Source organism: Semicossyphus pulcher, unplaced genomic scaffold, assembly GCF_022749685.1.
Source record: "Semicossyphus pulcher isolate SPU_LCO1_2020_fin unplaced genomic scaffold, fSemPul1.0.p SCAF_18, whole genome shotgun sequence".
Lineage (NCBI taxonomy): Eukaryota > Metazoa > Chordata > Actinopteri > Labriformes > Labridae > Semicossyphus > Semicossyphus pulcher.
The window spans coordinates 8,311,610-8,368,272 of record NW_027211691.1 but is presented as its reverse complement, the minus strand read 5'-3'; the positions used below and the strand labels follow the sequence as shown (position 1 = coordinate 8,368,272).

The 56,663-nt window shown below is 38.5% G+C and overlaps 2 protein-coding genes across 3 annotated transcripts; both read right to left on the bottom strand.

Annotated features, from left to right (window-relative positions):
* Positions 1–14,331: 14,331 nt before the first annotated feature.
* On the bottom strand, positions 14,332–42,062 carry cnn3a (calponin 3, acidic a). Its single transcript, XM_069667300.1, has 7 exons — positions 41,871–42,062; positions 24,919–25,040; positions 22,090–22,156; positions 21,715–21,852; positions 21,482–21,598; positions 21,025–21,171; positions 14,332–15,424 (listed from the first exon to the last, which is right to left on the bottom strand). The coding sequence occupies exons 1-7, from the start codon at positions 41,925–41,927 to the stop codon at positions 15,083–15,085; spliced, it is 990 nt and encodes a 329-aa protein (XP_069523401.1). The 5' UTR covers positions 41,928–42,062; the 3' UTR covers positions 14,332–15,082.
* A 778-nt stretch (positions 42,063–42,840) lies between these two features.
* alg14 (ALG14 UDP-N-acetylglucosaminyltransferase subunit) lies at positions 42,841–54,081 on the bottom strand. 2 transcript variants are annotated; one of them, XM_069667615.1, is made up of 4 exons: positions 53,933–54,081; positions 50,883–51,034; positions 49,039–49,161; positions 42,841–44,179 (listed from the first exon to the last, which is right to left on the bottom strand). In XM_069667615.1, the coding sequence occupies exons 1-4, from the start codon at positions 54,075–54,077 to the stop codon at positions 43,949–43,951; spliced, it is 651 nt and encodes a 216-aa protein (XP_069523716.1). In that variant the 5' UTR covers positions 54,078–54,081; the 3' UTR covers positions 42,841–43,948. The 2 variants fall into 2 exon arrangements, with proteins under 2 accessions (XP_069523716.1, XP_069523717.1); XM_069667616.1 differs by having other exon boundaries at positions 53,966–54,081.
* Positions 54,082–56,663: the final 2,582 nt, after the last annotated feature.

The window sequence follows — 56,663 nt, the reverse complement described above, 5'->3', positions numbered from 1 at the left end:
CGCAGCTTAAAATAGATGCGCTTGTCAAAACTGTAAATAGGTCCGGGTCCGGAGACGACAGCAGTTGGGTCTGGATTTGGACCGCGGTCCGCCGTATGGGGACCGCTGGCCTAGCTTCATAGCCTTGGCTGGCTGATTAATGCGGCCCGCCCATAGTCCTCAGCCATAGGCTTTAGCTCGGTCGCGCTCCGCCTCTTTGCCCGTCTCTGGATTAGCTGGCTCTGGAATTTCCAATATGGCCACCCCCAGCAGCGGCGCAATTTGGGCTTCAAAAGGCTTCTTCAGAAACCAATGGGTGAAGTCACTGAGACTACGTCCATTATTTATACAGTCTATGATTTTGACCGACAACCGTGCGCGGCTCCTATTCTATTTTCGGCGCGTGTCACGCCAGCATTGTGAAGACTCATCTGTTTTCATGCATTTCAAATGAAAATGAACACGTCCCGCAGCCGTCACACACACACACACACACGCCACGCTTCCAGTGTTCCCCACAAAAGGGCACATTGACCTGATGCGGTCAGCCACATACTAGGTTTTGACCTAGTCTTGTTTTTACTTTATTTGGCTCCAAAAGTACCGTCACTCACTCACTCACTTACTCACTCACTCACTCACTCAGTTACTCAGTCAGTCAGTCAGTCACATACAGACCCAGATTAGTCAAGATGATTTATGATGAGTCAGTATAAAAAGTATAATGTCAGAATTTAAAGTTTTAGTTTTCTATATGTCTGTTTGTTATCCTCGGGTATTTGTTTGTTGCAGGTTCTAAATGCCTCTTCCCTCACAATAAAAAAGCATTCCAAAGTGTTCTTACTTGTGTACTTATTGTATAATTATAAATACTCACACCTGCTTGGGGTTTAGGTCAAGGGTGAGCTGATATCCCTTATTATCTTGAAAGGATAGAGAAATAATTTGCCAGACTGAATTTAAAATATTTGTGCCCCTGTACAATTTGAGGTCACATCAATGCACAAATCAAAAAAGTCTGGAAATAAATGCAGACACACTGTGATGGTCGGCTGAGTACTGTGATGGTTGGCTGATCATGAAAGCAGATACAGACAGTGGGAGCACCTGGAAGATCCATTGGGTGCGTCATATTTGCTTTAACTTCTCTTTGAATGTGTTATCTTTATTGAACATTCATACTAGGAACATTGTAAATTGCTGTGAAACTACTTCTGCTTGGCCCCAATGTGAACTTACCCCAGCTCACCAAACGGATATGACTAATAAAATTGTTGGTGTGTGGAAACAGTAATGTAAAAGGGGAATCACTGGAAATGATGCAGAATATAGAAAAATAAAATACACGCCAAAAATGCTCTGCTGATGATTTGTCATATATTCTCTTGTTAGCTAGATCATACTCAAGTCTTTTATATATTTTTCTAAAGTTTTATGAATTTTTGTGTTTTTCTTTTTCTGAGAATAAATCAAGATCAGATAGACCTATAACACCCAAACAAACACATATATAGAAGCTGTACAAATAAACTTGATTTCTCCTTTAACTGCAACAACCTCTTAGTGTTTTTCCTGAATTCTTATTTCAGCACTGTAAAATATCTGTAAAAGTAATTTACCTACATAGTGGATCTTCAGATGGGAAACGTATCATGAAAGTGAGATTGGCATTTGGAAAATCTGTTTCAGAGGACTTGTGGTTCTTTTACATGCCCAGACAACATACAGTGACTGTAAGCTCTTCAACTTCCTGTGCTGCTTTAATCACATGGAACTGCATTTCCACTGAATTCCTAATAATCAACAAGGATGATGATATAATGTAATGTAATAATGCTAAAGAGGACACATTTGTAGCCTTGTCTATATTCGCGTGTGGTTTCAAATAATCCCTTATGGGGTCTGCAGTAAGATGTTAAGTTGTCCTGTGTTTCTAAAATAGCTTCCAGGATTTTAAGTTATATTTTATATATATAACTGTTGTAATTGTTATTGATATTTTTCTTTTTGGTTCATCAGATTATGAGATTTTAACCACAAGTTGAACAATAATACCTCTGGTTCACATAATTCTGCCCCAAATTGAGCTGGTTCTCTACGCTGTAAACCTTGTTAAATATTTGAAATAGGTTGCAGCAGCATTTCAGCAGAATACTGAGCTACACAGCACCCCGCCCTGAGAGAGCTTTACATAGCATTTCCTGTGATCTGGCATAGTTGTCATACAGTAGAAGAGTCTGTTGTTCCAAATGTTTGAATATTCAGTGAGACATGAGACAGGAGTTTAGAGTCCAGAACGTATCTCGATTGTTCAGGGGTCATTTTGATAGTTTTGTCACAATTTGGAGAAGGCAGATGTAAAACTGGTCAAGATATTTTTTAAATGCTTATACTTTGGCGTCATTCCTTAGTCAAAGTCAAGTCCTTCACTTAAAATACCTCTGAAACAGGGTAAATGGGGTCTGGTCTCAATGTCATGCTTCCTGTATCCTGTATCTCAGTTCTTCTTTATTTTTTTACTGATTCTTGCCCTTGCTTTATGGTGATTTTGTCTAAGAAAAGGTAGGTTGCTTGTTTTTGGCCTAGCTCTTCCCAGCCCAACACTGCCCTTACAGAAAATAGAAAAGTACTAGACAGTATAGGATACCAAGTCAGGGCCTTTTGTGCTGCTGTAAGTGAGCAGCTTCATTATGGTCCATCTATAAACATTGATTTGATGTGCATATACAGTGATATATAGTGTATTTTATATTATGTCATATATTATTTATATTAAATAGCAGACAGTATCCTCACAGCTTGAAGCAACAGAGTATTATGGGAGTGTTATGGTGTGTATGTCCAGCAGTAAAGGCCTGTTCAATGTGTCATAGCATTGTGAATTGCTGGACTTTGCTCTGTGCTGAGTCAACAGCATGAGTTAAACAGTTTGAGCCTCTGATCCAAGCTTTGACTGTGCTGGTGAGTGTGGGAAGGCTCCTCCTTCCTCCATCACTATGCTGCCACCTCCTTTCATGGTCATGCAAAAAGACAGAGAATGATGTCAATGAAGGGAGAGACTTTCATGGGGGAGGGCGCCTCCTTTCTGAGTTACATAGCACATGTGGTTCTCATGCTGCATTTATATCCTTGAGGAGAATCCAATTCACTTCAGCTTTCAAAGAATAAGAACATAAAAACTTAACTGTAATGTGGGCAATACCATCACATATATATTCTGCTTCCTAAATTATAGGATATGAATATATAAAAAAACATAAAGAAGAAGCTGTTCAAGAAGGCTTAATCATGGCTGTGCCGCAAGCACAGAATGGATTATAATTTAAATCTCAAAACTGGACTTAACACGGAAACTGGCCCGCTGCAGGGTATCCTGTTTTTTCAAAAAGGGGTTGGGGTGACATTCATCACTTAATTGTGATGAATGTGATGTTCGTGATAGGGGGGGGCTGGGCTTAAATGCTTTTTGTGTGTAATAATTGTGAAACTGATTGTTAGCGCTAAAAAGATGGTGGAAAAAGGGGAAGGGGAATCAAGTGTTTTATTTACTGAACCATGTACAAATTGAGCAACTTGGAAGTTGTTAATTTGATAAATATTAAGTGCCAAGTTTGCAAAACAGAGGTAATGTCTAACTTCTGGGACCTGAGGAGGCAATGATTTTCACCACTCGTTTTTGCAATCGAAGAATCGGTTACAGTATAGTTTGGTGAGTACTGGCCCAGGCAATGTTGCAGTAACTAATGAAAGGATAAATTATAGAATAATATAGGTTAAGGGAGACTTTTATGTTTAAGAGATAACAAATTCTTCCAATTATTCCAATATTTTTTGCAATTTTGGATGTAATGAGTGAAATATGGGATTTCGAAGGTTTTCATCAATGAGGACACCAAGAAAACGAGTTGATTTGACGTTTACTATTGGGACATTATCAATCAACACATTTATGTTCTCAGGATACTTTTTGAAATTGTGACCAAACAAAATGAAATTTGTTTTCTTAATGTTTAATGACAATTTGTTGGTTTTCAACAATTGATTGACAGTATGCAAAATTAGGGATGTGGATAACAGCTTTATCACAAACATTATCCACAAAAACCGTGTGTTAAATGTCCATAACATTAAGGCTAGGGGAATTTGCCGTGGTTACATGGTAACATGTAACCAGTACAAACGGAGAATTTCACGGGACAAATACAAATTTATCTATAACTTCAACATCTAGTCATGTGGCTTCCGCTGCCTCTGGCATCAGTCTGTGTCTCTCGTGCTTTTACATGTTTGCTTGTAATTAAAAATAATACAACTGAAACATAAACATGTCTGCAGGAATTCAGACCATGCAACAATGGGATGTGCAAAAAATCCCTCACCTAAACATGGATTATGCTAAAATGGCAAAGAACTTTGTGCATTACTACTCATGTGAACAAATAAACTTAACATGGAATTTACAAAGATATGGAGCCGACCCATAACAATTACAGAGCAATCATGCCTTACATTCTGAGCCACAAACTTAGCTTTAAGCTATCCAAAAATGTAAAAGCAGAAGAATAAAAAGTCTGTTCATGGCTGTTGCTGTCCTACTCCTCAGCTGCCAGAGTGCACGTGTAGAGCCAGCAGGGCCGATGCGCTGACTCTTGATGCTGATTGGTCAGGTGTTTCAAGTTCATCAGATGGTAGTTTTTACAATTGTATTTTCGCACAAAGTACAGATGAAAAGAGAAACAAAAAATATATTTAAAAAATCTTTTGAATAGCTGTCACACCAGTGAGGCTTGTGTTGACTCAGTAATAAGAAAGTATTTCCACTGTTTAAACATGCAATGCCACAGGAGAACTTTGAAACATTTAGTCAGGTCTTCTCAGCCTCTGCGTCACATCTGCTGTATCACCAAATGTGCATCCTGTACCTCGTCTTGGGCCTTATATCCTCTCTAGTCCCCTCACCCAAAGGGAAACTCTGAGCAGCCTCAATCTGTGGTACAAACTGCCTCTCTCTGTCTCTGCCTCATGCCCTGCTCACTTGTCTCAAATCAACACCTAAAAGTAAACTGGCCTGTGTCAGCCAATTGTTTGCTGTGGGTGGTGTGGTCTAGTTAATCACAGCTATTTCTTATCACCTTTATCATTGGTCCAAACAATGGATACAATATAAAACAACAAATAAAAGATTCAAAAATAACAAAATAGAAGTGTTTAAGTGCAAAATATCAAGCTAGTTAGATCACAATCACAACACAATTTAAATACATCTAAACAGTAATACAGACGCAAACTAAATAACATGTTAAAACATGTATAGGTGGGATCAAGTGAATAAAAACTAAAATGATGCCACACTTTTAAAAACAATTTACAGTGTGTAGTCATAAGACAATAATACTAATAATTCTTCTAGTCATGTGCAGGACCAGCCATGACATACCAAAGTTGACCCAAAAGGAAAGTGTCTCAAAGTGGCTCTAAGTATGAGGTGCATGCCAGCAGATTTTATCAAAATTATTTGTTTGCAATCATACTCAGGACATTGAGGTAGAGTGCACAGACTGTGCAGTCCCAGAATGAGAGCAGGAATTTCAAAGGTAACATTCAGCATTTAAAAAACATATATCGTATTGATATGAAATGCATTCATATTTTATATCTTTTTTGTGTTTAATTTTTTATTAGATAGGAGGTCCAGGACAGCACAATCCATCACAAAGAAATGTATCTACATTCACAGTAGATCGAGGTGGAGTTGAAGGCTACACTGGAAGCCCAACTGGGTTAAGAGATTGAGCTGGAGTTAACAGTTGGTGCAAGTTGGAGAGCATTGCAGTAAGGTAGATTTTAGAAGATGAGGCAGTAAATAGTTATATTAATAGTTATTATAAGACCATTATGCGATTGACTCTTGGCTGCTCCTATTCATGAGTAAAGTGTTGGGTCACTTTCACCGTAGGTTGTAGGCAGCTTGAGTGGCCATGGCCAAAACTCAGTTAAAGTTAATCAAACAGAAAGATAAGCGTATGACTTATGAACTGTCATACTGGACTGAACTATTTAATTGAATGCATTGTTACCTGACATGCTGTCCAAGGTGGCACACAAATGTACTATCTTGTCAATTTAGCCACATCTGTGTTCTCTATCTCCTTCTGCAGGCACTTCACAAAGCCAACAGGAAGTGGAATCTGTGCATCAGATCACCATGCAAAAACGGCTAAATAGTAGAATTGTTTTCTGTGTTCAATGAAAGTCTGCACTACATGACTGATGATACAAATTGATTTACTGAATTTTGTTTCTAAAATAACAGGACAAACTACCAAAAAGTACAGTAAAATAATTCCAAAACCAGAGAACCCTGTCAACACAACTTTTCTGCTTGCTCTGTGGCTCTCAGGCTATTTTATTTTTGCCATTCCTGTGCCCATTAGGACAAGACCAGACACCCTGAATGACTAATGCCCAATAGCATCTATCTTGCAAGTGATGAGGTGCTTTGAACGGCTGGTCAACGATCAATCAGAATAGTAATCAGTTTGGTTTTCTATTGTGTGAATTCACAACATATGTTTTCTTATGACATCACCTAGAGCAGGTCCAGAACATAATCTTTATAATACAAATTACAGAGATCTAACAGTTCCTGCAGTCCCAAACAATCAACAGAAGATGCCATATTACATATTGCTGTGTCTGCCACTAGGTGTCATAGTATGCCTAAGAATAGTTGTGTAAAACATACTCTAGAAGCAGAGACAGGAAGTGAGTTGTTGGAAAAGTGAGTCGGAGAAGTATGCCACACGTGTTATACGGTTAATAAAGCCAGTCAGGAGGAATTATTGCCTAGTTCATTACATTTGCTTTGTTACCACAACGACACACATATCCTCCACATTGCCCTATCTCACCAAGCCATAAAAAGAAGGTATGTCAAATGTATTTTCATTGAGTAGGATGCATTCCCCCAATAAAAGTATATGCTATATCTGCAGGACAGGAGGAGATTACATAGTCAACAGAGAACATGAGGAGACAGAAATGCTACAGTCAAAATAGCACCATAGGGACAGGTCTCTCACTGTCCTGTATGAAATGGTACACAACTCTGACCTTGCTCAGTGACTCAACTAAAACTAAAGAGTAAACTGTTTTGTTTTTAAGTATTTGTATATGCTCTGCATATACAGTATATCCTTCTTTTACAATGAGACATGAAAAACATTTATATTTCAAATGACATTATTTTTATTCATGGCAGGTCTATAGTCTTTCCAGTAAACAGTGTGTGTATGTGTACATTTAAGGCTGAAGGAAGTTTTGCTGAGGTTTTTTTTTTTTATTCCTCTGGTAACATCTAACATTAAAGGTTTGCTAGAAAAAGCAAAAGATCATACCGCATCCCTTTCACAGGATGGACCTTTAATAACCTCTAGAATGGTTTGCAAATAAACTTCTTACAAGACTCCTCTCACAAACTAGGATTGACTTCAGCATTGAATGTGATACACTAACACTGTCCAGCCCAGGACTTTTCCTTCACAACTCCCGAGATATAGATTGTCTGACTAGATTAAAAAAAAAAGTAACAGCAAGATGCAAAAGCACCTAATAATCGGGATCACCACTTTAAGACACCAACAAAGAACTGAGAACTCTCCTTATCTCTCTATCTGTTACACACACAATATGAAAAATTCTGTTTCTCTCTGTAGTGAATGATCTCATCAATCTCCAAACTTTAAGCATTCATCAATCAATTTTGATGACAAACAAGGATTATTAACTGTTCAGGTCAGCAGAGCTGTGCTATTGTGATCTGTTGGGCCAATAAAAAATCTTCTGTGGTTGCCATGGTTACCATGCCTTTTCTCACTGAATTGAGTTTTGCATTGTCACCCGAGGTTCTGCAGTCCTGCACAAAGCAGTGATTATTCCTGAGCAGCGGACAGTTTGGGGGTGGTGGGTTGGGTGGTGGTGGAATGAATGCCATTACATTCTGATGAGTCCTGTTGGCTGCTCACTCTTCAAATTTATGAAATCACTTTACGCCTGCTGAAACTGCACAGAAACAGAGCTTGTTTTATTGCCTCATCACAAGAAGATGAGACTAAATTTAAACAAATAGATGCGGTTGACACATAGAACCAAACATCACAATAGCTTTTTTTAATTCATGACCCTTCATGATACCATTATTTCATTTCAAACAAACTAATGTACGTAAAGATAAGTAACTACACCAAGATACATGAATGAATATGTTTGAAGTCTGAGGACAGAAAGTTTTTTAGCCTCTACTATATTAGTCTTCACCATGAGATGGCAACACATAGCTTGCATTACTAATTAAAGCAGTAGAGTTTGGAAATGTGCATTTGCCAAACAGTCAGGGTTAAATGACATATGGTATCTAGTTGCATTAAGGGACGTTTAGTGGCAATCATTTGACCCTCTTGACCCAAATAGGGATCAAATAAAATACAAATAAATTGACCTGCACTACATTTAAAGCTGTCCCTCTTGTTTCGACCAAAAAAATAGTAGAAGATATTACCTGCTAATGTAAGGGGAAAGTTGTGGGAGCAGATGAACTATACTGATTCAAAGTTAACTTAAAAAAAACCCTGTAGAGCAGCTTAAATCTCATCCAAAGGGATTGCCTGATTGTTTCAAAAGTTGAGTGATCAAAAGTGGCAAGGAGATTTGAACTAGCATGCAAAATATAGTCTGACTGAACTTACACTAGATTTTCATTAGAGATCAGGCTATGAGATCCGAACATCTGGGGCGGCTGTGGCTCAGTGGTAGAGTCGGACGTTTCTCAATTGGAAAGTTGGGGATTTGATCCCTAACTGCTACAGTCACCTGTTGAAGTGTCCTTGGGCAAGACACTGAACCCCAAATTGCTCCCAAAGGCATAGCTATCAGGTATGAATGTGCATAGATAGCTAGATGGAGATTGACACTTAGGCCTTTGCCATTATCATTGAGTGTGAAGTAAATCTAGATACACTGGATCAACAGATAAAGACTGGTTTTAACTGTTTAAAAATACTGTGTTGCCAGAAGAACCCAAGTAAACCTGTTAATAATGCTATTGTGTTTCCATTGCATGCTACTGAATGTTGAATGTTATTCAGTTCTGGACTGAAATCTATGGTGGCCGACAAGGGCAATCACGCTGCAACGGCCCGAACAATTTCTATTGGAAAAAACAGGCTGCAAATTCAGAAACGATGAAAATTCCAAAACACATGCAAAAGTATAAAACAAATGCAACAACGGGACGCGCTGCAAGAAAACATGCTGCAAAAGGACGAAAGAAACTTATTAACATCAAACACGCAAATAAAGTAACAAGGCAAAGTCAAAATCGCACAAACCCAGAAATTGCACGCAAAAAAGAATGCTGCAAATCCAGTCAACATAATGGAAGTACTACAGGTCTGCAGGGGCGTTCAGTGGAACAGGGTATGGTTGATGGGAGAGAGAGGAAGACGAGACAGTAAAGTAATAAATTATCAGACCTTGTAACATTGTTATGTACCACTGACTGTGTAACAGATTATAAGGCTGTAAGCATTAATCAATTTAAGGTTCAGATTCCCAGTCACACAACACAGCGAAAAGAACACAAATTATATACAAAAATTATCCTTTATATTACAGAATTTTCTTATAATCATTGGGTTAAAATAGTCTTTAAATTACAGCCAAGAACAAACAATATTCAATAAGTCCCCAGTTCCCAGAGGGTGCGTGCTTTAGCAAGCTGTCGAGGTGCACTCACCAATGTAGTCTTCAGAGCGTCGAATGCCATCTGGCAGTCTGGAGTCCAATCAATGGCACCCTTTCCTTTCTGCAAACTAGCAGTACCTACTAGGAGGGCGTTAAGGGGTGCAGCTATTTTGGAAAAGCCTTTTATGAATCTCCGGTAATATCCTACAAACCAAAGGAATGACCGTACCTGCTTGATGGTGGAAGGGATAGGCCAGTGTTTTACAGTGGCTGTAAGTGGATACTCCGTCCTTTGAAATGACATGGTCAAGGTAGGTGACTTTTCTCTGGGGCTGCAACTTCAGGCCATGGACTGCCAGTTTTCCTGCTGGCAAGACCTGCTCCAGGTGTTCAATGTGAGTGTTGAAATCAGGTGAGTATACCACAATGTCATCGACATAGATCAGTAGAGACTCATTGACTGTTCCCCCAGGCAGCGCTGCATTAGTCGTTGGAAGGTGGCATGGGCGTTACAGAGGCCGAAGGGCATCCTCTGGAACTCATAGAGATCCAACAGGGTGATAAATGCAGTTTTCTCTTGATCCTTTGGGTCTACCTCCACCTGCCAAAATCAGCTGGCAAGTTCCAGAGTGGAGTACCAAGCAGCTTGTTTAAGGCTTGTGATGGACTCTTCTATCCTGGGCAGGGGGTAGGCGTCTTTGTGGGTAAGGCATTAGTCAATGCAGATGCGCCAAGTTGTTGGACCTTATTTATGCCTCAGAAAGCTTTTGTCCGTTTGTAGAAAATCCTTGGAGAGAAGTTCAAAAAGCCGCTTGCCAAAGTTTTTTTTCAATTTCCTCTGAGGGAAGACTTCAAAATGCTTCTCAGGAAATATAGCAGGGTTTTGTGTTATTGTTTGAGTGCCCCCAACATTGTTTGATGGAAGTAGCACTTGCAAATAACATCTCCAGACTTGCCATTTCCTACACCCAAATTAATGTTTGACTCAAATTTAGTGTTCTTCTGCAAAGCTTTTGTTTTTTTTTTGTTGAATTTAACTGTACAACACAATCTACAGTAAATGGGTTGTTTGACAAATGTTAGGGACAGAAACTTTGAATGTCAATATTGGGTCATAAAGCCACCTCTTTACAGTTTTTCTCAGGCGCTTTGGTACATTTCTCGAATCATCCTAGACATTTGCAAAACAGTAAGTGCATTTCTCAAAACAATTCGTACAAATAGCAAAACACCATGGATTACCTGCAAAAGCCAGTCTCTTGCTCAAAATCCTTAGTTCATCTCTCAAAAGTAAATATCTGTGTCAATGAACATGTCAGTGCCAACAGAATGACAAGTGATTATGTCATTGTGTACGGATAAGACAGTCAAATTGCTTAGTCATGTTGTCAATATAACAGTGTACTCTGGAGGGGTGTTCTGATGAAACTATGGCTAAAGTTCTGATGACAATTATTGTAAATTGTAAGTTACACCTTAGTGTATGTGGGAGATTGATTGCAAGAGACTCACATTTACGCTTTTACTGTTTGTACTGTAATTTGTTGACAGACCATGTCATTGCGATACAGAAAGGAAAAGACAGCACTGCATAGCACAAAGAAAAAAAAGTAGAAATGTGAACATAGGACAATCTCCTTAGGGAAAACTGTACATGCAGTGCTGTAGGAATTACAGTGCAGTCTTCCTACACCTCCTAAAGTTCCTGTCTGTTGGGCCACAAATTCTCATCCACATCACAACGAATATCTTCTCTTGCAATGCAGCGTGGAAAGAATCTTTTAGAGTGTCTTATCTAGCCTCTGCAGGCATCTGCTGTTATGTCATCACATGCTGCATCCATGGCAGCCAGAAGGATCACTGTGTATGTGGCTGGCGATCATATACTTTCCATCTCCATGCTGAGAAAAATTCCTCAATGGGGTTAAGGAATGGGGAGTAGGGTGAGAGGAACTCAAAAGGAACAGTGTACAGCTGCTTCATATTCATTTGGTGTCTTTTCAGCACCCTGTCAATGGTTGAGATGGTGACTGTTTGGATGTTTTCAAAGATGTTGTTGTCCTCTATAATGGCACTCTTTATCTTCCTTAGTCTTCAATCAATCAATCAATCAATCAAATTTTATTTGTATAGCGCCAAATCATAACCAGGGTTATCTCGAGACACTTTACAGAAAGAGCAGGTTTATACCGACTCTTTGTTAAGTTATTTAAAGAGAGGCCCAACATGAATCCACCATGAGTAGCACTTAGCAATTCGGCACATTGGCAAGGAAAAACTTCCTTTTAACAGGCAGAAACCTCGAGCAGAACCAGACTCATGTTGAACAGCCATCTGCCTCGACTGGATGGGCCGAAAATGGGATAGAAGGAGATGCAGGATAGAGACAGGCAAAGAGAGCAACAACATATGTTCTTGTTACCACAACAACATATGTCCTTGTTACATGAACAACAACAGACACATACTTATGGTTGCAATGCCAATAATAGTGGTAGACTAGGGTGAAGATTGGCTAAATAAATAAATAAATAAATAAATTAGCGAGAGAAGCAGAGTAATGATAAAGGCTGAGGTAATCGTAATTGTAACAGTTGAAGTCAACAGGTCTACTATTAGCATTAGCAGCAACAATAATGATACTATGGGGAAGGCTGATGTTAGTAGTTGTTGCAGTCGAGCAGGTCCACAGGTCTTATGGCATTGTTTTCTACAACCATGGTGCAAATAGCCTCCTCCTGTTCAGGTGCGAAAAGGGGCCCTCTACCACCCCTGTGAAGTTGTCTTGCAGTCCTATGTGGAAAAAATATAGTAATGCAAAACACAAAATTGAGTAAGATAAAATGTCACTGTATAAAGTATACTTGTTGTATATTGGAAAATGCAAGTGGAATACTGTAGTATTGTATGAAGCAATACAGAAGGTATACAGTATTACAGTACAGTGCCTATTATTATTATTAGATTACATACCTGTTCTGTCAACGAAAAGTATGAATGATTGAGGACACAGTTGTTCTCCCAACATTTGGCTGCACCCTTCGACCAGCCTCGGCCATTGAAAGCCCATGATTGAGAACGTGGTCTACAAGTGTGGCTCTTATGTCATCAGGAACGCACATATGTCCTCGGCCTCTTCTGCCTCTTCCTCTGTTTTGCCTCCCAGATCCTCCGCCACGCAGCCTCACTCCTCTTCCTCCTCTTCTTCTCTCTGGCTGTTGACCCCGTCCAATTCCTTGTTCTTCCATTGTCAGACATTGTAACATTGTGTTGTGCTCCGGCTATATACATACTTGCCAGTTGATGGTTCATGACATGCATCTTTGAGCTATTTCAGAAAACTGGTTGATCATTGGTTGATCTAATGCTTCACACATTTTCCTTCGTTTGAGAGAGTCAAGATTCATCTGGTAGCAATTTACCAATTCAGGACAGATTTAGAAAAAAAAGTCTAATGGAAATGTATAGAAATATGCTTGACATATTATGACAACTTGTTCAACCATTTTGCATGTAAAGACTTATGCGATGAACTAATGTTGAGGGGGGTTAGACTTTTCAACAGAGACCCATTATAACACATTTTGATCAACATGACATAAGCAATTGATAATGTAGGCACTGCAGAGAATTGTACATAATCATTTGCATGGATGTACCAAAGCATTTGCAACTTGTTCAAAGAAATGAGAAACTGCTTCTTTGATGTGCACAAGTGACACAATGATGTGAAGATTGAACAAGTTGTTTTGAGAATTTCAATTCTGATCTGAGAAATGTACCAAAGCGACTGAGAAAAACTGTGAAGTGGTGGCTAGGGATCTCAGCCCCATGTGAAAGAATGTCCAATTAACATAAAATAAAAGTGTAGTCTACACGTGAGAGCAACATGGCATATAATATGTTATGTTGTCTAGTACCACATAATGGACTAAGGAAGTTATATTTATCTCATTCAGGCAGAATCTAACTGTCACAAATATTCAAAGTCACAATAACACTGCAGTAGGCTGGGAGGGGCCCATTCCAAGGTGCTTGGGGCTTTATTTATTATGGCCTTTTCTCAATAACCTTATTTCCTTTTTGTTATTTTTCGATGTTGTTTTTCAATGCTGTAACAATGTAATTAGCTCCTTAGGAGTAATACAACACTCAATCTAATGGAGTACTGCAATTAGATTAGATATCAGCCTTTTGATCCACAGAAAAGGCTTGTTAGTAGCATGTTTTTTAAGTGTTGGTTCACTCTGCACATGATTTGATGACAATAAGAAAATTACAAAATATCACATGACATATCCTTAATGCCTTCCTGATGATAAACAAAATCTTCCTCAAAAATGAAGCTGACCATGATACTATATATTTATTCCACTTTGTTGTTGGGGTGGCTGTGGTTCAGTGGTAGAGTGGGTTATCTGGCTTGATCCCCAACTCCTGCAGCCAACATGTCCAAGTGTCCTTGTGCAAGACACTTAACCCTAAATTGATCCTGAAGGCATAGCCATCCGCTTTTGAGCCTCTACCATCAGTGTATGAAAATGTGTCAAAGGGTGAATGTGATATGAGAGTAACAATAGTTGAGACACACAGGCTTTCACAATTGAAGAATTTAAGGCTTTATTTATAACATACCACTTTCTTTACAAACCATATAACAATGAACTGTTTTACAAAGCGTCATTGCAATAAATACAGTTTGGCAATACAATATGTGTGTTTATGTCGTGATGGATCAAAGAAGCTTGACTGTAAAATAAAGTCAGTTTAGGATTGGTCATTTGCACATTGCTTCCATTTACATAATCAGAAAAAAATATGGAAATTAAATGTACAAAAACAAAACAGAGATAAATGTATACCAGCATCACAAACTGTGGCTGTGCGTATGTATACAGGCAGAAGAGGGAAGATAGGCACATATTAAATCAGCTTATTGTTGATGAATGGGAAAGGAATTCCCATTCCCTACACATGGGAATGTGTATTGTGTCTTTTTCACAATGAGCATCAGCAGTTTTGCTCCAGGAATACAAACACTGGAACGCAGCAATTGCACCTGATGCTATGCCATCAAGCCAAAAATTATCACTACTTACATGTTCCATCATTAAAACATATTATAAAAAGGGGGTACTAAAAAGGATGTTCTTAACCTTAAAAGCACGTTCATTACTGTAAGTCTGTATCTCATTATTCTATGCTACAACTTCTTACAACCTTTGCTGTTTGGATCAACCAGTAAAAGTGAAAAAGAAACCACTCCAGGCAACATTCTATGCTTCAAGACTAGTGACAATAGCAAAAAGTTGCTCATTTGTGTAGGTGATAAAATACATTGCTCTGTTGCTGGGGGTCTCCCCTAATACTCAACGGCCTGATCATTGTAATGAGAGCTGTAATCATCATGGTAACCTCCATGGTACTCATCCTCCTGGAACTCAGCCTGATAGTCACTATCGCTGATCTCTGACCCATTGGTACCAGTGCCCTGGCTGCCGTTTGTGTGGATGACCGGCTCTGTTGGGGGTGCACAATACTTGGGGTCATAGACCTGACGACCCAAACCATACACACTCATGCCCGTCTGTGATGCCACCTTGTTGGTACCCATCTGGAGGGAGATGGTGGAATTGTCCAGAGGCTGCAGTGCCACCTTCTGGTCAAAGATGTCCCTGCGGGTACCAGGGGCTGACATGCCCGCCTGCAAGTAACAACAATTACCAGAAGATATTATTCATGTACTTGCCATTTATTGAATGTCTGTTGTAATATACACTTTTGTGTAATAATTTAAAATAAAGTTCCCATACGCAAAGCTCATCATTCATCAATCTTTCCATATGGATATGGAGAAGCCAGCCATTGGGAAAATGTAGAAAGCTAAGGGGGTCCAGGGAAGGACTCCACCAGAAAAATTCTGGCTGTAAAAGTCCAAATTTGGTGGCCTCTAGAAAATTCTAATTCCACTTTTCCAAATTGTACTGTGTCCACTTACCCAATTGTTAGTAGAATATTATTGTAAAGAAAGCATGTGCATTAAACCAAATACTCTAACCAAAAAAGCTTATAATATTCAAAACCACACCTATTCCTAACTGATCAGAGCTTTTGTAATAAAGAATCATGGACTTTATTTTTTTATTGTAAGGGTAGACATGTAAGGGTAGACATGCCGTTGGTTTTACTAGAGACAAGAATGCACTCTCATTCATATTTTGTTTTCAAAACATAATTTGGGGTGTCTGACAGTAGCTTGCATAATTTGTCAACAGCGAAAAATACCAAGAGCGTTCTAGGACATTCTAAACTGTGAAATTACAGTGCAAAACTTAGGACTAGCCAATATTTTCCTCATGACAGGATAACTGAATGTTTAAGTGGCAAAACGTTGAGGAAAGCCTTGGAATGCAACATATTCATTCATCAAGGCAGTTGGGGGATTTGGTGTCTTTGGTACACAAGGACACCTTGACGGATCCCAGGAAAAGTGGCAGCTCTCCAGCTACCAGTCCTGATTCCATGCTTGGTACATACCAGGACTTGAACCATCCACCTTCTGGTTCCCTAGCCAAGTCCCTACACACTGAGCTACTGTCTACCCATATAGATGTGACTCTTTTAGTGGACTTAGTGGAAAACACTGCTGATGGGAACTTCACTATCGCAGAAAAAGCATTAAGCACTGTTTAATGTGAAAAACAACTCACGGCTCTCATCTCAGCCAGACACAACCTTCAGCTGAACACGCACACATACACACATTCTTATAGAGCTTGTGAGGGCAAGACAAATACAGACAGAAAGTCACATTTCTCTATCATCATGCTTGCATTGTGTTAAATTGGAGGCTAGTAGTTGTAAAATGCACGTGCAAAGTGAGTTGCAACTTGTTAATGTTAAAACCTATTTTGTCGAATAAAAAACCTAATACAGTAGCTGGCTTGCTTTAAACGAGCTGTCTGATGCACAGTGGGTGTCAATAGAAAGCTCCGATTAATGATGGATAATTAATATATTTAAAGGTTGTTGAGAAAAATTATATTCTAAGATATCTGTAAATTATTCCACATCATCATATGCATCATATCTTTGCATCGTCACATGGTTAATCAACATTGCAACATGGTCAACAATGTAAATAGCCACTTTTTATTCTTCTCTGAACTGTAATCCATCTATGAAACAAGTTTGGTTTTCATGTGTCAGTATTTTGAAATCTCTGTCTGAACCTGGTAAGTGGAATTTAGTTTGCGTTGCTCACAACTTATAAATTAAATTAAAACATTTCAATAGCAACATCTTTTCCTGAAAGAGTGATTATTTGAGGCCATCTTCCCACCAATTTTGTCTTTTTTTTTTAAAAAACTCAATCATCATTCATCTATTTTGCATAAGGCCAGTCCAGGATCACGAGGTGTTTTTATATTATGTTTTTGTCCTGTACAACATTAAAACTAACTGAATTCTTGCTTTTATGTTACCCAATCTGTAATCATCGGTAAAGTTGCTGTCGTGGCCAATCACACTCACAAAAGCATGTTCCTGGAAGATTAACATGTAACTGAATGGAGTATAACAAAGAAAATCTCATTAATCTATCTATTGATTTGGATTGGTGGCAGAAAAAAACAAAACATTCTGCTTTACTAGATTCCAGTAGATGTAGTTGAGAAAATGTAACTTTTATTTTTTCTGCAGATACATGCCTTCTCCAGATATTACAGTGGCTGACAAGGGCTATCGTGCTGCAACGGCCCCTACAATTTCCATTAGAAGAAATGGGCTGCAGAAACAAATTAAATTCAAAAACACATGCAAAAGGGTTAGGGTTAGGGTTAGGGTCAAATGAATCGAAAGAAACGTGCTGCAAATGAAATAAAACGTGCTACAAAAAGTCAAAACAAATGCATGCAGAACACACATACCCAGAAAACACTGAAAAATTTTGCAAATATAGCTCGGTGTTACAGGTTTATCACTGACGGGAGAGACAGGGAGATGAGACAGTGAATTTATTATCAGACTCTGTAATGTAAGATGTACCACTGACTGTTCCGAGCACAGTAAAGTTTTGGTGTTAACTCCACAAGGGCGCAGCAGAAGCCACAGCCATGTTGCTACCATACACTCAGAGACCAACCGAGCTCAGCTTGAGTACAGGGAAGACAGTAGCACGGCCAGGTTTGGCACTTGACAACCTGGAGATTTCCCCACTCCCGCTCAGGCCTCAGGAAATGGGCTGATGCTAATCTCCCATCCCCACCGTGTCTTAATCAGCCCAGATGTCAGAGTCCAGGGGGGTGTCCTACAAAGCATGATCAGTGGGTAAACCAGGTCTGTTGAGCCTATGCCCAGGGTTTTCTGCGTCACGAAGCTGGCTCTCTTTTAACCTGGCGAGATCACCACTTACTCTACCCTTCTGACCTGGTCGAGACCAGGTTATGTTCAGAGTTTTGGCTTTAAATCGGCTGTAAAGTGCCTATCATCTGGCCTGTAATTACTTATGTCCTGACGATGTTGTCCCTAGGTAATAAACATCCTCAGCTGAGGTTATACTATGTATATGGAAACTTTTTGACCCATAACGTCAGGTAAAGACACAGTACGAAGCCGCAGTAGCTCATACTGTATGGCGTAATAATCCCTCTGTCTCCTCCTCCACCCTGAAGCACTGTGCCGATCAGCTGTCTCCAGTGTTCACAGAACACCTCACTAGAGACCTACCACGTGCCAGCCTGCTTCAAGGCCTCTACCATCATTCTTGTCTACAAAAAACCAAGGACCATTTGCCCTTTTCACACATGCTCCTGGCATTTTCCTGACAATTTCAGGACTATCTGACCCCAACATATTACCCAGAGTTGCCCTTTCACACATGTCCCTCACAGCGGGAGATTTTTCCCTGTTGGACGCGGAAGGGTGGGTGGGGGTCAAGTGTATTTGGTGACTAACTCTGGTGTCTTTTTTAATTTGTCAAAAAGATCGTCATCCACAATTGATTAACTAACTGGACACTTAACACTAACTCTTGATAAAGCTAATGCCCGGCTTCATTAAACCATCATGAAATGGAGAGAAAACTGACGGAAAGTATTTCTGTCTGTCACGTTGTGTTTAAATTAACTCGTAATCGTGTGTTTGTGCGGAGTTTTGAATATTTCATGCCAATAGTCAGAGACTGACTAAAGTGAATCTTTTATTTATTCGCTACAGGCACCTGAGCAGGGTCTGATTAAATATATTTTGGTTAGTTACATTTCCCTATTATACTCAGTTCATGGCTGCATCCCCAATGTCCTTTTTTTATTCTAGTGTCCTTGTCTGTACTTTCCTTTTTCATGTGAAATTATTAAGTAAATCAACAAGATAATTGAATTGATATATTAACACTGCATTGTACAAGAAAAGATATAATAATTTTTGTGTTTTAAATATAATGCTAATACTAAAATTGAGCTTTTTTTCTTTTTACCCAATAATAGTAGGAATAATCGACAGATTAATCGATTATCAAAATAGTAGTTAGTTGCAGCCCTAGTTCATTTTCATTTGAAATGCATGAAAACAGAGTCTTCACAATGCTGGCGTGACACCCGCATATCTCGTGTGAATCACACGCCAGAAATGTAGAAAATAGGAGGCTCGCCTATTTTTACCACGAGCGGTTCTCCGTCAAAATACACCGTAAAAATGAATTGTGAAGAGTCCTATCGATCTCTGACAGCAATATTATTATCTCTTCTTGTAGTAAAAGTCACAGGCATTGAGAGTAAAGAAGGTCAACACTTCCGGTATGCTTTTTCAAAGTAAAAGCCCTATCTGGAATTCTGACTCCCCTCATTTGTACACAATGCTTTTGTTTTGAAGTGTGACCAGGGCCATTGTTGTTGCATTTTTTTTTTACTTTATTTGACTCTGAAAGTACCTTCACTCACTCAGTTAGTCAGTTACTAAGTCAGTCACATAGAGACCCATATGGAGGGCGGTCAGCCAAAAACACCATATAATAAATAAAACATTGATGCAGACTTGCAGTGCAGAGAGAGGGAGTGCCTCTGAGCACAAGCACAGAGGGAGGGAGTGGGTGATCACAGACTGAAGTGATATAAAACTTTTTTTCTGATAAGCTTGATGCTCCTGTCCTGTGTGAGTGAGCGACGGTACTTTCAGAGCCGTAGAGACAGAGAGAGTTGCGACACAATGGCAGATCATGGAACATATTGGACCTCCACTGACCAGACTATCTGTCTATATGGCTCTGGATACTTTGTTCGAGGAGTAGACGTGCTGCTCCTCCGCTGTCCTCACCTACGTACGCAGCACGCACCTGCTTTCAAACACGTTGTTATCGGCCTCATAAGGGCAGTCCTTGTAACACATTGCCCGCAAAAGGGCATATTGACCTAATGCGGTCAGCCACATACTAAGTTCTGACCTAGTCTTGTTAAAGGGGCTATATGTAACATTTTACATATATTCATCAATCAAATATAATTTTTATAATTTTTGCAGCAATCCTCTCTCGCCTTATTTGCAGCAGCAGTGTTGGTTTTCACCTTTTAACATACTTATCATCACTTCTCATTTAAACACTCTGGCGCTGAGCCAGACAGCGTTATTATAAGACAGTACTTTATTGATCCCCAGAGGGGAAATTCGGTTGTTGCAACAGCACAAAGATAAGCAAGAAGCAAGTAGCAAGAAGGCAAGTACGAATACATCATAAAGTACCCCTAGCTGCACAGCTAAGAGAAGCTACATTTAGCAGCAGTTACTTTAGCAAAGCTATCTGTTGATCGGGAGCCAGTGATTTCATTGCTCATGTTAAAAATTGGGTTTTTGCAGTCGGTGGTACCTCTAACATTACAAAGTCTGATAATTAATAAATTCACTGTCTTGTCTCCCTCTCTCCCCCGTCAATAATAAACCTGTTACAGCGAGCGCCCCCTATAGGCCTGAAGCACTTCCGTTGCAATGACTGGATTCTATTTTGCATGTGTCTTCTGGGTTTGGGCATTTTTCACTTTGCATCATTACTGTTTTTGCAACACGTTTATTTTTACTTGCAGTGCGTTTCTATCATTGCATCTGTTTTTTGACTTGCTTGTGTTTTTGAATTTACCCTCGTCAGCCACCGTGAGATAGAGCTGGATAAAGAACATGGCTTTATTATTTCAACACGTAAAAACATTGAACAATGTCCCCAAAGCTTAATTGAAATGTTTAGATTCTGTGTTTAGTCCTTTTTTGAAAATAAAAAGGTCCAATGTGAGCAGCGTTAAAAGAGGTGTGTGTTTTAACCTGGCTAGCTCCTTTGTTGGTTCCCATCTGAAGGCTGATGGTGGTCTGGTCGTACGGTTTGTCAGTCTGAGTCTTTGGATCATACAGATGTCTTCTGGTTCCATAAGCCGTCATGCCAGCCTGACTCGCACACTTGTTTGTTCCCATCTGAGGAAAAAGGCTAGTTTAAGGATCTCACCATATGTAAACACATATCAGTCCAACTTTTTTTGGACAATTTATACGACTCCCTTACTGAGCCCTTTAACCTTGAGGAAGAATCCTAGTCTGGCTTTTAACGGAAGGTTTCAGAGTTATATAATTGCTACACGACAGAACAAAAACTACATGTTATTTTATTTAGTTATAATGTTATTTATAGCACTAAAGCAGTTATATTTAAAGCTTAAAACCCCAGCCTGAAGATATTAAATCACATATTGGTCTTTAGGACCACTTAATCAACAGCCATAGTTACCTGCAGCCCAATGACACACTGACCAGCCTTTATCTTGTCATTGTCAAAATGTCGAGCTTGTTTGTCGGCGTATTTCACGCCAATATCGATCTTTGTGTCCATACCTTTGGTCTTTGCCTAACAAAAAGGACATGCTTGTTAATGGACAGGTATGACATTAGATCCGTTTCCTGAAACACTTGAAAATCTGTTCCTTAGTAGACAATGACCCACTGTACTGTGTGTTCACTCACCATGCTGGCCAGTGCAAGCAGTGTGGTCTGAACTTGAGTCATGTTTCCATTTTCGAACAGGTCATTGGCCTCAAAGATGTCATTGGGTTTTAGGCCATAGGTCAGGATAGCTTTAATGAAATTCCCAAGGTTTTCCAGCTGCAGAAAGCAACAGAAAGAGAAAAGTAGCAGGCCAAAGAAAGCTGTTGTATACATACATACATACATAACAGTGAAAAGCTTCATGAATGATTACACTACTTCTCAGAGCCCATGTTTAATGAAAAAAAGATCTTTAATGATGCAGACTTCTAAGCTACCCCCCTTAGATTCTTTTTTGTTATCAGCAAATGATGTGAAATCTCTGCCCTGTTTTCAGTTCAGAACAGGTCTTACCTTGTGCCAGTTCAGCTGTGAAAGGTTGATTTTCTTAACTGAACCAGGTTGGAGCTTATTAATCAGTCTAAGAGAAGAAGGGAGATGCATAATCTGTTGGAACATTATATTATCTATCTACTATAAAAGATACAGTGCAGTATTTTAGGAGTTTTGTGACCATAGACATTTTTGTCTTGCTGCCCAATTTTGCTGTTAGCATTCCCTGCAGCATTATCTGCAGACTTCACATAAAGTTATAAAGATGAACTCTCTTTATCCAAGACTGCATTCTTTCAGTTTGAGAGCATGACTTCACTTATAGATTTTTTATTTCTTCTTTTAAAACCCTGCCCTTGCAAATTCCTGCTTGCACGTAGATTCTGCTTGTGCTCAAACTGCATTGGTTCCGACCTAGTGTTGCTTGCATTCTTGCACTTTGTACTCGGACTGCTTCTGCAAGTTGTATAATATCTGTTTTGCAATATCTACTTTGTTTTCAGATTTTTTTTTTTTAACCAAAAAACGTGTAAATTCCACATGTGCAGTGTTGACCATTGAAACATTCTCTACTTTGTTGGAAGCACATTCTTACACCATAGCTTTATCAAAATTTCTTCCTTTGCTTTTTATACAACTTTTGGAATAAAACGACAATTACAATACATTTACTATACTGTCTAGTAAGACAGTAAGTATAAAATATATTGTAATTGTCGTTTTAGATATAATAGTAGCCATACTGTAGCACATCTGCCTCACGTTGTTCTGCTATTGAGTTGTGAAGGTGACATAGTTGTCCCTCTCGCAAGAGTCTTGCAGATCACAGGTCTTCAATCTGCTTCATGAGGGGCCAGGTAGCTCAGCTGTTTGTCCCTCTTGTTTTGGCTAATTTCTGCTTCTTCTAAACAGGAAACTGCCTTCCCATGCATGAAAATAAAACAAACTTTGGACACAAGTCCAATCTTGTGCCAAAATTTCTGAACTGGCTTTCTGGTCAAATGGTCCTTGTGATGGAGCAACTGTCCTAAGTTTTAAACTTTCATAACAAATGAGCCGTACATTCTATAATAAGCAAACTATACAATAAGGTTGGTCCAGTGGAGCAGAATTATTAATCAGCTTTGAGTTAGAAGGAATGAAGTCCGGTTTTTCTCAAAAACTGTATTACTAGTCAAACGACTCACACCTTTTTGCTCATTTGACACAAACTTTGCTACACTGCAACTTCAGACTGTTCTCCTCAAACGATCCACAGGGATATGTGATTGATCAAAAAATTTAGCCCAAAGTGCATCAAACCGTTCGTAAATGGTTCTGTAAACAGCTACAGCAAAGTCTTGCTAAATATTACTCAAATTTTCCTGAAAATAAACCCCAAATTTTGATGACATAATAGGTGTAGTGTGGTAAATCTGAGCTTTAATTCAGAAAACAGAATTATGAACTATATACTCATGTAAACTACTGCAGTTAATGGAAAAAAGCATCTTCGAACATCAGTTTGTCACTTTTGGAGCAATCAATCTAACACAAGGAGTGCTATTGGCTTTTTATGGTATCCACCTCAGTCTATCCTTTCTCCTTAAAAATTACATCCATGGTCTGCTTTCATGAAGCTACATGTTTCAATGTAGCTATATTTTAGTTCTGAACTAAATTTGTACTTGCACTTCACATATGAATGCTAAAGTGCTCAATTTTGAGACTCAGCTAGCTTGACGCACTACTCATGCTAGCTCTGTAGCATAACACCATGTTTACAAGTGCCATAGTATTTATTGTCATTGGTATCCCTTTTGACTGTTGAAGTAGCTTGCTGATACAATCATGAAATGATTGCATACATGTGACTCAAGCACAAACCAATTTTCACTGGCATATGCGGCTACCAGTGCCACTAAATGTAACTTGCTCCACTGAACCACTGTTCAACAACATGTAGCCTACCACATTTCAATGGCATATTTATGTGCTCAATAAATGAATACATTTTTATTTGTAGCACCAAATCAGAAGAAAACTTATCTCATGACACTTTACATATAGAGCACGTCTAGACCATACCCAATATTATTAACAGATACCCAACGTGATCCACCAGTGAGCACACATCTGGCAACTCCTAGTATTTAGTTAGACAGAGGACTTTGACAGGGTTGTTAAACAAACATTTTGAGAGCAGAGCAAAAATCTGAGCAAAGCAATTTACAAGTACACGCAAGCTCGTCTACTGTAAGTGCAAACGAAGGGCTGAAACTGGAGAACAGGATCTGTTTAAGCAAAAATATATGAGTGCAAGCATACAGTTTGAGGACAAGCAAATATTACATAGTAAATGGACTGCACTTTTTTTCTTTAAAGTGCTCTTACACTACATGTTACATTCACCCTTTCACACAGATTCACACACTGTTGGCAGAGACTTCTATGCAAAGTGCCTACCCTTCATACCATTTATATGCCGATGGCATATTTGGGAGCAATTTGGGGTTCAGTGTCTTGCCCAAGGACATGTTTGACATATAGACTGCAGGAACTGGGGATTGAATCGCCAACCTTCCTATTGGGACACAACCAACTCTTCCACTGAGCCACAGCCGCCCACACAGAAGAGCAAATCTAAGGTGGAGACTATTTGAGAGCGAGAGCAAAAAATTGAAAACACATTAAAAAACATCTGAACATGAAGTCAGTGAGTCATGTTCTTAAACTGAAAGACAACACTAAGAAATGGGTACAAATACCTATATTCACACACTGTTGCAATATGCACGTGCACGCGCATGTGCAGGCACACATACACGCGCACATGCACGCACACGCACACACGCACACAAAGTCACTTACTCGCAGAGGATGACTCCATCCTTCAAGCCTTTCTGAAAGTTCTCTCCAATAGACATTCCTGTTACCTCCTCAATCCAAAAGCGGAGCTCCTCTTCCTTTTGTGGGTCATATTTTTGAGCAATCTGAAAGATAAAATATCATGTTAATTTGCATTACAATTTGGAGAGAATTATATAATTATCTTTAAGAACCAATAAATTCAAGCCACACAAGCGAACTTGGCCAGTCAGTAGCTCTATATGAGATCATAGTGCCATATTTAAGCATTCTTTCTGTTATCACTGGTTTTTAAAGATTCCTTCCTACGGTGGCCGACAAGGACAATCACACTGCAACTGCCCAAACGGTTTCCATTAGAAGAAACAGGCACATGCAAAATTCCAAAACAAGTGCAATGACCAAATTGCAAATGAAATAACCATTCTGCAAAAAGTGAAAACAAATCCATTAAAAGAAAATGGCTGTTAACAGCGGCTGTGGCTCAGTGGTAGAGTCGGTCGTCTTTCATTGGGAAGGTTGGTGGTTCGATCGCCAGCTCCCACAGTCTACATATTGAAGTTTCCTTGGGCAAGACACTGAACCCCAAATTGATCCTGGTGGCATAGCCAACGATGTGTGAATGTGAAGACTGATTGACAGTTGGGCACTTTACGTAGCAGCCTTTGCAATCAGTGTGTGAATGGGTGAATGTGACATGTAGTGTAAAAGTAGCTTTGAGTGGTCGCAGTACAGTCCATTTACCATTTACCAAATGCCCTGCAATTACAGAAACGATGCAAAGTCAAACACACAAACTCAGAAAACACATGCCAGGAGAAAAACGCTGCTAAGTCAGTCAACACAATGGAAGTGCTCCAGACCTGTAGTGGGTGCTCAGTATGGCGGTAAGGCAATGCATACAGTATGTGCTACTGTAACTGCACCGTCAATCACTGTGAAATCGAGAAAATGAAACTCAACTAACACATTTGAAAGTCTGGTGATAAAAATAAAATTATGCAGATATATTTGGGGTGCATTGTGAGCAGCGTTAATGTAAATCAAGTCTATAGCATTTGTCAATGATTACTTGTATTTCATAGTGAGCGTTAACAGGATATATGCACAGTCGTCGTCTGAGCATAAGAAAACCGTGGCCACCATTGTATAGTATATTTTTCACAGCCAACGGAGAATGTTTTGTTAATATCACTACAGCGCGTACCCTAAACAATAACACCTCATTGACATGAGTGGACACAGCATGATGAGTGGAAACATGAGTTTATTAAATGCTACAAAGTTTGTCTAAGCTAGCAAGTCGTACGGCTGTGCACATGGGATCTCATCTGTGCTGATTAGATGCGCAGGGGGTTGAAACAGCGGTGCTCTGACAGCAGGGTTTCTTTTGCTGATTACTGTGTTTTTTGTTTCGCAATGTGTTGTTTGATAGGGAGTTTACTGCGTCCTTTTACATTTTAATGCTACAGAGATGCAGGACCTAGCAACCTCACTGCAGAAGAACTTTGTTTTATCATCATCATCAAAAGCATCAACAAGGTCAATATCATCATCACCATCATCATGACTATCCTAATCAACATCAACAATATCCTCAATATCATCATCCTCATCAAAAGCATCAATATCATTAAGTACGGAGATGTTCATGAAAGAGCTGGGTCTGTAGCTTTTTCTTAAAAACGGAATTTGGTAATTCCACCACCAGGGGACTACAAAGGAGAAGAGTCTAGTTAGGGACTTAGGGCCCTGTTGTGATGGGAGTACCAGGCGCCTTTCATTGGCAGAGTGTAATGGGCGGGAGGGAGTGTAGACCTGGATGACAGAGTTCGATTGGCAGGAGACGTTTTCTTTTGCTATTTCGTAAACAAGCAACAGGGTTTTGAATTTGATGTAAGCGGCAACTGGAAGCCAGTGGAGAGATATGAACAGTGGAGTGACGTGCTGTTTTGGGTTGAATTTAGACCTGTTGCATTGCAGCATTCTGGATCATCTTCAGAGGTTTGAATGTGCATGCAGGAAGGCCTGCCAGTAGGGAGTAGCAGTATTCAACGGGTGATATTATGAGAGCATGTACCAGCATTTGTGTTGTATGCTCTGATAGGTAGGGTCCAATCTTCCTGATGATGAACAGGGCAATTCGACATGACCAAGAAATCAAGGTCACATGAACCTTAAAGGTTAGCTGGTTGTCAATTATGACGCCCAGGTTCCAGACAGATTTGTGTGTATAAGTTCAGTTTGTCCAAGCTGGATATTGATCTGTGGTTGCATAAAGGGACTGGCTGGGATGACAAAGATCTCAGTCGTGAATAGGTTGAGCTGAATGTGGTGTTCTTTCATCCATTTAGACATATCGGCAAGGCATGACGAGATCCATGTCGAGGCTGTAGTGTCATCTGTTGGGAATGACAGGAAGAGCTGGGTATCGTCTGCATGGGACAAGAAACCATGGGAGCAAATGATTGAGGTGGGGTGACCTGAGCATGCTTGAATGCAGTGGGGAACACACTTGTTGACAGTGAGGAGTTGATGTGCACGACTACAGGATTAAGTGTACAGGAAATACTCTGTAGGAGGTTTGATGGTATTGGGTCCAGCGGACAGGTAGTGGTACGAGAGTCCAGCAGAAGGTTGAAGATTTCATCCTCGGTCAGAGGGGAGAATGAGGGGAGCGAGGCACTACTAGAGTTGGCCAGGCTCAGAGATTTTTAATGGTAAAACCTTACTGGTAAAGAATTTGGCAAGCATGTCTGGAATGAGCAGAGTGGAGGATGGGGGGGGAGTGAGAATTGACCATTCAGTAGCTTTTAAGTGTTTTTTTTGCACATTTTACTTGGCACCCTGACATGGAAATTGACCAGAAGAGATGTCAGAAGAACAGCTTAATGTCTTTATTGGAGCATTTGTATCACTCATAGTGTAGTGTGTTGCATGACAAAAGCCTTAAAACAACTAGTATAGCAACTTTTTGAAAAAGCTGCTGAAATCAGCCATTGTACCTGCTAACAATCACAGAAAAAGCCAGTGAAATCCTGGAGGGACTTGCTGATTACTGGCGGTGTTGTCTTGCAGCTATGGCTGGAAACTCTAGTTGGACAACTTCACTGCCAATGGTGCGCAGAGGATAAATGAACTGGATGCACGGTTCTCTGCTGTGTGGCTTTTCCCTAGCAGGAATTATGGCATACATGGTTGTTAAAATAAAATCTGCAATAAATAACCAGTTAACTGCTACTTTATCTTTAAGATGGTCAATGTATTAACAAAATTTATACTTAACCTTGACTAAAAATGTCAAAAATGTTAAGTTGTATGTAATTCATACTGAAGCGCAATGCACTCACAAAAGAGTTGCTTTTGTAAGTTAGACATGGGAACAGACTACTTAGGTATTTTATTTTAATGTATCTAAACATAATACAATCTTTGTTGTTGTCTTGTAAGGAACAGACAGTTCTAATCCATCTCTCTGGTATCAACGTTGAAAACTGGGTCATGTATTCATTGAATGTGAGGTTATTTTGTGTCTGTGGAGTTTGCCAACACAGAAGAACCCCACTTTTCTGCAAAATAGCTGGAATAATTTGAGGAAGGGCTTTAACCTCTTCACTTATCCCAGTGGTTATCTAGTGAGAATGCCAAGAACTATCAGAAAAAAAATCAGACATTGGAAAAAGAGATCTAATTATCTTGATGGAACCATTAGACTAAGCTTCTCAGGGAAAAATCTGGAAGGGTAAAATTTGAGGCTGCGGGAAGGGAAAACTAGAAACAACCCACCCTCATCCTCCATCCACTTTTATGTCTGTACCCAAAAGTATTTCCTGATGACAGCATTAACTCATTTGGAAAATAGGTTCAGTGAAGCCAGTCCTACTGTCCAACACTTATATAAAATACTGACAATTTTACTTTAATTTTAACTTCTTTGGGGTCATGTGTCAAATGTGTACAGATGTAAAATTTTAATTATTTGAATACTATGAGTCTATGCTCTTGTAGCAATACTTCCCCAAACTACAATACAAACTTGTATTCTTCACACAACTACTTTTCTCACACTGTCATTGTACAACACCTTGGAGAAGTGCTTGACAGTGTGCTCTTATCCCAATTTGACATATTAATCATGTTGAGTAAAAAGAAAAAATGGACGGATTGCTTTCCACATAAAACTGTCTAAACTATCACGTTTATTAGCTAAATTAAGTTATGCTTCTGAACTTGTGTTATCATTGAGGGGCTGAACAATGGCTTCTGGAAATACATTTTTCCTGTGACTCTAAATGGGATGAGTTTAATTGAAGTAAAGACTCAAAGAAATCACACAAAAGAATTCACAACATGACTGATTACTCTATTTTCAGCACATTACATGGGAACTGTCATGCTTTCCTGTCATAGGAAGGGGAAATATAAACAAGAACAGACTAAATGACAAGTACCTAGAGATTTAGAAGAAATAACGGGTCAGGTTATGCTCAAAGTTATTGTTTTCAAAAAGTTGTCCGACCATGTCAGAAATGTTTACAACAGTAGCTATTCTGACTGGCCACACATTTAGGTAAATTAAAATAAAACCGCCACAGAAAGGGAGATGCATTTTTCTTTTATTATGGGGATAGCTGAAAATTTTTACAGTGCTGCACTCGGCTGTACACAGTAAAAGTGCCACAAAGAGTTCTGAAATACATGAAAAAAATTATGTTTGAGAGAGAAGTTATAACAAAGCTTATTTTCTCACCTCCAAACAGCTGGTCAGTTGATGCATAGAGTTGATGTGAATTTGGGTTAAGGAAAATTACAGACATGGTTAAACACAGCCATCCTTTTAAATCAGACAGGCAGTGGGCTTCTTAAGTAGCAGTCTCAGTAAAATAATTTGATAAATACTCTCAATTAGTTATGGTCAATGGTTAAACCCTGATTTTAAGTGAGAGCTGTACGTTTTCACACAGCTTGAATGAAGCTTGAAATTTGCAATGTGAAAGGAAAAGCTTCTTGTGAAAAGAGTCCTTCACTTCTACATATACTGTATTTTCCAACTTCCAAAAAACCTATTTATTATATTTATTGGGACCTACAGATATTCTTGAGTCTAAGGCTACGTTCACACTGCAGGCAAATGTGTCCCAGATCCGGATTGTTTGTGCTCATATGCGACGTCTGTTCTTTCCATGACAGTGAGAACAGCACAAATCACATGGAATCTGATCTTTTCATATCGGATTTGGGCCACTCATGTATCCAAAATCAGATACAGGTCTGATGTTTTGCAATGCGACCTGAGTCTGAACTGTCAAATCGGAATTCATGCAACTTTTACATCACTCTCGATCAACATAATCCTCAAACACAACTACCAGGGGCACGACAATCGTGCCCATATATTACAACACACTGTCCAGTACCCATTATGCACGAGAATACAGCCATGTGATCCAGCAGCAACAATAAGTAAATAAACATTTACAGCCTACCTTTCTTTGATTGTAACTTTAATAAACATAAGATCCTGTCCGATCCTAAAGAATGGTGTCGACAGATATAAATGATTAATGAAGTTATGCTGCTGTGCCCCTTGCGTAAATGTTAAGTTTCGTTTCTAATCAAAAACAGTCAATAGGTTAACAACAGGCTATGGAAACTGAAAATATAAAGGCCAAGCCTTGCTGTATACTGGTGCGCACTCTGTTGACTGTGAGACCCGCGCAGAGAATATCCCCGTCAAAATTAAAGTCTAGTGTAAACTCTGCACGGCACATCAATTTAAACATGAAACCGTAAACGCCGACTTCCATGGCACATTTTTTGTTTACATACCACCGTGTGCTGTGCGTAGTCTTTGTTATTGTTCTTTTGCGCATTGGGGTCAGTTCAGGATCATGACCAGTTCACACTGCAATCTGATATTGGCCACATTTTAAAAATATTGTGAACAGCCAAAGAATAAAATCACATCCGAGCAATAAATAGGAATTAAGCATTAAGACTTTTGTGAACGTAGCTTAAGAATGGTGTCAGTGTTGGTTTAGAGTATCCGGTCAGGGACTAAGATGTCTGCAATACAGAGAAAGATGAGTGTATACACCCTCTGACACATTTTGGAATGACAGGGCCATAATGCATTGTTCATGATGAGAAAAATATCTAAATCAATAGACCTGATTTATGGTTCTTTTGGCTCAGCAGACCTGCTGCCGTATTGAAGCTGGTATTACTGAACGCACTTCTATAGTGTCATAGTTTTTTTTGCAATCCTCAATGCTCTGAAAAACAATAATAGGGCTGGTACTCCTTGATTGTCCTTATTTTATGTTTATACCTCCTCTGACAGAAGCAAACGTTTCTCCCTTCTTGTTTAGATTTCATGTTTCCATTTCTGCAAAAATACATTTATTTTAACCACATTTATATTGTTGGGAACTGCAAATTCCGGTCTTAATTGAAACGGAACAAAGTCAAGATTTCAAATAAAATAAGCTGAACATTTAAATATATGCAGGGTACAGATCCTATCTTACTTAATGATCAATTCAATTGTCAATCTTGTTAATTATGGTATTTGCTATTTGATCTTCTACTTCTGTAAATTGAGGGTTAATGTTTTGTTTCTTATTAGCAACAGCAGATACCACATCTATAGAGGATATGATTTTCCTGATCACCTCCCTAAAAAAGAAAATAAATAAAAAAATATCTATTGTATGAGCAATAGAATTCAAGTATACAAGGAGTTGACAATGAGCACAATTTTCAAATTTTGTTTCTCCTTATGCAAGAGTTCTTATTACTGAATATGTGTTCAATTGGGAAACTACTATAAACTCATAAAAATAGACCAAAATAATCATATGGGTATAACATATGGGATGTGGTTATAAGTAGTAATAGCTGCATTTGCGTTACTTATACGGTATGTTACCTACCATTACTGATGCTGTTCAAATGTATGTTAAACTAGCGTTATCAGCCCGTGACAGTAACTTTTTGAAACAAAATCTTGCCGTTTCCTACTTTCTGTCAGCACATATGTGTGCGCGCTGCAAGGTGTGGCTGTAAACACTCCTCTGCTGTGTGAACGGAGGAGCCACAGTGCTTATGTGCACCGGGACGAGGTGCCTCTGATAACGGGAATAAACACATTTATAGCCATCACGCGTAAAAGCCCGTCTGCCTCGATCATCCCGCAGGCACATCTGTGACGGCAGAAGTGTCGTGTGCATGTTTACAGTTTACAGGCAGGTTACATAGAGATTTACAGACACAGACTCAGACTGCACAGCGGTCAGCTCACTCTGTGTTTATCCTGAGAATGACAGCATTGCAAAATCCATGTCAGTCGCAGAATGTGACACCAGTGACGAGATTGAAACAGGTATACCATCCACTGCTTATCTTTTTTTTTTTACCGTTGCTTTCCTGGCATTTGAGTAGGGGGTTCTAAAAACACTTTACTAGTCCGCGGTACCTTGCTAATGTCAGTTAGCATGTTCTAGAATGACAGTTACTCTGTTGCGAGTGCAGAATAGCGTGCAACGTGTTGTTGACAGAAGTAGCCAAAGTGCCTGCAGTGATGCTGACATCGGATGGAGATTAACGCGGGATCCTACTGGCACACCGGGGGGTTACAAATATACCAACGGGCCACCGGGCCAGTGCTTATGTCGAGCCCTGTTACAAAGATGTACTTTTTTCACACAGGAGGTTGCATCAGTAAAATGATCTTCGAACGTACTTTCTGTCAGGGGACATTGGAAGTGCTGGGAGAAGGTTAGACTATATAGTGATATGAGAATTAAATGTGGTCTGTTAAATATCAGATCCCTGTCATCTAAAGCTCTATTAGTGGACGATCTGATATCAGATTATCATATTGATTTACTCTCTTTAACTGAGACTTGGCTGTGTCAGGAAGAATATGTCAGCTTAAATGAATCCACTCCTCCCAGTCATCTTAATACTCATATTCCTCGAGACACTGGTCGAGGTGGTGGAGTGGCAGCTATTTTCAGTTCTAGTCTTCTAATCAACCCTAGACCAAAACTTAGTTTCAGCTCTTTTGAAAGCCTTGTTCTGAGTTTTTCACACCCAGCTTGGAAAACTTTACAGCCTGTTTTATTTGTGATAGTATACCGCCCTCCAGGCGCATACTCTGATTTTCTAACTGAATTCTCAGTGTTTTTATCAGATTTAGTCCTGAGTTCAGATAAAATAATTATTGTAGGGGACTTAAATATTCATGTAGATGTTGATAATGATAGTCTTAGCATGGCATTTATGTCCCTTTTGGACTCTATTGGTTTCACTCAAAGTGTAAACCAGCCTACTCACCGCTTTAACCACACCCTCAACCTTGTTCTAGCTTATGGCCTTGAAACCGAGAACTTAATTGTCTTCCCACAAAATCCTCTTTTATCAGATCACTATTTAGTAACATTCGATGTCCTATTAACCGACTACTCTCCAGTTAACAAAAATGTACTCACAAGATGTTTGTCTGATAGGACTGTAGCTAAATTTAAGGAAACAATTCCAGCTGCTTTTAATTCTTTACCACATCTGTTTACTACAGAAAGCTCTTATGCTAATGTTAGTCCCTCTCAGCTTGATCAGTTTGTTGATAGTACTGCAGGTTTGCTGAGAAGTACTCTAGACTCGATTGCCCCCTTAAAAAAGAAGATTATTTAACGACAGAGGCTAGCTCCATGGTATGACTCAGAAACTCGTAACTTGAAGCAAATGTCGCGTAAATTTGAAAGAATGTGGCGATCCACCAAAACAGAAGAGTCTCGTTTACTCTGCCCTACGGCATGCTCGAGGTGTCTACTACTCCTCCGTCATAGAAGAAAATAAAAACAATCCCAGGTACCTTTTCAGCACTGTAGCCAGGCTGACAGAGAGTCACAGCTCCACTGAGCCAAGTATTCCTATAGGCCTAAGCAGTGATGATTTTATGAGCTTCTTTAATGACAAAATCCTAAAGATTAGAGACAAAATTTGTAACCTCCTGCCGTTAACTGGTGCAGATGTATCTTTGGAAACTGCTCAAAAACCTGATGTTTACCATGACTGTTTTTCTCCAATTGACATTCCTGAGCTAAATTCTCTGATATTTTCGTCTAAACCATGAACCTGTCTTTTAGACCCGATTCCAACCAAGCTGCTTAAGGAAGTCTTTCCCTCAATTAGCCCTTCTTTACTAGATATGATCAATATGTCTTTATCGACTGGCTATGTACCCCAGCCTTTTAAACTAGCTGCAATTAAGCCACTTCTTAAAAAGCCTACCCTAGATTCAGGCACCTTAGCTAACTATAGACCTATATCTAACCTTCCTTTTATCTCAAAGAACCTTGAGAAAGCAGTCGCTAATCAATTATGTGACTTTCTTCATAACAACAGTTTATTTGAGGACTTTCAGTCAGGATTTAGAGTCCACCATAGCACTGAGACAGCACTTGTGCGAGTTTCAAATGATCTACTTACTGCTTCAGACAGAGGACTTCTCTCTGTACTCGTCCTGTTAGATCTTAGTGCCACTTTCGACACGATAGACCATCACATCCTGTTACAGAGACTAGAACATTTAATTGGCATTACAGGATCTGCATTAAGTTGGTTTAAATCTTATTTATCAGATCGATCTCAGTTTGTTAATGTTCATGATGTGTCCTCTATGCAAACCAAAGTTAGTCATGGAGTTCCACAAGGTTCTGGGCTCGGACCGATTCTTTTTACCTTATATATGCTTCCTCTGGGTAATATCATGAGGAAACACTCCATTAATTTTCATTGTTATGCAGATGATACTCAATTATACTTATCTATGAAGCCAGACGAAACCAATCAGCTATCTAAACTAGAAGCATGCCTTAAGGACATAAAGATCTGGATGACTAGAAACTAGAAACCAGGTTGGATTATTGTAACTCGTTACTATCAGGCTGCCCTAATAAGTCACTAAAAACTCTGCAGCTGGTACAAAATGCTGCAGCACGTGTGCTGACAAGAACTAGTAAGAGAGATCACATCTCTCCTGTATTAGCCTCTCTGCACTGGCTTCCTGTAAAAAACTCACTCACTCACTCTCTGTCTCTGTCTCTGTCTGTCTGTCTGTCTGTCTGTCTGTCTGTCTGTCTGTCTGTCTGTCTGTCTGTCTGTCTGTCTGTCTGTCTGTCTGTCTGTCTGTACTCTGACTTCTGGTCCCATTAACATTACTAACCACATATCTTCCCGGGAGTTCTTGTGCTCCCTTGTCTTGAAGGTTCCTGGGGATCGTTGCTGCAGACCACCTGCTGCTGTGGACCTGCTCGACTGCAACAACTACTAACATCAGCCTTCCCCATAGTATCATTATTGTGGCTGCTAATGCTAATAGTAGACCTGTTCACTTCAACTGTTACAATTACCATTACCTCAGCCTTTATCATTACTCTGCTTCTCTTGCTAATTTATTTATTTATTTATTTAGCTAATCTTCACCCTAGTCTACCAATATTATTGGCATTGTAACCATTAGTATGTGTCTGTTGTTGTTCATGTAACAAGGACATATGTTGTTGTTGTAACAAGGACATATGTTGTTGTTGCTCTCTTTGCCTGTCTCTATCCTGCAACCTCTTCTATCCCATTTTCGGCCCATCCAGTCGAGGCAGATGGCTGTTCAACATGAGTCTGGTTCTGCTCGAGGTTTCTGCCTGTTAAAAGGAAGTTTTTCCTTGCCAATGTGCCGAATATTGCTAAGTGCTACTCATGGTGATTCATGTTGGGCCTCTCTTATGAATAACATAACAAAGAGTCGGTCTAGACCTGCTCTTTCTGTAAAGTGTCTTGAGATAACTCTGGTTATGATTTGGCGCTATACAAATAAAATTTGATTGATTGATTGATTGATTGATTGATAGTGGCTTCACACTTCAAGGCAATGTTCTTTAGTTTTATATTTATGTGAAAGGCCAAGATGACTTAAATCTAATAGTTATTACTAAAAATGGCATGTCCAAACAGTCACAGCATCTTCAGTCAACAACACAGAACAAAATTACCAGGAATTGGCCAAACAGGCGAGACAGCACCTGGACACATTGCTGCAAGCAACAACCAGTTCTTCATATTTTATAATAATGCACAGGTAGTGAGGATAGAAAGGTTTTGAGATGATCATATATGACTGCAGATCTATCTGTATGCTTGTTACTGTTAACAGAAACTACAGTCCTGAAGTGATGGTGTATTGCCTCAGCAACCCTACTTTTTGACAGGTAAATGAACTGCACTTATACAGCACCTTTCCAGTCGCATGATCAACTAAAATGCTTTACACTTCTTTTCACACACACATTCAATGGATGATTGAGGCTTTAATGCAAATGCAATGTGCCCATCAAAAAGTAATGTAATCTAATACAGGCCAAGGACACCTCCACATATGGACTACAGGGGTCTGTTATGAAACTGCCAATCTTCCGAGTAGCTCTCTCTATGGACCGCCCCAAGATATTTTTATATTGTATGTTACAATACATATATTAAAACATCTACATGATCAAGATTTAAGAGGTAGCGTAATTTGATTGACCAATATCCCCTATCAAATAGTGCTCCCACTAGAGGATAATTTTGTATTAAACCACTTCTCACATTAAATGTGTAATGTAAAAATATCAGCAGAAAGTCAAAATACTGTATGACAATATCTATATTTAAGATTCTATGGGTAGCTTATTAGATAGACTAATATCCCCTATCAAATAATGCCTCAACTACAGAATCATGCACATTCTTAATGCACATAACTGCTAGATAGCACATCTTGATAGTTAGCACATAGGGCTGGGCGATATGGCCAAAATCCTATATCACGATATAGGATTTTCCATATCTCGATAACAATATATATCACGATATATCATGTTTTCTGGTAATTTAACAAATAATTATTATATGAAATAACCACATGTTAAAGCCTTTTTTTGGATAATCCTCTCTGAATTAAATACTTAATACCTAACGCTAATAAACAGTACTGAGTTTCTGTTTCGCTTGGGCTTAGCCTGAGTCCTTTTCTGCATGTTAATGTCGATGTTAATAAACAGCCCCTCCCTCTATGGTTCGCTCAAGGGTTCACTCCCACATCCAAGGATTAGAACATAAATGATGTAAAAATTGCTGTAAAGCAGTTCTGCTGCTGGTTTTGTGACATCACGATAGAGACGATATAGAAAAACACATACGATAGACATTTTCATATTGTTTTAACAATATATATTTTCATATTGCCCAGCCCTAGTAGCACATAGACAGAAAACAAGCTATACAACGGGTTGTATAGCTAGCAATTCCAAAAATGTTTCACCTTAAAGAAGGGGTGCAATGAATCAAAAAACGTAGGGACTGTTTCACGGCTTTGAGTCACAGATTGGATCATTTTTCAGATCAGCAAAAACATACAAACAAAAAACCCCTCAGATATTTACAATACATTTTTCCTTCTTCAGCAAGCCTGTCACTGTAAATCTTAACTACACAACAATTCACAATGCACAATGCATATTCATACATCTATACAATGTATCGGATCCTCAATTTTCTTTATTTCTTGACATTAATACTATTTCAATAATTAATGAAAGTATTCCTGCTCTTCTCATGTTTTGGGACTTTTACAGTGTTTATTTATTGTCCCTGCTCTCTCACAGCAGTATTTGCGTATGGAGTGTGATGCATTTTTGCTGACTAGCGGATAAGGTGAGGAGAGGACCACCAAGATGCAATTTATGTTTAAATCAGTGAAAAGCGAAGCCATCTGCTTCATTTCTTTATATTAGGCTATAATGTCAATTAGATGGTAATCTGCATGAGAAATAAAGAACAGGAAAATAATTCTGTGATAATAATCATCCCTCATCACTTTGACCTGGACAGATGTGATCACTATAGAACTTAGCATTGTAAAAGCAACAGGCATTAGGGCTGTCACTTTTCAATAGAAATTCAATATATGGTTTGAACCTGGTGAAATATTAATTGTTTTAACTGTAATGATGCAATATGCAATATGTTACATAGGGGCAGTGCCATAGTAATGCTACATAGTACAGTGGACATTGCAGGACAGTGCAATGTGACACAAGAACAGTGCAATACATTAGGGCAGTGCAATATGGTATATTTTAGGATAGTGCAATATGTTATGGTAGGATAGTGAAATATGTGACACGTTGGGACAGTGCAATATGTGACATAGCGTGTGTGCATGCGTATGTGTTCTGTGTATGGGGACAGATGTATGTGCTAGATTATCACTTTCTGTTAAGTTTTTCTTTGTTTGGGTGGCAACTGTGCTGAACTGTCCTGAAAAAATTTCCCCACGGGGACAATAAAAGTATATCTCATTTAATCTAATCTAATGATGTGATCGAATTCAAAATTGAAGCACAGCAGATAACGCTTGCCCATGAACAAATTGGTAATCTGCTTTCCAGAGTCCCAGAATGCTACTACGTGTAAAGTAGTGTTCCTTGTATTCCAACAGATGGCGATAATATGCTGCCTGCTACAAATCAATAGGGGAAACGAACGAGCCAAGTTGTTGTTAAGCTTTCCTGCTTCAGCGTCCCGACCGAATAGTCAGAAAGCATAGGGAAGACTTAGGCCCAATCCCAAATCAGCCCCTATCTTTAATACACAAGCAGCATGTAGCAAGCAAGACGCGGGAGCACGAGGAGTCGTTGGCTTTATTATGCAAAAACACAGCCTAAACTGTACATTAGTTCTGTTATTTATAAAGGTACCAATAGCGCTTTTCTCTGCTCTTCCGCTGCTCCGGTCCCTGACACTTCATGTTCACAACTCGAGCACACTTCCTTTGACTCTCACTTACTCTACCACCCCACTCTCACGCACTTCGCTCTTCCCAAAGCAGAGCTACGGTTCTAGTATAAGACTGTGTACAGCACAGATCATCGCACCTCAAAAGCGCTGTATGGTACTTTTCTTTCATTTGCAGTGGTACTTTTATTTTATTTGTTGCTTCTTCTACAAACCTCTGACCCAAACAACTGATCTGACACAATGCGCTACATGCGTAGGCATACAGAGCCGTTGTGCAGAGGGAAAGGGCTGTCTGACATCAATGTGAAGCGGTCACAAGAAAATAAAATACAACGTACACTTAAACTGAAATGGTTGTTTATATGTAGGACTCTTTTAAGTGGCTAAAGTATGTGGTACTAGTGAACCAATCTGCAGCGGTTCATAGCTTTGCTTCCGTGTGGAACTTGGGCCGATTTCTCCTAACAGGGGCGTGCCGACTGTAATCTACTGTACGTAGTACACTTACTATTGATAAGTACCTCATACAACCCCACAAAAAAAAAAATCAACTACCCCTTTAAGTGTATGTCTTTTGAGGATAGACAAAAACTGTAATGCAACCTGAGAAGAGTAAAAAGTGAAATTCAGTTGGCTGAAGGCCTGGTGGATGGGGTACTCATGAAGGGGTGTTTGCTGAAGAATTCAAGGAATGCTTTGTATGCAGCTGGGAGAAGAGCATGGACTACTGATCACTCTTATTCAATGGAACCCAGATGGGCCCCTGCCTGTCCTCCTCTTTTTGTTTATCTGCACTCTCTGACGGATGAGGTTTTACTTAAATGAATTATGTGAATGTTGTTGTAGAGGAAGACCAGACACATTACAGTTTATCAAGAGATATATTTTAGACAAATTAAATAAGAGTCAACAGTCCTTCAAACAGAAATGAGGAATTTGTATCTTGGAATCCAGAATTCTATCAAGGGACTGTATTCAGCTCCAAGCTGTCTGTGATACTGAATATAGCAGGAAGTGAAAAAGTAGACACTAATACTAAATGATAACAGTCCCATGGCAAACCTCAACATAGAACTAGAATGTTTTGAAATTGACTTCTTCAATATGCAAAGTGTTTTAGGACTAATTACAATATAACAAAGATCACTTTGATATCATCCCCTAATATCTATGATAACAGACCAAAGAGCTTACTTCTCAAAATGCCAGTTATACTTTAAACAAGTCACATCCTGTTAGGCGTATATTTTCCACAGGTTATAAACATTCTAAACGTATTACCGATATCTCTTCATGACGTACAAAAGCAGTAGCAGTGTCTAGTAGACAACTATACTGTGACGTTTTTTTTTATGGCTGCTCTGATTAAGTTATTTACAGCATGCAGACTGAAAGAGGCTATGTATATTTTTCTTCTGAAAAGTTGGGTAGTGAGTAGTTCTTAAACAATTGAAAGGAAGAAGGAGAAGATTTTTCTTTGGAGAATAATACTCATGCAAGAGCTGCCAAAATCAACACATAATGAAAGTTCCTCACAGATGCTATTAAGCCAGCAAATTTCACACAATGAAATGAGTGGCATTGTTGAGGTGATTTAAAACATTTACAATTCACAAAAACAACAGTATTTTCGACAGATGGTGTGCTGTGAATATAAGTTCATGTGATAAATACATGTTTAATAATCAAAAAAATCAGAAACTGTATAGTGGTGCTAATTTAGTTGTCTTCAAATAAGCTTCTCTCGGTAGAGCTGTACAATTATGTAATGTATGTAACATCCTTGCCCTAATGTCAATATACAGTAATGCACTCTTTTTGGGAAATAGGGAGGATGTGAACTTGATGGCAAAGTATGATGATGTCCTCGTTGATACATTTCCTACAACCCTAACAGTTAGCACCTGTCTATAATAATTGTCATAGACTCTCAGAGCCTCTCTGTTGCATATTTGCATTATGTTAACAACAGAGAATGCAGGTAATCACAACACCACTACAAGGCAATTTAACCATTAAACAGTGAAACTCATCTAAACACAAACAAGAGAATAATTTAATCAATAGATAGCGCCAAAATCATCTGGCCCTGAAAGCCTGTCCTGTGAAATAGAAAAGAATGCCTTTCATTGTTACACAACTCTGAAATTTGGGTGTGATTTAGAACCTGGGCTTTGCTTTGACATACAGGTCACCAAGGTAGCACAGTTATGCTTTCCCCATATTGGGAATATTGCAAAGGTTGGACCTCCCTACATGAGTAACTTAGATTAGCAAAGTCAGTGCTTTATTTTTAACTTTCTATAGAAAAAAAATGTATACAAAATATTTATCATCTTCTCTATCTGTTTTTTTTTCACCTGTTATGTACATTATTTTATAAGGTCTAATGTTTATTCTGCCTTTGTAGTTCTTACCATAACAGCATACTGTTGTCTTTTATCGTGCGTTCGGAAAAGTTTTACAAATAAAATTATAATTAGTATCATCTATTTTCCAGGAGCCTATGACAATGCCCCTTTAGTATACCAAAATAAATTCACTCAACAGCTTTAACTTCATGATAATATAATGCTCCAGTGCTCTAATCCAATAAGAGACTGAAGGGCTGTTTTTTCCCCACCATTAAGGGAAAATTGTGGTGTCGGACTAATTCAAAAACACAAACCCAAATACACAGTTAATGTTTAGCCTACAGAAGGTTTTAACAAATTACGTCAAAGCTTTATTTGTTCTTAACCAAAAACAATACCCTAGGGCCACATACCTTCCTTCTTCCTTTGCTTTGCTACAGTGGGTTCCGTTATTGATTATAGCCCATATAAGACCTATTTAGGAAGAGCCTTCCAAAATTCACCGGGAATTGTATGATAGTCTTTGCTACAAACACGCTTACATTAAACTGCAGCTTCGATGAATAGCTTTGTTCTCTGCGTGTTACTTTTGTCAATGGTAACAACAAAATAAAACCGAGGGATAGGCTAACTGGCTATTTGTTTGAGAAGCCAGTTCGAAAAGAAATGCGTTTGCTACGTTTTTGTTAACTTTCTGACATGTCTGAAAGATGTTTTTCCCGTAAGACACAAAGATAAACCCAGGACTGCAACACTTACTTTGCTTCTCACTTCAGCAGACAATCCGTAGGCTGGCCCCTTATTAAAATGTGTCATTTTCTTGATTTTGCGATTAAGCTAAACCAAAATGTATCTTCCTTTTAAGCAAAGGTTGCTTCGGCTCCTATAACGTCCAGAGCAGGATTAAAATATTCCGCGAAGGATCACAAGAAACAGTACCAGCGACTCCACTATCTGTTGGAAAAGCACAGATTGCAAAAAATGTCGAATGGTTGACGTAGTCGCAACGGCCAATCAGAGCAGCCGAATTGTAAAGGATTACTCCCTCTTTTGATGCCCCTTAAGTAGGCTGTGTCACACAACAGTTTCTGAACTTTATATTATATACAGGTATTTTAAATAACAGTATTACAGATGCCGAGTATTGCTCATGACATATTGAATACGTGCTTTCGTAGATAGATATTTTAAAAACTTTATAGCCTACTTATTCGGAATCATTTTCTTTAAGTTTAGAAGAAGTAAAAAAAACATGGCACAGAAAAACTATTTCAGCATTTTGACCAGCTGTAAGCAAAATGTAGGTAGACTATATTACTCAGCTCTAGAAATCTATGGATAGACTATTCAGCAATAAGACAGTAGGCCTACGATTCAGAATTATACCACTATTAATAATGTTATATTTGCATTCAAATGAAAGACCAACGCTGTGACGCCCTTGCCCCATTGTCAGTACCCATTATCATTATGAAACTTGGTTTGTCTAACGGTTTATCTTACAGATAAGACATAATGATCACCTACTATAACTCGGCAAATGCTTTTGAATATGACATGTATGACTGTGTGAGTAGTGAGCTGTGGTTGTTGAGTTGGTTGAGTGTTTGGATGTTGTTGGTATGTGTTGTCTGTTAAGTAAAAAAATAAAAGTGTAACAGTTCAGGTTTTAAAATATAGTTCAAACTTTTAAGTACACTGTGGAAATCAGGCTAATAAAACAGATGCAAATCTTTAATGTGGCGTGACCCGCATTCTTACACATGAGTGACTTTGTAAATTCTGTTGGCAAATTTGGGATATGATGTCCTGGCTTTCTGGACCCCTTAGGTAGCTTAACTTCTCCAAAATAAGTAGCTTCAATGCAAATGCATGTAGATTTGTTTTGTGTGGTTGCTAAATTGTACTGATAATCACATCTCTTTCTAATCTAGCAAATTTACTTATCACAACATGTAATTTTGTACAAGCTACCCAATGTCCACTTTTGGAACAAACTCACTGGAAATAATTTGATTCACAGGTCGGCCTATCCATTATAACTCTTCTGGGATCTTTTCAAGGGTGTTTAGCCTTCTATGATATGCTGTATAAGTATTTGAAGAGCCCCCCTTCCATCAGTGTAAATAAGGAGAACCACTATATTTTAATACGTATCAAAGCTATAGGCCTGTACTGTCATTAGTTTTCCAGTGTATACTCTATCATTTAGCTACTTTACCAAAACACTGAGGATCAGTTTCTCTGATACAGCCAGTGTGACATGCTAAATGGTTGAACCTTTCTCTCTTATCACGTGAAGCAACTGCAGCTGTGTTTTTGTTCACCCAAGATACCTGAAGATCTAGTCTGCATATAAATCAATTCAGGTACTAGGCTGAATCAGGAAATGTTGCTCTTTACCTGCCCTCCTCCTCTTTGGTTACAACAACAAATCATCAGGGCTCTTCCTATCCAGTGTTTTATTCAGTTACATAAAACACAGCACCAAGTGACAATGCCACCAACACCAACACGCCAACATTTAAAACAATACCCTTAAAAGGTGTCATACAGTAAAAAGTGATTTTTCTTTCCTTTATTCATAAAAAACGGGTCAAAAGAAGTAATGCTTTTGATTTTGAAATCATTTGAAATTGTTTTAAAATGCACTATATTATTCTGCTTTGAAAATGTAAACTGGGTGTGAGTGATATACAATTGAATTTCCTTTTTAGGTCTTGTAACTTTTCTCTATTCACCAGCAGAAGAAAACCAGAGTCAGAGCAGAGTAAAAAACATTTTAACATAATCGATCCTACATTTGCTTAGATTTTGTGCCCGTGTGTAATGTATTTTTACACTATTTTTCCAAGGAAAATTGATTTGGGGTACCTATCCCTCAAGGAAGACCACTGCACAAAGAAATAGTCTGATATTGGGTACAAGATCTTTCCTGTGAGAGAAAGCGTCTGCACCCGGCAAATGCTTTCAACGTAAACTATCAGGACTTTCTTCATTCCCAGAATTCCAAGCAGGAGTCCAGTCACACACAGGGGAACACAGGTCCCTGGGCCATTACAGAGCACCTGAAACAACAAACACAGAAGAGGGAGGAGGATGAGCATATTTCCAAGAAGTCACATAAAGCAAGCAGCATATGGGGACTGATTATGATATCTGTGACAAAACTCAGAAATCACATGAAATGGTTTAAAAAAAAATCCAAGGCATTTGCCAACTAAAGGTCAATATCTGTTTTAACCCATGTCTATCCAGTACAGAGACAGATTTCAGACTGATTTATTTCTCATCTCACCTCTCACTTCTTTTCAGTCAACTATTACCTAATAACCACTTTAATTGTTTATAACTACACTGTAACTTTTCTTCTCATATTCAATAACTGTCTTATTATATTTTGGCTTCTGTTTTAGCTATTTATATTTTTTCTTCACTTTGCTTTTTAATGTCTTGTTTTATGATGCGTTTCTTTGTGTTTGTTGTCTTGTGTAAAGCACTTAAATTGTCTTGTTGCTGAAATGTGCCAAATACATAAACTTGCCTTTCCTTGCCTTATCGAGACTTTGTAAATAACTGGTTCACAATTAATTACTTTGGTAGAGGTGTACTCAAAAGATGTCTGTTCTTAAAAATATGAAGAACGGTAATTATTCACAATATCTATGGGGGGCTGAGTAATATGGCCACAGACCATATCCAATTAACGATTTTTTACGATTGAGGTCATTAATGACATCAATGGCTTGCTGGCGTTTCTGTTTTAGTATCTGAAATGAATGTTCTGCTGTTTTGAGTTGCCACAGACTACAGACAGACAATCTTCAAAGGGGTGATTTGCTGTCTGACACTGGAAAACTGAAAATTGTCAAGTAACTGAGGTGTCCTTTTGAAAACTCTCATTTACTTGCTCTATCATATCAGCATTTTACCTGTGTCTGAAGAGAACTCTCATTGAGCTGTGAACTATGGGAGTTCCAGGCAGCTTAAAGTAAAAATAGATTTTCATTTTCAAAATTACATATTTTTTATCTGAAACAGTAAATATGTTCACCTCTTCAGGCCTTTGTAAATCTTTTAAATAAATGATACAATAAGGAAAAATCCCTATAAGGCGTCATAGGTAGCCATTGATTAGTTTCAGTAAAAAAAAAAAGGCTTCAGCTAGAAGATAGTACAGGAAATTATTTGTTTGTTGTTGATATGTCTTGGGATTTGGAGAGTTAAGTGGTATTCTGCTAGCCAAACAGGACTGAGCTGAACTTTTGCTGAACACTCAGAGAGAAGAAATGTGGTAAATACAAGGTCTAAAGATTCAAAGGGTGAAGAACACAGAAACCGGCATTATGTGTTTGACTTTGTGGTAGCAATGACACATAAAAAAGTGGTCTAAGGGAAGGAGGAGGATGGAGGAGTTGAAGGAGTTTGGGTTTACAGGAAACCAGAAAGAGCTGCTTTGCAGTCTGGAGAAATAATCACAAACTCCTCACTACAGACATAGCAGCATTATAATACTCTCTCCAGACAGCTCTGGAAACGACACTGCCCTGCACTCTGCATTTACAAAGCAGAACAGTTGTATCACTCCTAAGGCTCAACAAGAGACATAGAACATAGTCTTGTTACCAGCAACACAGGTTTAAACAGTAAGCAAATTATTAGAGGTAGTCTTAAATTGTTTATGATACCCTGTCTCAACTTGATGTTTCCCTGTAAACTGTTTTATATGGAGCCTGGAATGTGTAACAAAAAAAACACTGTGTACTTTTATAGTGTCTATCCATAGACACTTTTTAAACTTTTTTTAAGGTTAAACTGTTTTGGGGGTGATAGAGCTATGTCGTAGAAAAAACATTTATGGCATATGTATGTGACTTAAACAAACTTGACTTGACAATTGACACCCTCATTTGGGCAATTGGGAAATACATTTCTAAAAATGTACTTAAAGTTAAGTTTTGTCCTTCCAACACTTGTATCAAATTACTTCCTAAAATAAATTTGTTTCCTTTACATTTACAGGTTATTGCTTCTCTACTCGTCTCTTTTGAAGAAATGTGAGCCCCCAAACAGTTATATACAACCAAACCAACAGAGCAACAACAAAAGCTCTTATTGGCATGACCCCACACATAGCATCAACTGGCGTATAGCAGCTATCTATATTTGAGAAATCTATATGTGATGAGATATACCACTTTTTGCTGCGTTCAGCACCTCTCTATAAATATAATGCAGTTACTTATAGCATTGTGTTGTAATGTTATGAAAGCCTGGTGGCCCTGCTGGATTTGATTCATATTATTGTATAATTCGCAGAATCACTGTAATGATCATGAGAGAGGTTGGAGCTTCACAACTGTTCTTCAGCCATGGTGCAGTCATAACCCTGACATTGACATTGAACATTCCTTGCATGACTACCCTGGCACTAAGTCCCCGCTTTGTCTTAAACCACCACTGTTAACCAGAAGGTTCTACTGGACAGACATCCAGAGTGACTTTTCATTGGAAATCTGCTCTCAACTCATATATGCTCTATATACAGTTTGCACAGACCAGTGGCAGGCTATATTATCTGTACTTCTATCAGAGGTGAAAAGCAGACAGATTATTTTTTACTGACAAAGAGAGTTCTTAGAGAGGTTTTTTAAACTCAGATTTAGAAATGTTGTACCACTACCCACATATCAGTATTAAGCCTTGGTAGTGAAAAATGGTAATAACTATAAATACTGAACCATGAAGATTTAATCACTATCACTTTAACAACTAAAACATTTGGTATTTGTGAAAAATGAAAGAATGCTTTATGAAATTTATACCATTTTTGATATAACTCCTTGATTTGTCAGGAATTTATCTTTATAACTTATGTAGGCATTTTATTTTGTTAGTCAAAACAAAACATTGGTCTCAGACATTTTTTTCATTAACAAAATTTTCTATCATTCATGTTGATTTGTATTTTGCTTATGATGTTGTTACATGCACTATTCTTTTTAGCACCAGGTCTGTGAAAAATGAAATTTCATTCATCTGTATACCTTGTATGAGGATGAATTACAATAAAGTTGATTTCACTTCTCAATAGATTTAGCTATAGTTATAACTGTCATAGATAAATCCTTATCCACCACTCCTACTGGTAACTTTTACCAGCATATCTAATGACAGCTACAAAATCTAAGTGCATATTTTTTTGGAGTGTGCAGGACTCTGTCACGGACATTTTACGACACTGTGGTGGTGTCTGCAGTCTTCTATGCTGTGGTCTGCTGGAAAGAGAAAGGGACAGGAAGAGACTGAACAAACTAGTCAGGACGGCCGGTTCTGTCCTGGACTGTTCTCTGGACTCCATAGAGGAGGTGGGTGAGAGGAGGATGTTATTAAAACTGACATCGATCATGGACAACCCCTCTCACCCCCTGCTTAGACTGTGGAGGCCTTTAGCAGCTCCTTCAGCAGCAGACTGAGACACCCACCCTGCAAGAAGGAGCGCTACCGCATGTCCTTCATACCCACTGCTGTGGGTCTCTATAACACCTCATAGTGTAATATCTGTACTGTAACTATCATCAAACATTTATTCTACAATTATACATATTCTCATTTCCATACATAGTTCATGATGCTATGCAGTAATTGTGTGCAATAATTTCTGCTGCAATATAACAGCGATATTTTTCCATCTCATTCTGGTTTTTAATCATAATTCACACACATGAAAGGAACACACGTGTTTTGATTATAAAAATCAGGCTGGAGCCTATCCCAGCTGTCATTGGGAGAAAGGACTGGTAGCCAGTCAATCACAGGGCTGACACATAGAGACAGTCAATCTTTCGCACTCACACCCACACCTATGGGCAATTTAGAGTCACCAATTAACCTTACAAGCATGTCTTTGGACTGTGGGAGGAAGCCGGAGACCCCGGAGAGAACCCAGTCATGACATTCTCCCACACCTTTGACATTAGACGTCAATAGATGCATCCACTCTCTGATGTGTCTTTTGGAGAAATGCCATCAATGCTGTCCCTACAAAGCACTGGAGAGGGGATTTTTGGGAAGAGAGAAGGTTTCAAAATTTGGTCTCCCCTACTGTGTCAGATAGGTCACTGAACGCAGAGGGCCAAGCAAAAATAATACTTTATTGCTGGGGTGTTTGTCTTTATTGAAAGCTGATTTGCACAGCTGCCCAACACAAACCACTGCCTGTGAATGTGTCATTTTATTATATCTGACAGCTACTGTAAGGTTTCCATTACACTCTTTGTCTCTTAGGCTCCAATAACAAACTATGTTATATAGTGTAAACCTTAACTACAGCATGTCCCTCTTTAAAGTGGGAAAGCTTCAGCAGCATTTATCTTCTAATCTAGCCCATTTCCATCTAAAGTGAAAATGTTTGTTGAATACCAAAAGCTATATGGTGGGTTTACTGAAGCTCATTTACTGGTGTTTGTTATATTTTTCAGGCTCCTTCCCTTATTCTTGTCACAGTGCATAGATGTCTTCTAATAATGGTGCATCTTGGACAAAGATGCCCACATAAATTCGGTCATATATTGCATTTTTTTCTACAGTAAATGCTTTAAATACTACTCAAAGACACTGACACTTATTTTAAATGTTTCCTGGTTCAAAATTAGATATTATTAAATATATTCTGAGAATGAAGATATCTTTTAAAAGCCATTAATTCTATTAATGCCACAGAGATAACATAATTCAATGGGCCTGATTTGTGCAACCCAGGGGAAATGCAATTGTTGCATGTTACATAAACAGGATGTATTTATTGTCTAAAATGTAAAATGATCTGCGTATGGACACTGTAATTGCAGGATGAAGTTGAATGGATGTGTGCTCCAACGGAATGCTGTGTGAAAAAAGCTATTGACAGGTCTCTAGATCTACTCACCATGTCAGGTCTAAGTCTGAAAACTAGCGGGAAGGAGTACCACAGGGCGTTCAGAGTGCTGATAAGAGAGGAACTCCAAGACTGATGCACCTCCCGGCTCCGTGGGATGCGAAAAATGGTGAACTGGGAAATAAGGTCACAAGCCATTAGAGGCGGTAAGAGACTATGCAATTTTATTTTTGTTGACTACTACACTTCTACACATCAGTAAAGGTTCAGTTTATCCAAATCACATAAAATATGATCAATGCAGAAAAGTTTAGTTAGATTTTAGCCGACAGCTCTATGCAATGGATTATTTATTTTAGTTCCCAAGCTCAAGGCCTCAAAATAACACATAACCTAACCAAGTAGTTGTATTGCCTAAACCTAACAAAGTAAGTGGTTCATGTTTTTAAAATGGTCACAGTATGGTAAGTTGTAGGCACAAACAATACTGGTTAGGTATTTGAAATGACCATGGTTTAACATAAAACAATAAATAAACATACATTTTACATAGGACATGAACAGCGGTCCCCAGTACTCCTGGGTGAAAGAGCTCCCTGACAGAAATCAAATCAAAGTCCTAAAGAAAAACTTGCAGTCAACAAGCACTAGCCAAGCCTGCAGCCTACGCATTAGAGGTTGTGCAACAATGCAGGCCTAAAGTCCTTGAACTCTATGCATTTCTATCATATAACTGGGACATTATACCCAGTTCAATTCTGGCAGGATACATTTGCTTCATGTCATCATGTCAGCCCTTTCTTTCCCCTATTTTCTGACTATATTTGTACTGTAAGAAGTTTAATGAAGGCAAAAGGCCAAAGAGAGAAAATATTTTGTCTTTCTTATGAGTAACTGAGTCATTATCAATTTGTGTCTTTGTCCAAATACCAAACATAAACCACATAATTCTACATTATGTGGTTTAAACACATTATGTTTTGTAATGATTATTCTGTGAATAATAGATAATAGGTCTGCAATAAAATCTTTCACTAACATAGATAAACTGTATATTCCTTTTTGTTCAAGTTCTTCTCACTGATGTTTTGGTGTGTTGTATTAGGCACTCAAACTCAAATTATGTCAATAGTACAAGAGAAGCAAAAATAAATGTGTACTCATGCCACCTGCTGGTGAGTACTAACACTTTATCCCTGACATTCCCATTAGTTACTGTATGCCATTGCTCACTATATCAATCATTTCATCAGCTTTCTCTGACAGCTCAATCCATATTTTGTGGAAAGCCAATATGCACACTAGTCTGTAACTTCCACATTTGTATACAGGTGTATATACCTTTAATTTAATTTTATTTATTTTATATATGTTTATTTGTATTATATGTGTAAAAGTGAGTGGCAGGTTTGCATGTTGCACAAACTGACACAGCTTTTTAGGTCTCACTGTTGTTAACTATATAACTCACTTGCTGACAATTAGCCTGGGCTAATGCACGTTAAAACTTTTGTGATGGTCTCAAACCTAACCAAAACACACACGCTGTTTTTTTCCCCCTTTAATTTTGTATAATGTAAAAAAAATGTATTTAAAATATCAGTTTACAAATTGGCTGACAATTTAATGCATCAGTGGTCAAGTATAATTACAACTACTTAAAATGGCCATTTATTCATATCCCTTCAGGCATCAATAAGTGCTGCAGATAGCTACAGTAGTTCAACAGCTCAGGTATCCCACATAACCTACTGTTCCACAACACTACTGTGGTGTAAAAATGAAAAAAAAAAAAATTGAATTTGACAAATTGTTGGGGAAGATTCAGCAATGCCTTTATATTCAGAGAAGTTATCTCATCTATACCCATATCTAATCCTTGTACAACTGTATACCTGTGACTCAGAGTTTGAGTGTTGTTTAGAGCTTTCAAAGGTGCAGATTCTCTCCTCACTCATCCCGTCAGTATCAGCAATAACATAGTGTCGAGGTGTATAAGCTGCAGACAGGCACTCCATGAGCCTCAGGATCTCTGAGGTGTGTCCACCTTAGAGGACACACAAGCAACATTGTCAACTACACGCATGTGATTAAAACGTGATACGATAAATACAAACAAGCACCCTGTGAAGTTTCAATACAGTATTATTAAGACTAGATGGAATATTGCCATAAAAATTCACATTCCAATTTCCATCACATATTCTTCATAATCTCTTAAATTACCAAATATTTTTCGGATTTACTAAGTGATTTAAAAAAAATACACTTAGTCCGTGAGCCAGGACTCCAAATTTGGGCCACCGGTACCATCTGGGGAGAATAATTCTCATAGTGATTTTTTGGCAAGGTATACACCCCTAGTGCAAGAAAATATATGACAGCATTGCAGTGGTAGTAGCTTTCTGGGTATACAAGAACAGAATAAAGCATTCTACTTCAAACTGATGGTTCTCTCTTATTATTGACCCTCTCTCTTTGAATGAGTGTTCAGATGATGTTCTGAATGAGATTTTAAAAAGTCCTAAGGAATTGTATGAAGGGAATGTTTTGAAAATCACCTAAATGACAACTTCTTAGCCTTTTTTTTTTTTTTACAATGTAAGTCTATGGGATGGCTGTTCAAACCATGCCCACTTTGAACTTTAACTTCTCTTTCATACTTTAAGCTAGAAACTCCATTCAAACTTTAAGGGGGTCACCACTTTTAGCACTTAATTACTCTTATTCAACTTTTTGATACCTTTTGTACTTTTTGAGAAATCGCAGTTGAAGTTTTATACTTTTTTCAACCTTTACAATGGGATCCTAGACTGTACAGGCTGTACTTTTACTTAATTAACACATTTTCAAACTGTGACAGTTCACAAAACTTTATACAAATAAAATACATCAAACCCTTCTACAATGATATATAATACAACATTTCAGGTGTTTGGGGGAATGAGAAATCCAATTTTGAATTTATTTCTTAATTAACCTTAATCCTACCAGATGGGGTACTTGCAGACCCCAGAGGTATACTTTTATTCATATCACACAGGTGTTTTTATTCATTCAAGTCAATTTGTCCCTTATGACTTAATATCATTGTTTTCTGTTTCTGTTTTAGTGCTTTTTATAAATGTATTGGGGTCCTGGGTAACCCCAGTCAAAAGCACCCAATTCCGCCTATGCAGGTTTAATAGATGGAACTATTTATTGAGGTCATGTTTGCCATGGGTCCTAACTCAAAGTATCACACACTGTCCAGGAGGGGCACTCTGCCTGTCATTTTGAAGGAGATAGGCACAGATGCAGCAGACACAGATTTCCCCATGTACTCTATGACAGAATACTGCTGTCCTGAGGTAAGATGATGTTCAAAGTCAGAAATACAATATATAATTTTACAATAAAATGTTTTATGACTATCAAATTAAATGTTTTTGTTATGTTATGCAAGATAAGACTGTAAAATCACCAATGTAGGTTGCAGAGTAAGAGGGCAAGAAGGAGGTGTATGAAAGAAGAAGGATTTGAGGTTTTCTCTGCTTTCTCAGATTTCAAGAATACTTTTTTTTTTCAGACGACACTAATTACATAACTAATAATGTTTTGAGTTAACATTTTGCTATGACGGTTGTTTCTTACAGTAGTTTATTCTTCGGGTCCCCAGGGACCCCAGTCAGTAGTCCTTGTATTGGTAGGATGGGGGTTAATTGTGTGTATTTTTTTTAATTTTCAGGAAATGGAGACTTAGTTGATCATCATTATCTATTACTGGCATCACAGGGACTATACATTACATGAGATGTGTTTCTCATGTAATGTAAAATTTCCTCTGTAGATAACCTAAAGAATGACTACAATGTTTGCATTCATAGATTCTAAGATTTACTATGTAATTCAACAAACTAAATTAGTGTCAAATTAGTGTCAGTATGAGGCACAGGTAAATTTTACATTTTTATACATAGGCTACAACCACACTAATATGTTTTCTTACTTGGCATAAACATAGCAAAACTTATGTGTGCTCAAATAAAAACATATTAGTGTGGATCTAGCCATACATTAATATCACCTTTGCAGCACCTTACCAGCATAAAGTAATTATCTTGTTCAGAAACCTTCTGTTATACACTTATCCTTGTAATTCTATGAGTATATCCTACAGTAACACTATGGAAAATACTATGACATTCATAAAACTCAAGACTCTCCAAATGAGGTTTTTCATCTTTTGAGGGGTGGAGTAACATTTTCTGCTGTACTGATCTTAAATGGAACTTATACAAAAAGAAAAAGTAATTAGTTATTTGAAATCCAAAATAAATTATCTACAAATATGTGGATATATGCGACCTAGATTTTTATTGACTTTGCCAAAATAAACAGACAAATATTTTTCTAAAAATGAAATGATTCAGTCTACTAAAATTGGGCACTGTACTGCGAGTGCCACCAATGACACAGTTTTCAATGTAGAATTTTATAACAACTCAGCTATCATTGTGACAAATTTCAATGTTGAGGGATCACTGATGACAAAATACCACTAGGTTGAATATACGTATATGTTTATATTGGCCACTTTACAGAAATGTTTTTAAGGTAGTGTCATAAAATGCATGACAGCACACATAAAGCTATGAGCATTATTCCCCTCACACGGTACCGTTTAAATAATTTCAATCAGACGGAATTCTGTATTTTTTTATATTTATATATTAAAAATATTAAAAACGTTGCAAAATGTTCTGTTATAAAAATCCCTAACAAAATGTTTTTACTGTCCAATGTAGCCTACCGTACTACACAAGGTTAGCGTGGAGGCTAAGGAAGTCAGCACTGACTTAACATGGGAACGTATTGTGCTCTATCGCTCTTGCAGTATGGGGACAGAGAACAGCATATCCGAGGTACCATGGTACATGGGGTAAGTTATTCTCAGAAACGTTACCAGATCCAGCAACGACGAGAACAGTGACCGGACCTTTGATTCCAGGTTGACTGTCTGATCCACTCTTCACAACAATATATAACCGAATAATAAATAACAAACATATTAGTAGAATAGCAAACGTCACTCCAACCAGGAACACCATGACGACTACGGTAGCCCTGTAGGACCAAATTGGAGGCGGTGCTTTGGGTGCTTTGACGTGTTAAATCCCCGAGTTAAGACTTTCAGGAGGCTCTGCCTCTCAAGCTGCGTTCTAAACATCCAAATGTTTTTCATATTAGCTGTGTCTGAAATGACTCACTACAACTATATAGTCAACTATTTAGTGAGTTGGAAGAAGTGGATGATTTTGCGGATTTCGGACACCACCATAGTCTGAGTCTGTAGCCTAGTGATTCTCAAACTGTGGGGCGTGCCCCCCGGCGGCATGACTGGGTGGGCGCGTCACCGCTCCTGTATGTTTTTTGAAAATGTAGCAGGCGGAACTATGTACAGATGCACACAGAGAAAAAGTCTAGCATTGCCAATGGACAAATACATTACAGGAGCGAAAACAAAAACAGCTGTCGCGTCAGATACCAACAAGACAACGTCGGCCGGCGTTAAGGCTGACCAACCGCCAAAATCCAAAAAGTCAAGAAAATATGACGAAGCTTATCTTGCTCTTGGATTTACAGCAAATGTGGTAGGAGATGAAGAGAGACCTCTCTGTGTTATCTGAAAAGTCTGGCAGCTGCAGCAAAAATCTGTTTGTTGTTTTTCTTAGCACAGATTGGACATTATTGTTATTGTTCTGAAAAAGTTATTGCACATTTTGTTATATTTCTATTTGAAAAAGTCTGATGGAGCAACTGAAATTGGGTTTTTTTTGCACAGCAAATTACTCAGAGAAAAGTGAAAAGAATGGTCACGATCTTGACTTTCTTTCAATAAAAGTTAAACTTGACCCATTTGTGACAATTTTGTTGGGGTGGGGGGCCTGGAAATATTTCTTTCTCCAAAGGGGGGCATGACAGATAAAGTTTGAGAACCACTGCTCTAGCTATAGTTTGTTTAATAAGGGCAATACTTTCTTTCATTCTATTATTCATACAGCCTAAGATTCCAACACAAAAAATATTTTTTTTTGTTTGCCATATTTTTGTTTTGTAGTCATATTGATAGGGTGACACACACTTCCTTACCTCCTTAAATCTACTTGTTTACATTGTAAATTGTGTGTGTGTGGGTGTGTTAGTGTGTGTGTGAGAGTGAGAGTGTGTTTTATTCAAAATATTGAGGAAATCAATTATCCACAAGGCTTAACTTATATTTGGGGACGTGCTTTTTACTTGTAGATGCAGTTTTGTGTGGTATTGTGACTTCAGTATAGATGAATACGCTACTAAAACTTGAAAAAATTAAAAGTAGTGTCATATTCACCATAATGTAATATATTGCCCTCAAGATAGACTTCCAGTGAAGAAAATATGATATACTGCCTTTAGGGTATGTCCTTGCAGAATCATAATCAGTACACTGCAAAAAAGGAATTTCAAGAATTGTTTCTCGTAAATGAGAGTTATTCTTTTGACTAAAAAGACAAATTATCTTGTCAAGCAAGTTTTTCTTCAGAAGATTCATCTGACTTTGTCTTAATAAGATGTTCCAGCTCATATTTGTTTTGGCTATGGCAGTGCCACAGCTTAGGGGTATTGCACAAAAGTAGAATAAAGAAATCCAGGATAACTGAGAAAGCCCAGCTTGACCTATTTTAATCTGCGCATCCTGGCTTAATTGGTTGCAGGTTCGCCAAGCCAGGATGAGAAGGCGCAGCTATGTCATGCCAGGTGCAGATCGTCAGGATAAGTGCACGTTCAAGGCATTCTTTAATAGACCACGGGATCGACCACGGGATCGATCACAGAATCGCGGATGGAAAAATGGACAAGACTTGCGCATCATACTTTTCATCAGCAGAAGATGAGTAAAAGCAATTAACAACTCGAGCTGGGTCAGACCAGTACTACATAGAACACAGCTGTCTAGCTGACTGACACAGATTCAAGGTACACAGTGTATTTTATACATTACAGAAAGAATTCCTTCACGCTGAGACAAAGCTAGATGTAATTGTTATGACTTTAGCTGAGGCGCCTGACTATCTAGAGTTTACCCTTGGCCTTGGAGATCTCAGCCCCAGACAAGGCCACCAACTATCTCTCTAAGCCAGAAGGAGCAACAGTAAATCATGTACAAGACCCTGGAGAGGAGCAAACACTATCTCTAAAATAATCATACGCATGCATCATCAAGTTAACCATAGCTGATTATGTCATGATTATTGACTCCATAATATTAAAGAAATTTAAACACATGATCCAACAGGTTAACACAAAAATTTCCTTCACAACTCCCCACTTTTTATCATTAACTGATAATTAAATTTGAGTATATAAGCCTTCAGCAACATCAGAATGTAAACCCTGTTTTACAGTTTAATTACACTCGTCACACAGAAGGGGAGTAAAAGAATCATGGTAAAAATCATTGTAATACCTGCTGTCTTCTGAGAATTGTCAATACTTTCCCATGTATGATATCATGTCTGTGTCATAGTTGGGGAAAGGGAAAAGGTCTGGTGAGCGGGGGTCATCAGGGAGGTCAGTGTCAGTTTGGATCAGTGCTTTGAACGTCAGCTGCTTAGTCAAATCACGCATTAGTCTGGTGTGTTTGATTGGTCAGGTCA

Coding starts and splice junctions, on each gene's coding strand:
- alg14 (XM_069667615.1), bottom strand. CDS start 54,077: ATGGTGTTCCTGGTTGGAGTGACGTTTGCTATTCTACTAATATGTTTG. Junction 49,162..50,882: donor ACTCAAACTCTGAGTCACAG/GTATACAGTTGT, acceptor CTTATTTCCCAG/TTCACCATTTTTCGCATCCC. Junction 44,180..49,038: donor TCAGACTTAGACCTGACATG/GTGAGTAGATCT, acceptor TTGTTGTTTCAG/GTGCTCTGTAATGGCCCAGG.
- cnn3a (XM_069667300.1), bottom strand. CDS start 41,927: ATGACACATTTTAATAAGGGGCCAGCCTACGGATTGTCTGCTGAAGTG. Junction 21,172..21,481: donor AGTGTGTCATTGGGCTGCAG/GTAACTATGGCT, acceptor CTTTTTCCTCAG/ATGGGAACAAACAAGTGTGC. Junction 15,425..21,024: donor CCAACAAAGGAGCTAGCCAG/GTTAAAACACAC, acceptor TGTTACTTGCAG/GCGGGCATGTCAGCCCCTGG.